Genomic DNA, 72,089 nt, shown 5'->3' on the forward strand with positions numbered 1-72,089 from the left:
TCATATTGTACAAGAGTCCTTCTCCATGCTTTCACTTTTAATTGAAGTGCCTATGGAGCAAAACTGCAATATCTTCTTTCTTGAAGTTGTCATTATCAACTCTCTTTCTTTCTTTATGGGACCATATTTGATGTTGATCAATATCATCATGTCTAAGTCATGCCATCTTATGGAAGAGTCTTTTCCAAAGCATATCAAACTTTTTTTTTCAAGCATCGAGTAATCACATGGAAGACCTTTCATGCTCATGTTACCAAGCACATTCTTACAACCAACTCTTTATGCACAAATCCTATAGACATGAATTCTACCTTCTAGAAAAGAGTTACTAAAAACATGCATACCTTATATAACCATCTAGCCATACTACCTTTGAGTGATATTACTTCTATCCTCATCGAAGATGAGCTTTCCTTGAGAGGAGAAAGACTTCAATTCTGCCTCTCAAACTGCAACTTGACCATCATCATCCCTTCACCCTTCAAGACAATTGTTTCCATGTTAAATGGAATATATATCAATCATGTCATAATGCATCTTTCAAAGAATCTTCCCTTAGTAAATGATGATTCTTATTTGTTAAAATTAACAACTAGGGCCAAACTCCACATGGGTCATCTTATTTATGACAGCTGATATTTTTCTTGGATTCCTCTCTCCAAGAGGTGTAGGATTGATCCAAAGATCATCCGATTCCAACATGTACAAATGAAGTTATGAATTTATTTTAATTATGGACAAATTATCAAGGTCGGCCAGCAAACTTATGTAGGCTCAGAAGCCCAACGGTCACATCTATTTATCCTCAACGTTTGCTATAAATACATGATGTCGTAGCCTCATTTTGGCACACTCATCTTCACACTCCTCTCTCTCTCTCCTCATTGTCTGGGTACAGATTTCTGGGCCTCTCTCTCTCCACACGTCTGAAATTTCAGTAGAGCGAAATTTCACGAGGCCGAAATTTTAGGAAATTTTAGGAGACCGAACTTTTGGACAGCTTCACCAAGCGTTGACCAGCATGCGTTGACCTCCTTTGACAGTGTTTTTGTGAGGGCTATCTCTATTTGGGCAGGCCGCATTTCTAGGCACATAAATCAAGGCTAAACATTGATTGTTGACCAGCGTTGACTGTAGTTAGGGCTGACCGCAGGTGGGTTGTTTGACCAGACTTTGACTGGGTTGAATTTGACTATTTTGAGGGTTGTTTTATCTTGTTGTTTGGAGGCCAAAGTTGACTGAAGTTGACCAATTTGTTGAGGGTCAAATCTTCCCTGTTGACTAGCGTTGACTTTTCTAGTTAGGGCTCTTTTGTTGCTGTTATAAATTATCATATTTGTTAATTGTACTATCTCTCGCTACTTAACTATTGAAGACTAAAAGAAGATTTGATCAAGGGTTTCCCCACATTGGTGTTTGTCCCTGGATGGTGCCACATCTTGTGTCCTCTTGTCTTGGCTTGTCTTCTACTGTTTATGTTTATGTTTTATCTACATTTTACTATCATGTTGATGTGATTACTAATATGAATATTGATATTGGGCTAATAAAGAAATTGAAGTAAAATTGCTCTAAAGCATAGAACATACCATTGTTTCCTAAAATTAACATGGTACCAGCGCTGAGGTGAAGACAGAGCCCAAGCAAGAGTGAAAGAGCAATCACAAAAGACAGTTGAACAAGGACAAAAGGCTCAATGGGTTCCTCATCCTACTTCTCGGCTAAAGACAACCTCCATGATAAATCTTACTATCATGGATGGAAGATGTCTCTTGATTTGACCTTTGAAGAAAAAGAAGTGATGGACTATGTGCAGGGGAAAATCGTTGAACCTCCTTCAAATGCATCAGCTGCTGTGAAGACCAAGTACAATAGGGTTGAAGTCAAAGCAAAGAAGATTATTAGGGATTCCATTGACAAGCATCTGGTGGCCTATATCTCTGAATTGAATACCTCCAAAGAAATCTACGACAGGTTGGTTGGCATGTTCAAGGTTAGTAATGCTAATCAAATTCTATTTCTCAAGAATAAGTTGAAGGATATTAAGAAGGGCAAGGATGAGGACATTCAATCCTATTTTTTGGGGATCACTGAGATCAAGAATGATCTCTTCTCGATTGGAGAAGTCATTCCTGACGCGGAACTTACTCTCACCACCCCTGGAGGACTCCCACCTGAGTGGTATGTATTTAGAACCATTATACTCAACAATGATCGAAATCCATGGTTTGAAGAATTGATGTCGAGATGCATTCAAGAAACAAGAATGGTGGAGCAAGAAATGTCTTCTAATTGAAGCAACCCCATTGCATTCTCCGCTCAAGCCAAAAGGAGAAATAATGCATGGTCTAAAGGTCATTTCCATGGAAAGCCTGGATCTAAGGGAGAAAGGAAGGGTGGCTGTTGTGTTTGCAATAAGTTTGGCCACCATGTAAGGGAGTGTCCAAATAGAAGGGACACATCGCATGATGATGATCACAATCATTCCAAGGGAAAATTCAACAACAACGATCAAAGGAATGGCAGGTCCAATGGCAAAGGAAAAAGGAATGCGGGACATCAAGGAAATGATTGACCCTCCAAGAAATCAAGGAACTCCAGGTATGAAGAATCAAAAGTTGTTAACAATAAGAAAAAAGAGTACTATCTTATATCGGCCCTCTCCACTACCTCTCCTTCGGACACTTTGGGAAATTGGTTGATTGATAGTGGTGCCGAAAGGCACTTCACCAGATACAAGGAAGCCCTTCCAAATCTGATAGAAAAGGAGACAAACCTGGAGATCATTCTTGGAGACAATGCCACCTATCCCGTGAAGGGAGTAGGGAATGTTACCCTTCAATTGAATCAAGGCAACACTATTCATTTGCAAGAAGTATTATATGTACTTGATCTTAAGAAGAACCTGGTGTGCATTTCAGCCATGGAGAACAAAGGATTCAAGGTGGCATTCATTGATGGAAAGGTACATGTTTGGAAAAGAAATTTTAAAATGTTTTTACTCTTGGGTATAGGGTTGACACTTTGTATCCATTTGGAGGAAGTCCATTGGGAGCCATGTCTTGCGACACATCTCTACAATCTGAACTATGGCACCAGAGGTTTGCCCATCTTCATTATAAGGCCCTACCCAATGTGAGACAAATGGTGATAGGTATGCCCAAGTTCAAAGTAGAGCATGAAGGTATATGTCCAGGAAGTGTCGAAGGAAAACTTACAAGGGGGCCATTCCCCTCAAGTAATAGCAAGATCACAAATATATTGTAATTGATCCACTCTGACATATCTGGTATGATGGCCGTAAACTCTTTGGGAGGATACTTATATTATCTCACCTTTACAAATGATTATTCTCGCAAGACCTAGATCTACTTCTTAAAGAAGAGGGATGAAGTGTTCACCTAGTTTCGACACTTCAAAGCCTTGATCGAAAACCAATCCGAAAAGAAAATCAAGATATTGAGGACTAATAATGGGACCAAGTACGAATCCAATGAATTCCAAGATCACTGTAGAGAAGCTGGCATTACGAGGGAGACTACAACGCCATACACTCCGAAGTAGAATGGTATGGCTGAAAGGAAGAATCGCTCTATTGTAGAAGCAGTTTGTGCCATGCTTCATGATCAAGGCCTTCTGAAGTTCCTATGGGCTGAAGCTGCAAATATCGTCGTGTATGTTCAAAACCGATGCCCTCATCAAGCATTGGACTCCAAGACTCCTGAAGAAATGTTCACTGGTAAGAAACCCGATGTCTCTCATTTTAGAATTTTTGGAAGTCCTATATATTTTCATGTGCCGAAAGAGAAAAGAAGCAAATTGGGTGCATCTGGGAAGAAAGGAATCTTTGTGGGCTATATTGAAAATTATAAGAGATATAGAATTTATGTGGTTGGTCAAAAGGAAGTTGAGATAAGTCATGATGTCACCTTCGATGAAGATATGGCCCTCAAGAAGATCAACAACCTTCCTATCCTAAGGAAGGACAAAGAAGTTGACACCAGAAATCAGGGTGAAAAAGAGGATGAAATGATGCTTGATGTTGATGAACTTATGGATCCTATAGATCCTCCTCCTCATGAGCCTTCCTCCTCCAAGAAGAGACCCTCATGACTTAGGGAGACTCTCGAAGATGTCAAGAGACATATTGCACCAAGGGGGACTTTCCATGAAAGCAAGAAGTCGAACAGGTATCAAGGATACTTGACCGTCATGAGCACTATCATTCAAAATGAGCCTTCATCATTCGAAGAAGTCGTGAAGCAAAAAGTATGGAAGGATGCTATGAATGAAGAATATGAGTCAATTATGAAGAATAATGTCTAGGATGTGGTCCCTAGACCCCAGGACAAATTGGTTGTCACCTCTAAGTGGCTCTACAAAATCAAGCATGGAGCTTATGGAAGTGTAGACCCTCTCATTCACAAATGTAAGAAGGAGTTGGCTTCTAAATTTGAGATGAAGGACCTAGGATCGATGCACTATTTCCTAGGGTTAGAGGTCTGGCAAATGCTAGATGAAATTTTCCTCTCTCAAGGAGAATATGTTGTGAAGATATTGGAAAGATTTGGGATGGTGAACTGCAACCCTGTGACTACTCCGATGGAACTTAACTTTAAGAAGTTATGTGGTAGTGATGTTGAACCTGAATTGGGAAATGCTTCTGAGTATTTCCAACTCATAGGATCACTGATGTTCTTAGTGAACTCCCGTCCGGACATGTGTTTTGCAATTAACACATTGAGCCAATATATGGCTGAGCCTCATCGTACACATTAGATTGGTGCCAAGAATCTTCTGAGATATCTTCGGGGCACAATCACTCATGGACTGAGATACACTGTCGTAGATGTGAGGTTGCATGGTTATTCTGATGATGATTTGGTTGGCAGTGTGGTGGATGGCAAGAGCACTTCTGGATGTTGTTTTTCTTTGGGTTCTACTTTGATATCCTGGATAAGCAGGAAGAAGAAATAGCTTGCCTTGAGCACTGCCAAGGCCAAATACATAGCTGCTAGTATGGCCTCCTATGAAGTTGTCTGGTTGAGGAAGCTCTACAGTGCACTTTTTGGACATGTGCTGGATACCATCGTTATCCTCTGCGACAACCAAAGTGGGATCCAATTATCAGAGAATCCTATGTTTCATGATCGCTCCAAGCATATAGATATCAAGTACCACTTTATCCGAGATATGGTACAACGAGGAGCAATAAGGCTCCATCACATTGGGATTGATGAGCAGGTCATCGATATTCTGACAAAGCCCCTGGGGAAGGTCAAGTTCTTGGCCTTCCGAGAACAACTTGCAGTCATGGAGAGACCCTCTTTTGAGGGTCTTGTATGAGATGGGCATTGAGCTCTCGGAGCTCCGGGGGGCTTGGGGTACTTCTTGGAGCAATGAGCAATCCTAGGGTGAGTGGTTGAGCCTTCCCCTAGTGGTTTGATGTGTACAAGGTGAGTGGTTCAGCCTTCCCCTAGTGGTTTTTTGTGTACAGGGTGAGTGGTTCAACCTTCCCTTGTGATACCCCTTGGCGACATGTAGGCAGGATGAGTGGTTCATTCTTCTCCTGCTGAGACATCTTACCCATGTAGTTTGGGACTCATGGGAAGTACCCCTCTCATATGGCCAATTAGTAGGGAAATAAGGATAGGGACCATAGTACTATCAATGGACGCATCGTGTACTACCGTACTCCCTATGCTAGGATGACCGATATTGATCTGAGATCAATGGGAACTGACTTCGGGTCAGTAAGAGTGGTATGAGACACTCTCTTTTATTTGGGACTGACTTCGGGTCAGTAGAGAATGGTATGATACATTCTCGATCACTTCTTCTTCTTCATAGTTCAGCAAAGCATAGCAGTGCATTGATGGTAGAGATAGTACAGATTGCCAAATGGATTAGCAAATGGACTTCTCCCTAGTTGAGAGGGAGTGTTAAAATTGGCAACTAGGGCCAAACTCCACATGGGTCATCTTATTTATGACAGTTGATATTTTTCTTGGATTCCTCTCTTCAAGAGGTGTAGGATTGATCCAGAGATCATCTAATTCTGACATGTACAAATGAAGTTATGAATTTATTTTGATTATGGACAAATTGTCAAGGTCGGCTAACAAACTTATGTAATCTAAAAAGCCCAACAGTGATGTCTATTCATCCTCAACGTTTGCTATAAATACATGATGTCTTAGTCTCATTTGGACACACTCATCTTCACACTTCTCTCTCTCTCTCTCCTCATTGATTGGGTACAGATTTCTGGGCCTCTCTCTCTCCACACATTTGAAATTTCAAGAGGGCAGAATTTCAGGAGAGTGAAATTTCAAGAGGCCGAAATTTCAGGAGAGAAAAATTTCAGGAGGCCGAAATTTCAGGATAGAGAAATTTCAAGAGACTGAATTTCTAGACAGTTTGACCAAGCGTTAACCAGCATGCGTTGACCTCCTTTGATTGCGTTTTTGTGAGGGCTATCTCTGTTTGGGCAAGCCGCATTTTTGGGCACAAAAATCAAGGTTAAACGTTGACTGTTGACCAACGTTGACTGCAGCTAGGGCTGACCGCAAGTGGGTTGTTTGACCAAAGTTTGACTGTGCTGAATTTCACTGTTTTGAGGGTTGTTTTATCTTGTTGTTTGGACGCCGAAGTTGACTGAAGTTGACCGATTTGCTGAGGGTCAAATCTGCTTTGTTGACCAGCGTTGACTTTTCTAGTTAGGGCTCTTTTGTTGTTGTTAAAATTTATCAGATTTGTAAATTGTATTATCTCTCTCTGTTGAACTATTGAAGACTAAAAGAAGATTTGATCAAGGGTTTCCCCACATTGGGGTTTGTCCCTGGTTGGTGCCACATCTTGTGTCCTCTTGTCTTGCCTTGTCTTCTATTGTTTATGTTTATGTTCTATCTACATTTAACTATCATGTTGATGCGATTTCTAATCTGAATATTGATATTGGGATAATAAATCAATTGAAGTAAAATAGCTCTAAAGCATAGAACATACCATTGTTGCCTAAAATTAACATTATTGGAGGATCTCAATGACCCTTTCTGCAAGATGACTACCTCTAACATTATGTTAGAAAATACTTGGATGAACTATGATGTGAAATATGGTCCAAATCTTCTTATTCTTGTTATCTAGATTACTTCTTTCAAAAGCAATTTGTTCATGGCAGACTTTAATTCCTCTCCTATCATATGCTTCCTTCTATTATGATGTGCTTCCGCTCACGATTCCACAAAAACCAAGACTCTTCTAGAGAATGCAACAATGCATATTGTTCTAACTGCTACTTTCTAAAAGAAAGACAAACAGTAACTGAACCCAATAGAGATGGAGCATCCCTTTAATAATATAGATCCTTGGGACTTTCACCTTTCGGTTTCTTCTCAGGTTCTTCCTTTTCTTAAATTATGTGAGCTCCACTTCTCTCCTTCATTTTGTTGTTTTTCTTGTTTCGACAACCCCTCTTAAAATGTCCATACTCATTGCATCCAAAGCATTGAATCTTCAACATATCTGGTTTTCCTTTGGACTTTCCAAACTTCCCTTTCTTCTTCTTGGATTTTACAACAAAGGCTTGAGACTTTTCATTTGATTCGGTGTCATCCTTTGCCTTTATCCTTGTTTCTTCCAAGATACATTGAGCCCATAGTTCATCAAAGGGAGTAGTATATTTTATTGAATAGACACTAGTTGCAAAATTGTTCCATTCAGGTGGCAAAGAATTTAGTACACAAGTGGTCATCTCTGATCGGAAATGGCTTCCCCAAGCCCTTGGAACTGGTCCCTTAACTGTGAGCTCTTCATAGGATATGTGGACATATTTTCATCCTTTGACATCCTTATTTTATATAGTTGATTCCTTAAGGATATTTTCTGACCTAATGTACTTATGGAGTACAATTTCACCAACTTATCATAGATTTCTTTAGATGTACTCAAATCAGCAACAAAAGGAATGAGATGATCCTTTATGGATTCAATAAGAATCATTTGTGCCCTCGCCTCTCCCTTCTTATATCTTGTTAATTCTTGCATCTTCTCTTTGTCTGGTTGAGCAATTTCTCTAAGAACATATTCCATGACTTCATTTTTTATGACCACCAAATCAATCATTTTCTTCCATGCTATGAATTTTGTTGATCCAACGAGGTTATTGCTTTCCTTGAAAAATGAAGTCATTTGATTTGTAGACTGAGGCATGGAGAACAATATGGTATTTACTTGTCAAACAAGTGTCCTTCTCTTTATTCCTTCAAGAATATTTAAGAATCTTCAAGAAACTTCAAAGATGCTCTAGAGCGATCACTTCTAGGATGCCTTCAACAATCTTCAAGTTGCTCCAAAGAGTGGATGATATTCCCTGGATTCTTTGAAGCTCCCTACAAAGATGTCTTTCAACTAGAATTTAAATTGATAGTCTTTCAAGAGAGAGAGATCAATATTCTTTTTCAAGATAAAGCAACCTTTCTTCAAGATGCTCCTTCAAAATCAATGAGCCTTCAAGAGAGATAGATGTCCTTCTTCAAATGAAGAGGTTTTTAATGAGAGCTTGATCCTTCTTCCTTAAGCCATTCCTTGTGTCCCTTTGACTAGCAATGTTTTCTTATGCCAACAAGATGATCTTCAAGTTGCCTTCTCTTCACCTTAGCTCTGATACCATGTTGGAGAATGAAGTAGGGAAAGTATTAAAACAATTCTCCTTGTCCTTGATAAAATCTTGAGAACTTATCTTATCTTCTTTCCTATTCTTTATTAGATTCTTTTCATCAAACAATTATCAAGAGCATAAACCATGAAGATCATAAAAAACAATGGACACAAAATATAGGCTCCAAGCCAGGGGAAAACCTATAAATAATCTCTTCTCTTCTTATATAATCAAATCAAATGAGAAATTCAAGACCCAAATACCAAATTCAAGACCTCCTCCAAGCACCAAGTCATCCCTCTAACTGATTTCCTTCAAACAAGACAGTCTACAAAAGTCAATGAAGGTCAACATCTTCAAAGTCTGCTCCAATCAAAGTTTCGGCCCTCAATTTAGGTCTGTAACTTCAGCCTGCAATTTTCGGCCCTACAACTCGCATAGAAACCCTAGATTTTCGCACGTGTGGGCAGAATTAGGTCAGATTTCAGATCTTCTTCCTTCGCTTGGTATTTCTTCTTGTTTCCTAGTCCTTCGCTCTTCTTTATTCCTTCTTGTTTTTGCAGAACAAACTTTAGAAATGTATCCAAAAGAGTCAAACTCTCTTCCTTTATATCGCCTTCTCATGAGGTTGAATAGGCCTCTTCTAGACCGACTTTTCACTAGCAAGGTCAACTTGGTCTTGAAGGTCAATTTGACTTTCTAGACTCAAAAATAATATCTTTTAAATGTTACCACTTACCCAAATGGATCTTCTACAAATGATAATGACTTTCTTGACTCATGACAAATATTTTCTTGACTTGACAAACCCTAGAAGAATGAAATGCGTGCTTGACCTAGATGACCATTCAAATGGAGCATGAAACCCATGCTAGAAAATAATATTTTTCGTTCTTCTTTTGCTTGTAACATAAAATATATATAGTGACATGAGTACAAGAACAATTATGAAGACCAAAACTAGTTACAATTTCCAACATATAGCAAGACATAGCAGAGCATATTCTACAGGAAGAGCATACAGTTTTAAGCATGCATCAAAGAATTCAACACTTAGCATAAGATGGCAGCATGGAAACAAGTCTTGAATAAATTCTCCGAGTAAAAGGAAGAAGTTCACATTCCTCAGCTGGAAAATTTACTCTTAATTTTTGAAAGATTAAAAAAGACCTCGTACTTTCAAATCAAATTGAATGATTCAAGAAGAAATCATGAGTTAGAGATATTATTTTCAGAGGGAGTTGAAAGCAGAATCTGACATATCTTGGATGAATACATCACTACTTAAGGATTGGCAGAAAAACTAAGAAAATCTTGTGACCAAGATCCTACAGAAGGACAGATCACATATTATATACCTATCGCAACACCATTTAGCAATAATTTGAAGAGGTCTAATATTGCTAATCCATCATTGTAGTTGATTGGTTCCATGATACATTTGATTCAAGGACGCGTTGATTAGATTGGCAATGTTGATGATGAGTAGAGATACTACCAATGATTGGTTCTACTTGGAATTTGATTTCTTGGAAAAGCATGAAGCGGAACTATATTTCACTACGAAGGAAAAAGATGTGGAAGCATTTATAATTAGCTATGAAGCAATTTGGCTCCATAAAGTGTTTCATGGATTATTTAAGGACATGTTGGACTCGATTATGATACCTTGTATTGATCAAAGCTATATGAAGTTTGTCAGAAAACCAAGAAGGTCAAAGCACATTATGATTCATAACATAATGTAAGATGGAATCATGAAGCTAAAATATATCTCCACAAACGAGTAGCCAGCCAATGCATTGATGAAGTCCCTTCCCAAGGGAAAGGGTGAGTATTTTTTAGACAAGTTTGGGCTTGTGGATATCTCCTCCCTGGTTGAGAGGGAGTGAGGATGGACACCTTTCTTCTTCATGTGTTGTGTATTATGGCCAGGACTAACAATCATAATTCTATTACATGAATATGGATAGGGAGAATAGTGGATTGGATAAGCATCATGGATGAACATTCTTGAGATATGTACTATGACCAAGACTAACAACTATAAGTCAAGTACATTGATCTAATATAAGAATGGTCCGGAGGACCGACATTTCCTTGTGTCAGGTATTGTGACAATGAATAAATAAATGGTCCTGTCAGGACATACTTTAGTGAACCTAGGTGGAGTATGTTCCTTGGAGAGGCGTTGTGGTGTCCTATTGAATGCCTTCCAACATTGTGCTCTAATCTAGTGGAGAGATAGAGCGTATTTGTCAAGGCCTTGGTAGTTTGACAATGTTAGTTATGATAATGTTATCATCATTGATGCTTATCAATCTAGATCCTTTCTTATATGAATATTTCAACTTGAGATTATCCTAGTGAGTCATTATGAATACCTCTCTAAACAATGTAAACTTTGAAACAGGAACTGAAACTCAAAACGGGAACTCTGGCCAAAAAAACTCCTTAAAAACATCAAAAACAATGCTAAAAACGAAAAGTGTTGATTCTGGAATAACACTTTTTTTTCTAGGGTAAATTTTGAACATGTTTTAAAAATGGCGGTGAAAACCAATTTTGTGCAAAAATTGTCCAAAAAACACCTTCAAAACGAAAAGTGTTGACGTTGGGATAACACTTTTTTTTTCAAAGGTAATATTTCAACATTTCGAAATAATGGCGTAAAATATTTTATCATAACCCTGAAAAAAAATTAAAATTTCAAAAAAATAATGAAAACATAAAATAAAATAAAAAAGTAAAACAATGAAAAAAAAAGGTTTAAAAAATAACAAAACATATATTAAAAAAAAAAAAACAATCATATAATAAATAAATAAAAAAACAAAAAACAAAAAACAAACTTAAAAATTATAAACAAATAAATATTAAAAAAACATATTTAAAATATATATATATATAATTTCAAAAAAATAATGAAAACATAAAATAAAATTAAAAAATTAAAACAATGAAAAGACACAAAACAATAAAAAAAAATAAAAAATATCAATCATAAAAATGTAAAAAAAAAAAAACTTAAAAATTATAAATAAATAAATAGTAAAAAAAACACATTTAACACCAAAAAAAAAATCTTGTAAACCATAAAAAAATAAATAAATTAGCAAAAAAAAAGAGACAATATATATATATATATATATATATATGGAAAAGAAAAAAAATAATAATAATAATAAATAAAATATAAAATTAAGTAGGTAAAAATAGAAAAAATTTAAAAACATTATCAAAAAACTAGAAAACACAACAACAACAACAAAGAAGAAGAAGCTAGATTTAATAAAAAAAAAATAGAAAATTAACAAACAAAAATTAAAAACTACTAAAATTAAGAGTAAAATGTTGATTACTTGAAAAATAAAATAAAAAATAAAAAAATTTATCTCATAAGCCATAAAAAAATTTGGAAAAAAAAAAAAACAACAACAACAAACAAACAAACAAACAAAAACAAAATTAAAATATATATATATATATATATATCTATAAACAAACAAACAAAAAAAAACATTAACAAGACTAGGAACAAAAATTAAAAACAAACTAGATTAAAAAATAATAATAATAATTAACAACAAAAAAATTAAAAACTAGTAAAATTAATATTAAAAACATTTAAAAGAACTTAAAATACGAAAATAAACTCAAATTTATAAACAAAAATATATATATATATATATGTGTGTGTGTGTGTGTGAGAGATATATGTATTTTTGATTTAAAAAAAATAATAATAATAATAATAATAATATATATATTTTTTTTTTTTTATTAAACTCACATTTTTTATTCAAAAAAAAATTTAAAAGTTAAAAAATTGTAATTTTTTTTATATAAAAATTAAAAAAAAAAAAAAAAATTGTTTTTTAAACAAATTCTTTTTATTTATAAAATAAAATAAATTTAAACCATTTTTTTAATTTAAAACAAAAATATTATTAAAAAATTAAGAAAAAAAATTAAACAAACTTTTTTTTTATTTAAAAAAATAAAATCTACTAAAAATTATTAAAATGTTTCGTTTTTTTTTTTATATTTTTATTATAAAAAAAAATAAAAAAATTACCCCGCCTGCCAGCCCGTGGTGGCGCGGCCCTAGGCGGAGGACTTGAATGCGCCCAGAGCCACACCACCACAGGTGGCCAGGTAGGCGGAATATTTTTTTTTTTTAATAAAAGTTTTTTTTTAATAAAAAAAATATTAAAAAAACTTGTTTTAAATTATAAAAAAAAACAAAAACAAAAAACAAAACAAAACAAAACATGTTAAAAAAATAAAAATAAAAATCAAATTTTTAATTTTCAAAAAAAAAAAACAAAATAGTTTAAACAAAAAAAATTAATAATATATATATATATATATATATATATATATATATAAGTTCTAATCATTTTTATTTTTTATTTTTTAAATAGAAAAATACATGTTTCTTTATAAATTTTAAATGTTTTTTATTTTTATTTTTTTTTAATTTGAAATTTATTTTTTTTTAATTTGAAAAGACATATATTTTTAAAAATTTTATATTTTTTTGGTTTTTTTTTGTAATTTGAGTTTATTTTTATTTTTTTAGTTTTTTTTTTAAATGTTTTTAATTTTTTTTTCTTTGGTAATCTAGTTTGTTTTTAAATTTTTTTTTTCTTGTTTTTGTTAATGTTTTTTTTTTATTTTTTTATGGTTTATAAGATAATTTTTTTTATTAACATTTTTTTTGTCTTTTTCTATATATATTTTTATATTTGGTTTTTTGAAGTAATCAACATTTTAAAAAATAAAAATAAAACGACTTGAAAATTCATTAAGTACTCATAATTTAAAAAAAAAAAAAAAATGGACATAATAAATTTTAAAGTGTGAAAAATAAATCCTCTAAAAAAAAGTATGTTGTATAGCATGTTACATCAACACGTTTCAAAATCAGCATGAAAATCACTAACATTTAAAAACAAATATTTATATTTAATACATAGGAAAATTTAAATTGTCAAAAATATGCTCCAAAAAATAAGAATTGTATTCTACGTCACCACTTTTCAAAATCGGGTCACGTTTTTATTACCCTAGGAAACGAGTAATTGTATCGATTATTTAAAGTGCCAAAAACTATGTTCTAAAAAAAATATGTGTTCTGCATCGCCCCTTTTCAAAATCGGGTCAATTTTTTGCTATCTATACGAAACGGGTAACAGTGTCAATCCTCGTTTCAAAGTTTACATTGTTCATAGTTAAATGGGAGTGTTGAAGTTGTAACTAAAGTCAGTGTTCACAATGCAACTTTATCATTGATGTATTTACTATATATTTATATTTATTATATTTTGTCCAAACATGTTCTCCATGCTTAAAGAGTCAAAAAGAATTTATAATGAGTCAAAAGAAAATGTAATTGAGTCATGTCTCATTTGGACATTTGTAAGAAAAAGGAATTTGATTTTTTTATTGAGTCATTAGTCCACAAGTTGACCAAGTTAGCCCTCCTTAGACTGTTAAAAATTCAATATGGCAATGGATATGTTAATTTCCTTCAAATTGATAATTGTTTGTGTTACCTTTTTCCTTATTAACTTTGTTCCTTATTATTATAATGTGAGAAACATCAAACAACTATCAAAAGAATAACAACAATGACATAATATATAGGATGCAAGACAAGGCCAAAACCCCTCCTCTTGAGGGGAAAACCCTTAAATCTCTTCTCTTCTTATAGATCCTTCAATTGACAAATATCAAGACCTTGTGACTCAGACCAATTCCCTCCAAGATCAAGATCAACCACTTGATATGATGTGCAAACCTTGTACTAGCAAAACCTAGTCAAATATCTTCCAATTGCACCAACTCGGCCTTCTACTGCAAGAATTTCGACCTCCTACAACAGATTCGAAATTTCGACTGCCCCGCCACTGTTGCAACTGTTGTTGCCACACTTGAAAACTTTGATCTTCTTCCTAGAGCCGCCTTCTTCCCTTCGCTTGCCTTTCCTTGTGACTTAGGGATTGAGAGATACCCTTAGTGACCTTCACTTGCCTTCTTTTCTTCTTTCCTTCCTAGTTCGAACTAGATGTAACCCTTACGCAAAAACCCTTGCTTCGTCTAGCATGTGAGAGAGAACTAGACCAAACACTTTGTCTTTCCTTCGACCTCTTCTTTGTCCTTCTTCTTCAACCTCTTCTTTCGTCCTCTTCTTCGCATAGAATGAGAGATGAGTGAGTGATTCTTTGGAGGACGAGTTCCTCTCTTTATATAGGTCTCTTCAAGGGGTAGACGTGGCTCTTCAATTAGGCTGACTTGACAGCTTCTAGGCCGACTTGATCTTGGAGGGTATTTCGACACTTTAAAGACAAAAATAATTTTTCTTTACAAGATACAATGTGCCCATTGGGGTCTTCAATATATGACAATGACTCTTAGACCTAGGACAAATCCTAGAAGCACTCAATGGGTGCTTGACCTATAAAATAAAAGAACTTGAGCATGAAACCCATGCTCCAATAATAATAATAATTTCTTTTCATTTTATAATTTACAAGAATACATTTCATACTTATGAAGACTGAACCTAGTTACACACTTTTCAACATAGACAAGTCAGCCTAGACCTCCAATAGACACCTATTCAACCCTCCTGGATAGCTATATAAAGGACAAGTTTGACTCATTTGGAAGCACATTCATTCACATCACAAGAAGCACATTTGAACCTAGTGAAGGAGGAGAGAAGCTCGAGTCAAAGGAGAGGGAAGACAAGACAAAGCCTAGAAGAATATTCCTCTTGATTGAATATTTGACTAGTGTCAGCTTGCACGTGTGGAAGGACTTAAATTTTTGTGAAAGAGGCTGAATTTTCTAAAGTGGTTGCAGGTCAAAATTCGACCCTAGTTGCTGGTCCAAAAATTTCAGAACTTTGACCAGATTAGAGAAGGTTTGACCAGTGTTGACTTTGACTTTAGAGGTGACTTGGAGGAAGGTTGGACTTGGCATCTTGGTGGCAGTTTTGTTTTGGTCTTGGATATCTCATTTTGATCTGATTCTATAAGAGAAAGATTGTTGGTTTTTTCCTTTATGGGATTTGCCCTGACTAGCAACGTAATTTTGGTGTCTCGTCTCTTTGTGATCTTTATATTTTCCTGGAAGATTGAACATTTCTATAATTGCTTGATGAAGAAGACATAAGAAGAAATAAATAAGACCTCTAATATTCACAAGCAATATTCAAGTAGAGAAATTAGGCGTTAGACTACACTACACTTGGTTTCTCAACAGGAAGATTACACTAGACTGCAGGAAAGTGATAACCACCATGAAGCAATGGAACAAGTATACAACAAATAGTGGTCTATCATCCAATTCAACCTGTGATCCATATTAAAATGTCTTTAAACTTTAAACGAAAGCACTTGAATACAAAAGTGTTGATTGGAGTAGAGAAGAGGGTTTTGCTTACCCAAGTGCTAAGGCTAGCAGAAGAACCCATGATACAGCCACTTAAGAAAATTATTAATTTAATTAACTATTTCCTAAACTTAAACTTTGGGAAAATTAAAAAATTTCCCAACTTATGATTTAACCTTAACCGTTGATCATGATTTAATCTCAATCATTGAGAGGGATATTTGAGTTGAGATCGAAATTAGAAAAGGAGATAGAGCGAGTGACAAGTTAGTTGGGCACAAGCGTGTTATATCAGCGAAGGAAGAAAAGAAATTCTCCACAAATCGAGTGACTCGGCGTTCGAGTAGAAGAAACCGAGGGTAGAGCTCTTACAGACCTAGCAAAATCTTTCCATTCGCACGTGCTCGTAGAAGAGGAGGCTTGCGCTGGCACCTATGGGTAGATCAAGTGATTTGCACATAAGTTTTGCAAATCTAGTGCGTAGGAAGGGAATCAATTCAGTTGCAAGGTGATCAAGGGTTTTCTTGTGATAAAAATGGAAGTGCGATTTGTATTCAGTAATTTGATTTGTCAGTGTGACATATCAAGGTCTCATATTTGAAGACAGATTGGACGGTGTGTCCAACCTCTGTTCGTGGCATGAAAAGATACCAGTGGTGTTGGAGGGACAATGGATTTTGGATTTTATCAATAATGTCCTAACTGACACATTGACCCTCAACAGTTGGCTCAGCGTAATAACATGGATTCTAGGGAAAGAAGGATCACCCTGGAAGAAGTCAAAGACCCATTACCCCTCACCTAATTGGGAAGAAGAAGGCCAAAGACATGTGGACAACCATCATTGGTCTTTATTAGGGTTCGAGCGAGGATAGGAAGTTGGTGTTGAACGACAAGCTCAAAAGCATTAAAATGTCCAAGTCAGATTCAGTGGTATCTTTTCTCACCAAGTTTCCCAAAGTGAAGGAAGGGTTTGTTGGTGTGGGCGAGATAGTTCCAGATAGGTAGCCCTATTGGGTTTCACCTAATCATGGCAAGCCTTCACGAATGGGATATGTGTCCAAGAAAACTTCCCAGATTATGAGTGTTTATGGCGTAACTACGTCCAAGAGGAGATTTGCAAACAAACTCACATGGATCTCGTGTTAAAAATGAGGAAGATGAAGAAAATTTTGCTCTAACCAAGAAAGGGACCAAGCCCATGGGTAGAAAGAGCAATGGTGGTGATGCGCCGAAATCTAAGGGTGAGAAGAAGAAAAAGGATCTTAGTAAGATCAAGTGTTTTCCATGCCACCGATTTGGGCATTATGCTACTAAATGTGAAAATTCCTAAACCTAGAATCCCTACTGCAGCACACTGATGTTACTTCTCCTACTTGTTAAACCATACAAGTTATTTATTGTGTTCTATGATAAATATTGAAGTAAATACAACTGCAACATTCACTATTTAAAATAATATGCTGAAACAAGAAATTGAACAAAAAAAAGATACAACATAAATGACACGGTTGTTTTTGGACAAAAGTCCCTAGAAAAAGCCAATGTGGGAAAACCGATGCAGCGGATCTAAGGGTTTTTATTATTACACAGTAGTAATTTCTAAATACAATCTTTGGATGCGTCGCTGGCTATATCCAGTACAAAGAATATCACTCAGTAGAAGAAATTAGTGAGATTACCTCACTCTACACTACAAGTCCCGACTAATCTAGCCGTTGAACCAACAAGTCCCCGGCTACCTCTGTGCTACTCCTACGCAGTCATTGCGTGGGTCTGCGTCACTGCGTTTGAGGCACTGCATCACCTCTCTGCTGGATTGATTTTCTCTCAGGAGCTTCGACTTCAGCCCTCCCAACTCATAACGTCAAACCCCCAACAAAATCTCAGACTTCTGCTTGGAAGGCACTGCGCTGCTCTGCGTGAGCCCTTCTTGGCTCTGTGTCACCCTCACTGGGTACTTTGTTGCCTCCTCTGCGTCTTGCTCTGCCTCTTTGATGTGTGTTCTTGGCTCTGAAGAAGATTCTCCAGCCAAAACTATCTCTGCCCCTCTACGTAATCACCACGAAATCACTGCGTTGCTCTCTAGCGCAGCGATTCGATCTGACTGATCAACTCTCTGTGTGTCTTCTCCAAGTGCCCATCAAGCCTTCTCTTATAATACTCTCATTGATCAATCAATAGCCCAGATTAGATCCTAATCAATGGCTAGGATCATATTGACTTGATCTTCGTCGCCTTCTAGAAGTTTCACCACAGTTTATATTAATACCCATTAATCATTTTAATTTCCTAAGTTTAGACTTACGGTCCCATTAAAAATAATTAATTATTTTAATAAAACTGTCTACAGGTGGAATTTCCCAAAACAATTTCTAGGTATTGGAAAATGCATGTGTTTTAAGTCTCCCTACAAAATTTGAGACTTAGACCACATCAAATGCTACCAGAAATCAACACCCCCTCTTAGCGAGGAATGTGCTCTAGGATGCAATTTGTTGAAGCATCACTCTGTTTTGTAACATCTCCTTTGGCACTGCTGATGTCTGACATCTTGTCCACCAACCACTGCGCAAATGTTGCATTTGTACTGCTGTTGACCCTGCCACTGTCAACACTGCATCTGTACTGCAACTCCCTCTCGATTATGCATCCGTGTTGTTGTTGGCACTGCCACTACCAACTGCATCTGCACTGCAGCCTTCTCCAACTGTTGCTACTACTACATCAGCAACGGAAAAGCATCCCAAATTATTGAACTAGTGTTCAGTGTGATGCATCTCGTTGTTGGAGTCTGACTACTGCTAGTCTCTGCGCTGACCCTCTGAAGCCTCTGCGTTGTTGCTAACCTCTTCTTTGTGCCATCTGCATTGCTACCAATACTGCTTTGCACTACTCAGTCTTTGGCGCTACTAGCCTCTAAAACTGTCATTCCTGCACTCCTCTGCACTCACTGACACTGGTCCATCCTGCTACTTCTGAATTGGGCTCCCGTAGCAAGGAATTGATCTGAGAGGTGGACTCCTCAAGGATCCTGCTCATTTGTAGCTCTTTTGAATTACAACGCTAAATCTCCCCACCTCCCTCCTAAAGATGCGGCTACCATCTCTGCCAAAAGGAAAATTCAAATAGCCTCCTCTCTCCTCTACGTTGACGCTGGGTTGACCTACGCACACTCTACTGGAGTTAGTAGATTTGTTGCCCCTTGATGTTGCTCAGCTGATGAGAATTTGAATTCCTTGGCTAGGAATTCTCTGAGGAAGAAATTCCCTCAACCGTGTCTCTCTCTTCCCTCTTACGTTTTTATGTCCAACAAATGCCTGCAAAAAATTGCATCCCACCAGAAAACCCCTCTTCGTGGAAGCTTTTGTTGCGCTGCTCCCTCTGTCGCTGAAAATTTTCGATCTAGAAATCGTTCTCTCTGTCGACTCACTCAGAGAGATTTCCCTCTAAAATCTAGCCCTCCTGGCCTGAACTGCACAAACCCTCTGGGGATTTGAATTTCTGCCTCTGCAGGAATTTCGAATTCCCTTCTACCTTCAGCGTTGAGTCTTCCGGCTTTGTTCTTCTTGCTTCACCTGCAACTCTGGTACCATGTGAAAATTCCTAAACCCGGAATCCCTACTGCAGTAAACTGATGTTACTTCTCCTACTTGTTAAACCATACAAGTTATTTAATGTGTTCTACAGTAAATATTGAAGTAAATACAACTGCAACATTCACTATTTAAAATAATATGTCGAAACACAAGAAAAAGATACAACACAAGTGACAATGGTTTTTGGATAGAAGTCCCTGGAAAAACCCGATGTGGGAAAACTAGTGCAGCAAATCTGAGGATTTTTATTATTATGCAGTAGTAATTTCTAAATACAATCTCTGGATGCCTTGCTAGCTATATCCAGTACAGAGAATATCACTTGGCAAAAGAAATTAGTGAGATTACCTCACTCTACACTGCAAGTCCCAGCTGATCCAATAGCTGAACCAACGAGTCCCCAGCTACCTCTACGCTACCCCTACGCAGTCACTGCATGGGCCTGTGTCACTGCCTTTGAATCACACTGCCTTTGAATCACTACGTCACCTCTCTGTTGGATCGATTTTCTCTCAGGAGCTTTGACTTCAGCCCTCCCGGCTCAAAACGTCAAACCCCAAGCAAAATCTCGAACTTCTGCTTGGAAGGCACTGTGTTGCTCTGTGTGAGCCCTTCCTGGCTCTACGTCACCCTCATTGGGCACTGCGCTGCCTCCTCTGCGTCTTTCTCTGCCTCTCTGTTGTGTATTCTTGGCTCCGGAGAAGATTCTCCAGCCAAAACTATCTCTGCCCCTCTCTGCGTGATCACCACGAAATCATTGCGCTGCTCTCTAACTCAGAGATTCGATCTGACTGATCAACTCTTTGTGTGTCTTCTCCAAGTGCCCATCAAGCATTCTCTTATAATCCTCTCATTGATTAATCAACAGCCCAGATTAGATTTTAATCAATGGCTAAGATCATATTGACTTGATCTCCGCCTTCTTCTAGAAGTTTCACCCACAGTTTATATTAATACCCATTAATTATTTTAATTTCCTAAGTTTAGACTTTGGGTCCCATTAAAAATAATTAATTATTTTAATAAAATTGTCTCCGAGTGGAATTTCCCAAAACAATTTCTGGGTATTGGAGAATGCATGTGTCTAAGTCTCCCTGCAAAATTTGAGACTTAGAGCACATCCGATGCTACCAGAAATCAACACTAAATGCCCTAACAATAAGAAAGGGTCCAAAAATGACCAAGTAGCAGCCTTTGCAGAGATAGATGAGTTCTCTTCTCATTTTGACAAGGAGTTTTCACTCATTCTCTGTATGGCAAGTTCAATGGCTACCAGTTTATGGTATGTGGACAACAGTATGTCCTATCGTATGACGGAAAACAAGAAGTATTTCAGCAAACTATCATAAAAGGATATGTAGTTCAACATTGAGATGGGAGACGATGAGAAGTATTCGGTTGAGGGTATTGGTATTGTTTGTTTTGAGAGGGAGTCTAAAAACCCTTTATATCTTATAGATGTTCTTTACATATCGACGTTCAAGAAGAACCTCATTTCAACTTCAACTTTGGAGGACAAGGGGTATGAGGTGACCTTCAAATAGGGTAGGGTTTTTATAAAACCCTCAAACTCCAAGGTGATTAAGCATATTAGGGTTAGGCACAAGAGCTTGTACATATTACAAATTGAGATAGTCGTAGCATTGACTAGAAGAGGAGGTTGTGACCCAGGCAGCGAGCTTGGAGAGTTGTGGCATAGGTGCATGGGGCATCTACAACACGATGCATTGAGGATTCTCAAGGAGATAGCGACAAGATTGCCACAGTTCAACATGGATCAACATGAGGTGTGAAAGGGTTACACACTTAGCAAGTATGCCACGTCACCTTTTCCTAGCAGAGACAACAGGGCCAAGGGTATCTTAGACCTTATTCATTCAGATGTTTGTGGTCCTTTCTCTACAGTATCCCTCAATGGCTACAAATATTATGTCACCTTTATAGATGATCACTCAAGGAAGACCTAGATATTTTTCATGAAGGAGGATGAGGTCTTCTCAAAGTTTTTGGAGTTTAAGACCTTGGTTGAGAACCACACTGGCAAAAAAATCAAGGCGCTGAGGTCTAATAATGATGGGGAGTACACCTCAAATGCTTTTAAAAGGGTTGTATGCCAAGGAGGGCACTAGCAGGGAGTTGACCGCACCATATAATCCTCAACGGAACGAGATGGCAGAGCGCAAGAACAAAGCAATAGTTGGAGCAGCCAAATCTATGTTGCATGTCAAAGTGTTGCCCAAGTTTCTTTGGGCTGAGACATGTAATACAACAGTTTTCTTGCAGAACTGAAGCCCACACAGAGTTGCGGCAAGTTACACCAAGGGAGGCATTTACAGGGAAGAAATTGAATGTGTCTCATTTCCACAAATTCAGTAGCCTTGTATATTTCCATGTACCAGAGGAGAAAATGAAGAAGTTGGAGCCCACAACAGAGAAGGGCATCTTCGTGGGCTACAACGAGACATCCAAGGCGTACATAGTGTACATTCCAGCACATAGAAAAACATTCATCAAGAGAGATGTGAAGTTTGAGGAGGATAGGGCTTTGAAAAAGTCCTTAGAGCGTGAGCAAGTTATAGTGCAAGAGGAGGAGTAGGCTCCCAAGCAGGAGGCTCAACCAACACCTCAGACTACAGTTGTGCACGCATAGGACGAGGATGAGGGGAATACGTAGATGCAAGAATGACTAGAGCCCACTCAGGGAATGACTCCCAACACTGGGAGGAGAGTGCAATGGGCAGATCAGCAGATCCGAGAAGCGCAAGAGCAAATCGGTGCTCCTCGCACATCAGTTCGATAAAGCAGATAGCCACAAAGGTACATGGAATATATGGCACTTATGGCGGATTTATTGGATGTTGAGCCTTCAGGGGGCAGCCACTTAGCAAGTGTGGAGAGATGCCATTGTGGAGTATGCCGCCATCATGAAGAATGATGTTTAGGGTCAAGGTTAGAGGGAAAATTTGTGTTAGGGTCTTGTTGGGTCTACAAGATCAAGCATGGAACTAATGGGAGTATTGAGAAATATAAGGCAAGATTCATGGCAAAGGGGCTCTTGCAGGTAAAGGGGATTGACTATGACGAGACCTTTGCCCCAATTGCCAAATATTCATCTGCCAAAGTGATTGCAACTATAGCAGCACAGATGGGGTGGAAGATCTACTAGATGGACATGAAGATAATGTTCCTCAATGGGGTTGAGGAGAAGGAAAATTATATTGAGCAATGGGAGGGATTTGAGACATGCAACAAAGAGACGCACGTATGCAGCGTCAAGAGAGCCTTGTATGGTCTCAAGCAAGCTCCAAGGGCATGGTATGCCAGGATAGACAGTTACCAATGCTTCACTAAGAGTGAAGCAGATTCCAACCTCTACTACATTATTGTTGGAGGTGAACCACTTATTCTAGAGTTATATGTGGACACCTGATTTTGATAGGCGCAGACAAGCTCATACAAGAGTGCAAGAGAGATATTATAGGCAAGTTTGTGATGAATGATATGGGGTCGATGCACTATTTCCTTGGGTTGGAGTTTTGGCAAGATTGATGGAGATCTTCTTGGGGCAGGGAAAGTACGCTCTAAATATTTTGAGGAGGTTTCACATGCAGGATTGCAAACCCAAGACCACACCTCTAGTCACAAACTGGAAGAAACTAGATACATCCAAATTAGAGCGAGTAGATGCTTCACTTTACCAGCAGTTGACACCCAGCCAAGCATATGTTTGCAGTTAACTCCGTTAGCCAATTTATGGTCGAGCCTAACAAAGTGCATTAGGTTGTTGCTAAGCATGTTTTGAGATATCTCAGATGGATAGTAGAGTATGGATTGTGGTATAGACAGGTTGATGAGTTGAGGCTTGAGGGCTTCACTGATGCAGATTGGGTTGGGAGCTCCATAGATAGGAAGAGCACATCGGGATGCATATTTAGTGTTGGATCAGTAGTTGTTTCTTGGTTTAGCAAGAAGCAGAGATCAATCACATTGAGCTCAATCAATGCTAAGTGCATGGTTGCGAATTTGGCAGGGTGCAAAGCTATTTGGTTGAGGAAGCTTATCATGGGTTTGTTGAGGACGGAGTTGGAGTCTATTGTGATACAATGTGGCAATTACAGCGGCATCAAGCTCTCTGAAAATCAAGTGTTTCATGATCACTCTAAGCATATCGACACACGTTATCACCACATCAAGGACATTTTTCAGAGAGGTATCGTTACACTCCAGTACATACCAACATAGGAGCAAACAGCAAACATTTTGACCAAGGCTTTGCCAGGGACTAGATTTGGATACCTCGGAGAGAAGTTGCGTGTAGTGCATAACACCTTCCTCTCCAAGAGGGAGTGTTGATTGGAGTAAAGAAGAAAGGTTTTGTTTGCCCAGGTGCTAAGACTAGCAGAAGAACCCATGAGACAACCACTTAAGCAGATTATTAATTCAATTAACTATTTCCTAAAGTTAAACTTATGGAAAATTAAAAGATTCCCAAGTTAACTTATGATTTAATCTTGACCATTGATCACGATTTAATCTTAGTCGTTGAGAGGGAGATTAAAGTTAAGATCGAAATTATAAGAGGAGAGAGCGAGTTAGTGGCAAGCCAGATGAGCAAAAGCAAGTGTGTTAGATCACCAAAGTAAGAGCCGAGAGTTTCAGCGGATCGAGTGACTCAACATTTGAGCAAAAGAAATCAAGTGAGGGTCGAGCTCTTACAACCCCTGTGAGATCTTTCCATTCGCACGTGCACACAAAAGAGGAGGCTTGCACTTGCACAAGTGGGTAGATCAGTTGATCAGCACAGAAGTTTTGCGGATCCAGTGCGCAGGAAGGGAGATCAATTTAGTTGAGGGTGATCGAATGTTTTCTTGTGATAAAAAGGGAAGTTTCTCCCTTGTAATTCTCAAAAGAAAATCCTTTGCTGAAGAAAATAATAAAACACAGCTTTGCAGGTTTCCCCCAGAGTTGGGGTTTCCTGGGGTTAGAAAGCTTAGTGTATTTGCAGTTTAAGTTTCCAGTGTATCAGTTGTTTGTATTTCTGGTTTTTACACTATGAAAATTGTAAATCAGTTGTTGGGTTTTAAGGAAATCTAACAAAAAATGGTTAAGGTACCTCGTAATAAATGACCCACCTTCATCAGATTAACATGCTAAATGAATGAATACAACTCATTGGAGAGTCGATGAGAGACACCTAAGCCTGGTTATCTGTGAATCACGGTAGGCTTGCTGGCTGTCAAACTGCATGATAGGAAAAAAATTATCCTTGGGTTACCCATACATGTGGGTGCGGAGTAGGGACATTTATAACAAACTGCATAAACTGCTACTTATTAAAAAGAAATGATTTCTACAAAGGCCTTTACTCGTAAAAGGTTGGCAAATTTTTAGGAAACCCACTTGTATTTACAAAGCGGGTGGCTTGTACGCTACCTAGTTATCCAGGCTTCAGGGCTCTTAACCACTGCGTGCTGCTTATTGCAGTAACTTTAATCTTCTATAAAATGCCTTGTACATGTTTTTTACTCTTATTTTGTATAAAATGCCTTGCACATATCTTTTATCAATTAAGAGTCAAAGGAAGCATTTTATTTGGAAAAAAATAAAATATAAGAAACAACGTGTGCTTCCTCTGATATGCAAAACAAAATTAGGAGAAATTTTTAAATCATTTGATTGTAAATTTATGTTCTTGAATATACTTGATGTAAAACAGTAAACTATTTTTAAAACTGCATCGAACTATGCAATTGAGAGAAACCACTAACAAAGAAATGCTGTCCAATAAATCGAGTCTCTATTTACTGCAGCACAATTCTCTGACTATCCTCTTTTGCTATGAAAGAATTGCTGAAGTGGGTGAATCAGGTGTTGATTTAAATGCCCATGCCCATCAACTCAATATGATAGTGGTAGAAATAAGGGCTTTTCAACATCCCAAGCTATGAATAGAGAAACAGGCAGGGATTAAAATTGGACAGGAAAAAATGCAGCACGGAAGTGAGTTGCTCAACTAGAAATTAAATGCGTTAGACCTCCTAGCACAAAGATAAACTTCAATTAATGGAATACTACAGGGGAATTTTTCAGAATAATTCTCAGACTGTCTTCGTTTGCTCTAAAGGAACTGCTGAAGTAGCTGAATCAGGTGTTGATTTAAATCCCCGTGTCCATCAATTCAATGTGAAAGTGGTCTAGATACGGGATTTTCCTAGCTATGAATGGTGGAACAAGCAGGGATTAAAATTGGACGGAAAAAAATGCAGTAGGGAAGTGAGTTGCTCAATCGGAAATTAAATACATTAGACCTCCTAGCCCAAAAATAAATTTCAATTAATGGAATACTCCAAGGAAAATTTTCAGAGTAATTCTCAGACTATTCTCTTTTGCCATAAAGGAAATGCTGAAGTGGGTGAATCAGGTGTTCATTTAAATTCCCATGTCCATCAATTCAATATGGTAGTGGCAGAATTATGGGATTTTCGTCATCCAGGATATGAATAGAGAAAAAGACGGGCATTAAAATTGGACAGAAAAACATGCAGCAGGGAAGTGAGTTAATCAACTGGAAATTAAGTACATTAGACCTCCTATCCCAAAGATAAATTTCATTTAATGGAATACTACAGGGAAAAATAGGCACCATAAATAGTTCATCTACACATAGTAAAGCCTAAATCCCAAAGTCGCCAGAAATCATAAAAGAGTGGGGAGCGAAAATGTCATAAAAGAAAAACATGCAGCAGGGAAGTGAGTTAATCAACTGGAAATTAAATACATTAGACCCCCTAGCCCAAAGATAAATTTCAATTAATGGAATACTACAGGAAAAAATAGGCACCATAAATAGTTCATCTACACATAGTAAAGCCTAAATCCCAAAGTCGCCAGAAATCATAAAAGATTGGGGAGCGAAAATTTCATAAAAATATTTGGATACATATATCAATATGTCAAACCGAATTTATTTGAATATCAAGAATAGGTGGTGCTTACAGTTGATAGTGTACTGGCTACACCCACCTTATGCTTCTTCTGACACAGAATAGAGAAGAAACCTAAACATCCACATTATATACAAGCAAGAAAAGAGAAGGTACACTCCTCACGAACGATACACATTTTACTGCTCATACCCACCCTATGCTTCTCCCAAGACAGATTAGAGAATACCTAAAAACCCACATTATATACAAGCATGCAAAGAGAAGGCAGACTCCCCAAGAACAATATACATATTTACTTGCTACATCCACTTTATGCTTCTCCCAGGACAGACTAGAGAAGAACAACTAAAACTTCATATTATATACAACCAAGCAAAGAGAAGGTACACTCCTCAAGAACGACGTACATAAAATAATTTACGTCACAAGAAACATATAACAAGGAGCATGAGTTATAATCGTATAGAGCACATGGCAGCCCAGGGAAAGCTAAGTTGGTTTCTTATTGGCGGCTTTGTCAAGACCTGCCTCCATGTCCGCTTCTTTGGATTGTATACTTGAAGAACCAGAGATGCCCGCTTTGGTTTTGGTCTTCTACCAAATTCTAAATCTGTAAGAGAAGATCCAGGAATGACATACAGTTCCTGATATAATGCAACAATCCCACAAACTTCTTCTGCAAGAACCTTCCTTGGCAAGGACGATTCCCTTTGCCATCTATTTGAAGCGATGTCATACCTGCAAATCAAACCATTAACATAAGTAATCTTGAGTTATAATTGTAGCATGACCTCACAGAAAATGCAAAAGCAAATGAAACAATCTGACAGATTCGATCTCCCTCCCTCATCTAGGCAGTAACAGTGCTGTACAAGGGGATTTTGACAGGGTTTGAACTTCAAAGGTTCTCCCCAAGAAATTTTCTCAGAATCACTAATCAAGCAAAATTGCCTCCATTGCCAGATCTTACTGGCCTGTACATTCAAGATTTGAAGCAACACATCTGAGAGACAAACCACTAAAACAATGTTCACCCACTGCACTACATATCATATGTCCTTCATTGATTACTAGATTATGTGAGCCCACTTTCCTCCACACAACTCACAGAGGCATAGCGCAGTGTTATCTGAAAAGTGCCACCCTTGAAAGTAGTCAAGATATGGCCTCGAGAGCTTCTAATATGTTACGCTTTTACTCAAGATGTCAATGGATTGGAATATTAAATCAGAAATCAATGTCAAACCCATATTTTCCAGACCTAGTCACAGCAACAGATTGAGATAATTTTTATCCAGCACTTATGAGGATTAAGATCCTCCAGACCAAGATTTGATATGTGCCATGCTGCCCAGGATCAGCTGTGAAAGGATTATACCTTACTCTCATATATCGAGACGTGACACTCCTAGGTGTACTCCTAGAGTATATCGAATAGACGCTGCTGATAAAATTGTATTGCTCAGAAGCTTAGCAACTAACCCTTACTTGAATGACTAGGTTCTGGATGAATATAATTCATTTTCTCCAGATATAATGTAGTAAGTATATTATCCATCGGACTATCATTATAATAGATTTTGGAGCTCACCCTTTACAACCACAATCCTATTTTCCTATCGATATGCTGGAAGATGTTAAAAGAAACTATCCATATCTTGCTCTCTGCTATTCACATAATCTATTTCTGGCTGATGGGATTGCAGTTGGGAGACAGGTGGAGATCAACTATCAACTCTGTACTTGTAATATTTTTGTTTTAGATGGCAAGTATATCCATAGATTAAATGCTCACTGTACCATATGTGATGACCGTTAATAAATAAGGGTAGGTCAACTTTATCATTTTAATATCACAGGGAAGCTCAAAGGCAATCATAGTTAGAATTTTGTTATGATTTAATATTATAGGATGGCCCAAAAACGGCTCAGTTTTTGTATAAATAAGACCAGAAGTCCCATATGGGTATCAAGTATTTGTGTTGTATCAAGACTCTTGGACATCAATGGCCAAAACAACTTTTATCTTCGTATCCCTCCCCTTCTCAGAACCCTTGCTTTCTTCTGCTACATCAGTAAGGATCTCTCATATCCTTATCAAGTGGCATCAGTCACGTACATATAGTGGAATAATCACCTCTACCTCTAGCCTGATGAAGTCAGGTATTGAGAGCTTCAAATCAAGACATACACTGACCAAGGGTAGCATGTTAAATGATTCCTTTCTGTACTTTTTCTTAACGTTTTTGCCTTTGAGATGGTGTGTTGTCGCCTAAGATGCATACCTAAATTCGGGAAAAGTTTTTAACTCCACAAGATGTAGTCTTTAAGGTGCAATGCTCAGAGAAAGGGCTGTCACCTATTCCCAACTCTCTCTATTTAAGTTCTCTCCTAGGAAAGCTATAGGGAGTAGAGTCCCTAAATATGATTGTTAAATGAAAACTTGTTGAAAACAACAAGTTCTAAGAGACAAAGAGCAAGGCAATTAGCACTAAATATAACTTGAGTTAAAGGTTAATTAGCAAGTACGAATATTAATGAGCAAATATTAATAGGATAGACTTGATTAAATCAGTATGGCATTCAATAAGATAGAAGATAAGAGACCAGTGCCTTATAAACAATGCTCAAATAAAATTACTATACTTGCAAGATGCTTCAAGTTACAAGATAAGTAATGTTGCAAGACAAACGTTAGTAAAAGAAATCAAGTACAAATTTGAGATATGAGCGATAGAAAGACTTGCAATGTAAATGAAATTTATACTTGTACTCTAAAGAGATGCTCAAACAAGATAGAACAAATATCAATTAACAATGAGCAAATAACTGAAAGACAAGTACAAAAACAATACAATGTAATATTTGCAATTAGAATGAAATGCTCACGATTCAACTTGTACAATGAACAAATGCAAGATTAGACAGTGATATGTGAGTGTGTGATGCAAGTGATCTTGGTAAATTTTTAATTGTATGCCTAATCTATGCTGAAAACTTCTCAATTTCTCAAAACTTGGTAAAGACTGAGGTGCACTACAAGAAGGCTAGGATGAGGAGGCGCTTAGTCCATCATTAACGATACCTGCCTAGGCTCCTTGATAGCCCACATGTCTTCGTTCCTACAAGGGCTCGGCCACAAGAGAACTGCGAGGTCATGTGTTTTGACCTTTTCTCCAAACTCAAATTTATCAAATTGAATAAAAGTTACAGAAGTTGTTCTAAAATTTCTATCCATCAAGCTTATGCTTGGAGGTAAATTTTATAAGATGCGAACTAGATCTAAATGCAAATGAGAAATGAAAGTTAATACAATGCTTCAATGAGATACAATTAGAACAAGATGCTCCAAAAAGTGAAATATATCAATCCACTTATGATCAAGTTACAAGAAACACTTTGCACAAAATTATAATGAGATTAGCTTTATAACAATGATCAATGAAGCAAGTAAAGATTATTCAATGAAACAAAGTAATTAGAGAAATAACACAAGTGCTTCAATAGAAACCAAGATGCTCAAATGTGAAAGGAGTTATTGATTAAATTAAGAATTTCACTTCACTTATAATGTGCTTTTAAGAATGTATAAGAGCAATAGAGCAGATGCGAATTATATAACGAAGTACATGTAGTTATTTTAAATGATGGCAAATGAGATTGCTAATGAGATCTAATAGTTAGAGAGTTTAAAGAATTAGAAAGACTACTTTAATCTAATATACAAGTGAGATCAAAACAAGAACTACTCAAATGCAAATTGGATCAAATAGACAACGAAATCAATTAGATCAAGTAATTAATAACTATATCTAACAATGACAAAGTAAAGTAATTCAAAAGATTAGATCTAAAATGTAATGAAAATGAAACCACTCTAGTGAGACCAAGAAAACAAGCTAGAGATTAGATCTATATACTATGAAAACAAGCTAGAGATTAGATCCATAGACTATGAAAACTAAGCTAAGAAGTTAGTCACCACCACAAGAAATCCTCCTTTCAAATAAGGAGGTGGGATACAATGGGAATAAATCCCAAGCTCCCTCAAGGAAAAATTCTTTTATATTAATGTTACAAAGATAGAGACCCTTCGACAAGGAGAAGGGCTCTACAATCTTAAGGATGTTTTACACATAATAGATCCTTTCAACAACAAAGAAAGTCCCTCCTCAAGCTGCAAGGAAACGAATGAGAAAAGTTCAAGGCAATACAATGGATCTACCTCAAAATCTAATTAAAACCCTCACAATAATTCACTCAAACCCTAGCGGCTTGGAAAAAAGAAATCTTTGGCAGAAGGAGAGAGGGTAGGCCCTCAAATGTTCACGGCCAGTTGAGGAAAAGGCTCAATAAATTTAAAGCCCAAATTGGATGGATCTACTTGAAACAACCTTAAAACCCTTTGAAAAATATCACCTTCTCTTATGATGTCCAAGGGTTTGATCAATTTCGCACCAAGTGAAGGAAGTATGCCTCTAAGGCTTGCAACTTAGAGAAATAAAGGTCGAAAGGGTATGTGTCCTCGTTAAAAATATATGGTTTCATATCTAAAGAAATTTTATAACCCCAAATGAAGCTTCTCCAAATCGATCTCAGATTTAATCTTTAAAATTTAAATTCTTTACAAATCCTCCCAAAATTTTTGCTTTAGATGTGAGGAAGAGACTCCTTTTGCTTGCGGCCTAAGGAGATGAGCTCAAAATTTGGTAGACGACCTCAAAAAAAGATCGATATGCTATAAACCTAGCCGTCTAGGAGAGGAGTTTGGCCTCAAATTTTCAGTTTTCCTTTGATCTTCAAGCAAATCCACCTACAAAAAATATGTGTGAGGAGATCCAAAACTAAACCCTTACTCTCATCTTCAGATCTGCAAAAAAAACCCAAAAATATATACAAGATGAACAAAATTATATACAAAGGGTTAGAAAATATTTACAAAATTTACAAGAGCTAATCTAAGGGTATAAGGACACCTCGCCCTTTAGAAAGCTAAAATAAACTCTTAAAATAGCAGATCTATTCAGTGATAGCGCTTTAAAATGAGACAACTCTGAAGATAAATAACTTTTTCTTTAGAGCAAATGGCAAGAAAACTCCCTCAAAAAATTTCATATGATAAGTCTTTGGAAACTCCCAATGTGGGTTCTTTAATCTATGTCTTGAGAGTTGGTTGGTTCAACCAAGAATGTCCCCAAGTGCTCAAGATTTGATTCAATAAATTGATTTCTACACACTTTCAAAAATATTTGTTAGATCCACGGGGATTGGATAGCACAGTGAGAAGGAAGTCTAGAGGTTCAACCGAAAACCCACTAGATCTGCCCAATCTAAAGTGTTTCTCCAATCCAAATAATGATGCAAGACAACTATACACCAATGAATCCAAATAGCAAATGGAAATAACAAGTTATAACATTAGAATATGAAGCACAATAGATCAGAACAACATTACCATAAAAGACTGAAGAATAACACCACAGCTTTGCCCCCAAAGACTTTCTTTTATTAGTCAAAAATACTATTACAAATCCAACAGAGCTTTGCTTAGCTAAGAGCTCGAAATTTTTTTCATGATACAATGAGGGGCTTTCAGCTCTATTTATAGAAAAAATGTGAGATCTAGATCCCTCTCTAAGTGAAAACGGCTAGGTCCCAAAAGTTGCACATCTTTGACTTTATCCCATGAAGAAAAACGGCTAGATCTTCCAAAAAAATTGTAGCCCTTGATTGTCTACGCAAATCTTGAGGGAGGAGCTCGATTTGTCTAGAAGATTGAGCTGGATTGACCAAGGTTTAATCCCGAACCAAAAAAATAATTTTCTCGATTTTCTCGATAATCTCTCATTCAATTTCAACCAACTTGGACCACCCTTTTTTAAAAATCGTAGTAACACTGGTACCGCTCCCTGGCATTGGAAAGAACGTACCCCACGCTCCCGCGCTCTTGGGAGCTTGGGAGCTGGTAGGAAACGTTCCAAAATCTTCGAGAGCTTCAATAGGTAGTTTGGAGCTTTTCAGGAGCTTCACTACAACAAATCTTGACGTTTTGGGTATCTATTTTGAGCAAATTTTCACCTTTCAAGTACCTATTTTGAACAAAGAAAGGTACCATTTGTTTATTTTCTAGGTGATACATGTTAGGTCAGGGGGTTGGATTGCATGGGCTCTATAAAGCAACAGAGATGTGGAGATGTAGCAAAGGTTTCAACAAAATATAGACAGTTGTTAGTGATTCCTTGGCAACTTTTGTTGCAAATCTTGAAGTTCAACAATTGCAAATAAGTCTACTTTCTTGAAGTCTATCTTGAAGCTTTAATGATAAGATTCAACAAATTACAGTGATGGTCAGAAAGAGAAAGAGTAGCGTGTTAGTCAATTTCATTTTATAAATTTCCAAACTTGAATTTCGAAGTTGAATATAATATAGTGTTGCATGAAATCACATAATAATCAAGTAAAAATAGCCCTTTTTCGGTCCAAACTTGCATTTTGAAGTTGAATATAATATAGTGTTGTATGAAATCACATTACAATCAAGTGATAATAACATTTTCTTTCCGTTTGGGAGTTTTGCATGTTTCTTTGTTGGCAAGGAATTTCATTGGCAATTTTTTATGGATTAATATTTTGATTTTTCCTGGCAGTGTTTCAAAGTTCAATCTTTTACATACTTCATTGCAAGATGGAATCTGCAGGATAGAATTTGATTGGCAAGTTTTGGATGAAAATAGATTAATTATTTTATTTTTATTTTTAATATATTATATTATCATCGTTCTCAACTTGACGTTTCCTGTAAATTTGGGCAAAACTTCTAGCCATGTCGGATACTTGTTCCCCTGTCCCTGAAGTACCCACGTACCGAAAATTCATGCAACATAGTTAAAAATCGATTTTTTTTGGACCATTAGTTGTTGAAGAGAACCAACGAATACTTTTTGAGACTTTTCTTGCTTGATTTGTGGAGATTCCACAAACTTTTTACTTGATTCCTTTCTTGGGAAAGTGCTCATCATTTTTAAAATATTTAATATTTTTCACTTGGAGTGAATTTTTATTTTCTCTTATTTTATTTTTCTGGATAATTTTCAACTAATTATTTACCATTTTTTGCCAAAAACTAGTTAACATGACTCTAGAGGAGTATAGACATATTTTTCCACCTTCAAAGTAGATCGAAAGTTGAGGTGTTGAGGTGTAATTTTGAATACTCATAACCCTTACAACCTCTATAGACAACACTTTTTACATTTTACATCAAATGTTACATAAAAATCTAGTTCTGCAGTGGGAATTTCAACAATTAAGAACTGACCCCTAGACAAAACCAAATTTTGCATAACTTTAGACATGATCTAGTATGTCATTTTACATCGACTCTATACACTAGGACTCACCTAAGACTTTACCATCAAGTCTCACTCTAGCTTTGGGAGATATCTGGGAGAAAAACTTGACCAATTATTTAGTGTTGAGAAACACAAATAATTAGCTAAAGGACTCTCTAGCAAAATCTTAAGCTAACTAGGTGTGTTATATGGCTTTGTATTCACCATACTAGAATTATTTTTACATCATTACAATGACCCAGCAGGGCTGCAGAATTTGAACTACATGATGATAAGCTGAAGCTGAATGATGATGATGAATTCTGAAAAATTCTGACTTTCTGACCATGATGGAATGCTCAAAAATATACTCTGCTTATGGGGTAGTTGACTAATCCTCAAATGTCTATTTGAGTAGTCAACAATGGTGCATTCAGAGCACAATACCTTCTTGGTCTGCATCCCACCATACGATGTCTAATTCATGCATCTAAATGCCCCACTGTTTTCCACATAACTGTTCCCTACATTGATAGACCACTTTGGTACTCAGAATTGCAGCAGAACAGCCCACAGAATGAACACATGGCAGTCAGTTTACAAGCTGCAGAAAACATTTTTATTATCTTTCTGTGGTCACATTCCAAACCACATCTCAGCAAACGACAATTAGTGTCAGTTGCAACACAATACCAATTAATTCTTTGTTCACCACCACTATTAGCCAGTATATGAGCTCAAATAACCTCTGCAAGGGCATGATGTAGCATATTTGCAATCATTTCAACTACAACACATAGAGGTTAGCTCAGTTGCAGTGGCATGGGACTTGGTGCAAGGTTAGTGATTGTTTCATTAGTCACAATATTTATGTGAGCGATGCATATCCCATAAGCAAATTTTTGAAGAAGGTTACTGGTAATGCTATGATCACTTCCAAAGAAGGGCCATTCAAGCTGGAAGAAATTGCTTGCATATTCCTTCCAAGTTTTATCATGTTCCTTCACATTTTTTTCTTTCTTGTAAAAGCTCAGCGCGTACATAAGAGGCTTCCTCTCCCAATGTGTTCTGTTGTGTGCACCAGCTTCCTGATTTAAATGCAGTTAATTTGCACAGGTAGGTGAATAAATCATGCATAGAGCTGCAATTATGACGACAGGTTCTTCCAGAAGGGATATGAAAAGGAATTGAACAGCCTAGGGTTAAAAATCAAAAGAGTGATTATTCCATTTGTTAATAAATCATTCTTCTACATGGTATCACCTTTTTACATAGGCATACAGAATAGGGACATCAAATTTGACTAGTCTCCCTTTTTATTTTAATATATATTAATGACCAATCAGAAACCAATCTCTAACAGCAATTCTAATTATTATTCTCCAGTTTGTCTTCTCTCCATTTCTGCACCATTTCCTCTTGGTTTAAGTGGACAATGTTGTCCTCCCGGTTTAAGGAGATGCTAGATCAATTGAAAAATGACTAATCATCCAAAAAATATGTAAGAAAGGAAATATGAAATATCTGGGTTGTCAACAATTGGTGTTCTATGGGTGGCTTCCATGATTGTTCAATTCTTTCTTTCAGCAACGCCATTCTGCTCAGGAGTGTATGGAACAGTTGTCTCCCTCTTAATGTTGTTGAAGAATGTAACTAGTGTTGGTCTTCATAATTGTACTTGAGTCATAATAAAATGTATTTATCGAAAGATTAGAAGAAAAACAAAAATATATATATATATATATTATTAAATAAATTGACTTATTAAAGCATAGGTTTCATGCTTGGGTCAATTGTTTATAGGTCAAAGCCTCCATTGAAGGCTTTTAGAGTTTATGTCAACTTTCCTTGTCCATGTCATATTGTAAATCTTTAGATTTATTTGTCAAAGAAAAAATTTATTTTATTGTAAAAACAGGGCAATTAGGCCTCTACTAAGTCGGCCTCAAACTGGACAAGTTGGCCTAAACTGAGCAGCAGAACCACTATATAAAGGCAGCAACTCGACCTCATTTGTCACACACACACACACAACAAGTTCGATCTACAGCTTTTGGGCTAAGAAAAAAGTGTGAATTTCAAGGAAAAGGAGGAAAAAGGATAGCGAAGGAGGAGGTCTCTCACAAGCATAAAAAGTCAAAATTCTCTCTCTTTCTCTCACACGTGTGAAGCTGTGAAGCTGCTGGAGGGGCCAAAATTCTGCAGTTGCTGAGAAAGCCGAAATTTTGAAGTTGTTGGTGAAGCTAGGGCCAAAATTTCTAGGTTGATGTTGGGCTATAACTACTGGACAAGAAGAGACTATTGAAGGTTGTGGTATCTCATTGGAAGCCTAACTTGGTGGAGGAGGAAGGTTTGTTGGTCTAGGGTCTTGATCCATCTCAATTTGAATCACTGAAGGAAAAGTTCTTGACTGGATTTTCCCCTATATAGGGGTTTCATCCCTAGCTGTCTACCTACATTTGGTGTCCCTGATCTTAATGTTTTGTTTTGATAATTGCTTAATGAAACAAAGATAAAAGAAGAACATAAGAAAGTTAATAAGAACACAAGAGTATCACAAGTAATTATCAACATAAGGAAATCTTTCTGCCTTTCTGATTTTATAACATGGTATCAGAGCTGAGGTGAAGGAGGAGGAAAAAGGCAGGTTAAAAGATCTATTGAGGAAAAAGGAGATCAACAAAAGGTCATTAAAGGGGATCATATAAGGAGATAAGTCTACCATCTACAAGAACTATGTCAAACCCAATGAAGGGAGAAAACAAATTAGAAGGAACCTCCAACTATAGGGCCTGGAAAAAAAAGGATAGACCTCATTCTCAAAAAAAACAAAGTTTTGGATCTCGTTCAAGGAAAAATCAAGAAGCCTACAAATGAATCAAGTGAAGCAGAAAAAAGCAAAGTTTAGCGAAATCGAAATCTTGGTTGTGAACCTTATAGTGGATGGAGTTAAGGATAACCTAATTCCATACATATCCAATATAAATTCAGCTCAAGAAATGTATGAGGCTCTCTCCAAGTTATTCACAATCAAGAACATTGGTCAAATAACAAGCCTCAAGAATGAACTAAAAACTATTAAGATGACAAATGATGATACAGTTTCATCATATTTTATAAGAATATCTAGAATCAGAGATGAACTCCAAGCAATAGATGAAGTTGTCCTAGAAAAGGAGCTCGTAATTACTGCCCTTATATGACTACCAAAGTCTTGGAGTGCCTTTACATCAAGGCTTAACAGTTGGAAGGATACGCCAACATTTGAACAAAGTGGAATGCATGTAGTCAAGAAGAAACTAGAATATCGTTAGTAAACAACAAGAAGGAAGAAGAAGAAAACACCTCGAATGCTTATTCTGCTCATCACAAGAAAAAGGGAACCTTCAAGAAGTTCAAAGGACCAAAGAAGAAAGTGGACCTATCCAAGATTGAATGTTACAACTGTCACAAGATGGGTCACTACAAAAGCCATTGTCCAGAAAATCCAAGAAATAAGAGACAAAGGGAAGATGTGAATGTTGTTGATGAAGATCCACCTAAGAAGAACAAGACTGAAGAATGAGAAGTCAAGGACTTATACTACTAAGTCCTCTCTCTCTTACATTGCCCTCTTAGTCTTTTATTTTTGTTTCGAATTGTTTTCCTTTATGTTTTGATTTCTAGAGTTTATAGGTCTAACATGTCTTGTTAGAACATTTTTCATTTTGATAAAGTTGTAGGTATCCCTCAAGATTGGATTAAGAGGGAGCCCTCACCATTTTACCAAAGATAAGTATCTTACTCCTTGTCTTATCTTTTATGTTTGGTTTCCCTCTCTTATCAAGATGTGTTTGTATTGTATGCTAATAATTGTTTCTTTATATTTTCCTTGGATAGGAAAGCCTTTAGAATACACAAAAGTTATGGAGGAGACTTCAAAGGATAAGCTTGAAGCATAAAAGAAGTTATGTTGCAAAGGAAGCCCTTCAAGAATTGATGTCATACAAGGTTTGTTAAGGAACAACTCAAGGTATGTCTTAAACTATAAGCTTTGTTATAAAGTTCTCTTCATGCAAAAGGTACAATCATTCTTCTTTTTAAATTCGCTTTACATCACTGACATCATTATGTCTAGGGTTTTGAATCATAAGATTCTTGTTAGGGTGATTAATCATCAGATTGAATCTAGATTCTTGTTAGGGTGATTAATCATCAGATTGAATCTACCCTCATTATATTATTATGCTTGTGGAACCCTAAAGGGGTTCACTGTAAAACCCTAACCTAAGGGTGTGTCAATATTGATTATGAAACCCTAGTCTACTTAGGGTTGTTGATGAAATCTAGAATTCCTATTCTTTTGATGTTTTGGTATTGTTATGATAAAAAAAACCTTAGCCCTTTAGGATTTGTTGTTTATGTCTATGCTATGTATTGAAACCCTAGATCTTCAAGGTTTGGTGAATTAGGGTTTGTGAACAAAGCCCTTGTAAGATTCTAGGAGTGAAACCCTAGGTGTATATTAGTCTGATTGAAACACTACTCTAAACGAAATTGTTGTATACCTAATTTTGATTTATTGATGTTTGTGTCTTGGGTTTCCCTAGTAGATATTGTTGTGATATGCTAGTGTATGATTATGAAATCCTAGATATATATATCTGAGTATGCTAACCTAATTATCGATGCTCATATTTTGTGAATTCTAGGATTTGTAACAAAACTTTACTAGAAGATTGATATTCTAGAATATAATGATATTGTTTCCAATATGATCTAGTTTTGTAGATAAAATCTAAGGTTTGCGACAAACCCTAACATGTATAGTAGAATTGTTATTTGATTGAATAGCTAATATCTAAGGATTTGTGTCTCGAAGATGAAATTTAGGGTTTAGTAGAGTTTGTCATATATCTCTGAAAGTAATATTGAGGCCCTAGATATAATGAGACTGATATCTTGATTGAGTTGCTTTAAGTTTTAATGATGTGGTCTAGGGTTTATGACAATAACCCTAGCAAAAGGTATGTGTCTCTTATTATGAACCTAACTAGGTTTAGGTATTTGATGTCTAAAGTATTTGATTGTTTTGATGCTTCCATTATATTGACATAACTTTGATACAGTTAACTTCATGCTTCTATATATGTATTTGGTTGTACTTGTTATTAAAGTTTTGAAGGTACACAATCTTCAAGATAATGAAGATGTCTATATGAGCATGATGATGATCAAGATGACCTTGATACCGTAAGAAGGAATGGAGCCATGAAAGACTCTCTGATGTTATAGAAAAAGATAGTAGTTAATCTCCCCAGTTGAGAGGGAAGGCATATTATGATGGTCATGATGGATACCTTGAAGAAGAAATCAGAGAATAAATGAAAGTACTACAATGTATTGAGGGTGTCTTGATGCTACTGAAATGAAAGAAGAAAAACTTTTGACTAGTTGCATATGAATAACTTGATATAAGTGGCATTGGGATGATTAAGGACCTCGAAGATTTGTGCTTACTCGTATATGTATATTTGATAATTTATTGTTGATTGGGGTTTGTGTTTGTACAGATAAATCTCTCCATAAGAAGGATGAACACTCTGGAAGCATACTTGGACAAATGGATATATGTAGTTTATTAGGGAGAGATGAAGCATCTAATTGCAAATGCTTGGGAGGACATCTGGTCGGCCTATGTGTTGATGTCTAGATCCCGAAGAGGGAGGGTGGCATTGATCTTGGAGCTCTGACCTTGGATACGCATCTAGATCCATGGGTTGATGGTTAGTTAGTAAGCCTGATGGTCTAGACTTGTTGAAAGCTTTAGTACATCTTAGTCCCACTCGAATAGATTACCCTAATCAGGAATCTAGTCCGCAACACTAAGTGTGCTAGAACTCTTCGTAATTCATTTTGGAGATCTTCCATGTACCTCTATAGATATAGGTAATTATGAATACCTCCCAAGTTAAGAGGGAGTGTTAAAGAATGCAACTAGTGTCGGTCTTCATAATTGTACTTAAGTCATAATAAAATGTATTTATCAAAAGAAAGAAAAAAATATTATTAAATAAATTGACTTATTAAAGCATGCGTTTCATGCTTGGGTCAACTATTTTTAAGGTCAAAGCCTCCATTGAAGGCTTCTAGGATTTATGTCAAGTGTCCTTGTCCAAGTCATATTGTAAAGAACCTTTCTTGGGATTTATTTGTCAAAAAATAAATTTATTTTATTATAAAAATAGGTCAATTAGGCCTCCACCAGGTCGACCTCAAACTAGACAAGTTGGCCTAAACTGGGTAGCATAACCACTATATAAAGGTAGCAACTTGGCCTCATTTTTCACATACACACAACAAGTTCGATCTGCAATTTTTGGGCTAAGAAAAAAGTGTGAATTTCAAGGAAGAAGAGGAAAAAGGATAGCGAAGAAGAAGGAGGTCTCTCACAAGCATAAGAAGTCGAAATTCTCTCTCTTTCTCTCACACATGTGATGTTGTGAAGTTGCTGGAGGGGCCGAAATTATGATGTTGTTAGTGAAGCTGGGGCCGAAATTTCTGGGTTGATTCTGGACTATAGCTACTAAACAAGAAGAGACTATTGAAGGTTGCAATATCTCATTCGAAGCCTCACTTGGTGGAGGAGGAAGGTTTGTTGGTCTAGGGTCGGTCCATCTCAATTTGAATTGCTAAAGGAAGAGTTCTTAACTAGGTTTTCCCCTATATAGGGGTTTTAGCCCTCGCTGTCTGCCTACATCTAGTGTCCCCAGTGTTACTTGGGAGCGGGAGCGGGAGCGAAAACGGGAGCAGGAGCGACCATTTTCAGAAGCTCCCGGTTTGGGAGCGAATCCGGGAGCGATTTTTTAAAAATATATATATTTTTTATATTTTTTAATTTTTGATACATATATGTCAACAAAAACATGTAGAATGATGAATTAGATATAAAAAACATAAAACAACATAGATTGATCATTGAACCATATCACATCAATCATCTAGATTCTAGAAATTATAATTTTCATCAACCATGTCCACAAGTTAGTAAAATACATATTACAACTACAACATAATGAGTCTCGTGAATCATGATTCATCAAATTCAATCTTAAAGTTTCAACTTCAAGCTTTCAAAATTGAAAATTCAATATATAACATTTATCATCATTGATCACCAAAGTTGTACTTGTAAGCTAAGTTTAACGGTTAACCATTACAAGAAGTAATATCTTTAGATATTTCTAAGTCCTAACTTCTAACTGTTAACATGAAATGAAATGTTATAAAATGAAACATGAATAATGAAATGAAATGAAACAACTTTAGTCTTTCACAAAGCATCATATTCATAATTCACAATCATTACCAATGAGTTTTAATTGCCAACTTCAAACTTCAAATTTTCATTGTCACAGTCATATATTGTTTACCAAAAATATCATTATGATATGACAGAGTCAAGAGTCAAGAGTCAAGGACTCAAGACTCAACAGTTATGAAAACTAATAGAAACTAGAAAAGACAAGTAAACTGTAAATCTACATGTGGCCCTTGCCACGAGAGTCTCTAGGAGTATAAGCAGGTCGTGGTGATCTTCTAGGAGTCTCCCGCACAGACCGACGACCAGAACTAGAACCTCCACGTGAGGGTGTAGATGGAGGTGGCGACAGCAAAGGAACACGACTCGGACCTCGAGCACTGCTACTGGATGGTGGAGGTGGAGGTGGCATGGCTGCTGCAACTGCTTCATCTTCATCCCTTATAAGTTCCTCTTCCAGTTCTTCAAGATGCACTATACCATCCTCCAAATTGTCATCCTCTGGGTGATTGTCCCAAATTCTATATGTGGGATCCTCATAAAGCCCGATCACAGTAATGACTCAACAACCTCAAGTTGTAGTGAACATAAACCAAGCTTTCTGCTCAGTTTTCATTGAGTCTATTTCTTTTCACATTGTGTATGAAGCTGTAGGTGCTCCAACACCTCTCTACAGAAGAAGTGTTCACAACCTGTGATAGAACTTTTTTTGCCAATTTTGGCAAAAGTCCATGGCCGCCATATGTTTCCCACCATGTGAGAGCATCAAATTTGTCTGTCTTCCATTGCATGGAAGGTACCAAACAAACCAATGCCACTGAAGTATCTGCCTATTTCAAGGCGCACAGCTGCACATTCCTCCCTATCAGGTATCAACTTTTCCAATGCTTACAAATATCCACTAGTTACCTCTGCATCTAAATAGGGTTTGGTCCTAATCCCACCCCCTGGTGCAGGTTGGCCCAACCAAGATGTAGAGTAGTATTTTGGCGTAAGGATATACGCCAAGCAATGTAGTGGAAGATTAAGTTTATTCCACCGTACACACACAAAATCGTGAATCATTTTGTACAAGTCAGAATCTCTGGTATGAACAATATCTTTTATTTGCCCCAACATGGTATCCATCTGCTCATACACCTCGCCAATCACTGGTTTTTCTGTATCTGCAAACCAAATCATGTGATAAATGGGCTTGGTGAAATCCAACACTTGCCTCACACTTGTCCAAAACTGACCATCAAGAGCGGCCTCCTCCACCAGTTCAAAACCTTGCCTGTCAGCTGCATTTGTAGCCCTTTCCTTTAATACCTGCCAATGTGGACTTGATACCATGCTAGCCAATGACTCTCTTACCTTCAAAAGGCGCCTGAAGGTGAGGTAATAGCTACCAAATCTGGTCTTTCCAATCTTCAACAACTCCAATCTCGAGTGACTGCGGAAAAGGCCATGTGTATTGCTATGATTTGTAATAAATTTTATCATTTGTTTGCCTTTCTTGTACAAATCACCAATCCATTGGTATTGTGCATTTTTGTTCTTGACAACATCATGCATCAGAAGGTTCAATGTGTGAACCAAACATCCAGACCAAAATATGTTGGGGTATTTATCCTCAATAATTGCTCCCACTGCCTTACAATTAGGAGCATTATCAGTGATGACTTGGATGACATTGTATGGCCCAATACGGTCAATTGTTTCAAGTAATGCTTCTGCAATGTTGATGTCGGTCCTGAACTTGTCTGAGTAATCATGTGCAGTTAGAAAGATGGCACCACTAACAGACACAGCAAGAACACTTATCAATGGCTTGCCTTTTACATTTGTCCATCCATCAGATACAATGGGCACCCCATGGTCAGTCCAAAAACTTGTCATTCTATTCAAAGAATGTGATATTTTTTCTTTTTCATGATCAAGTCCAACGGTTCTTGCCTTGTCATACCCAGGGCTCTTGTATCCTTTAGGGGCATCATTTATGGCAGAAACCATTTCGTGCCAATAAGGTGAGCGAAGAACATTGAATGGTATCCCACATGCATAGAGAAACCTATAAACCTTGGAATCCACATCATTCCTACACCCCTCATCAAAGAAATCTGATATGGTTCTACGCCTTAAACCTGATGACCCTGTGCCTCCATATCCACTGCCTTGAGAGGATGTTGAAGGAGATCTTTGTGCTTGTGATTGTGAGCTTGGTTCAAAGAAACCCTTGATTTTTTTGATTTGTATTGGGCTTCCTCCTCTTCCCTTATGTATTTGGCTCTATCCGCTGCTGACACCGCTGGACAAGTTTTGATTCCTATTTGTTTGTCTCCATCCCATGGCCTTTTCCCGCAGAGGTGTTTTCTGGCACGGGTGTATGAACCTGTGTAATCATTGTTGCAATGGGGGCAATGAAATTTAGTGGTTCCACCCCCTTTCCCTGCTTCAGGCCTGTTAACATATTTCCACAATGGGGTTTGGTCTTGTTTAGTTTTTTGAGAGTCATGTTCACCCTCCTCCAGCTCCTCCTCACCGGGGTTTTCATCAAATCCACTTTCTCCAGCTTCTTCATCCCCCTCTTCATTTTGGCCCCTCTGTTTCCTACTCTCCAGCACCATAATAACCATAAAAGGGACCAAGAAGAGGAAAATCCCAAGAAATATAGCTAGGTCCATGATGTTTGATATTTGTAGGGTTTTGAATCTGCAAATTAATTTAATTTATTTAGATTAATTAATTTAATAATTTTAATCTATTAATTTAATTTAGATTCATAATTTTTTTACTAAATATAGTTAATAAACTAAATTAAACTACCTAAATTACTACCTAACTAAATTAAACTAACTAAAGTAACTAAATTACTAAGTTACTTACCTCTCTGCAAGCTTCCTCCTCGCTCCTCAACACTTGCTCCTCGCTTCCCCTCGCTCCTTTGCTCTTGCTCTCCTTGCTCTGGCTCTCATACAAGTGATAATGAAATGTTTGTTTGCCCCATTGGGCTTTTAAAACAATTTTTTCTTTTTTTTTTTAAATTGGAAAAAAATTTCGCGTCCGCGGCTTTTTTTCCGCCCAGATCGCTCCCGGCGTCGGGCGATTCGCTCCGGGATCGACGGGAACGATGTCGCTCCCTAAATTGGCAGGAAGCGCAAATTTTTTTATCGGGAGCGCGCTCCTGAGCCGCTCCCGCCCGGAGCGCGGATTGGGAGCGGGAGCAAGGGGGGGAGCGCTCCCCCGCATCACTAGGTGTCCCTAATCTTCATGTTTTGTTTTGATAATTGCTTGATGAAACAAAGATAAAAGAGAACATAAGAGTATCACAAGTAATTATCAACATAAGGAAATTTTTTTGCCTTTCCGATTTTCTAACAAATGTCAGCCTCTCTAAAAAAGTCATTGAATTCATTTTATTCATATTTGGTTTCATTATCAATCTTCAATATCTTGATTTTCTTTCCTGTTTGATTTTCCACCAATGTTTTGAAAGAACGGAACCACTTGAACACTTCATTTTTCTTCAAGAAATAGATCCATGTTTAACGTGAGAAGTCATCCACAAAGATTGCATAGTATAAGTATCCTCCCAATGATGTTAAGGGCAACATACTAGATAGGTCAGAATGGACCAATGGAAGAATATCAGTAGGTTGGCTTTCACTAGAAAGGAATGGACCCCTTGTAAGTTTCCCAGCAGCACAACCCTGACAAACTCCTTTATGATTCATGTTGAACTCAGGCATACATGTGACCATCTTCCTTACCCCAGGTAAGGCTTTGTAATGAAGTTGAGCAAATCTCCGGTGCCATAATTTAGATTGATGAGAAGTATCGCGAGTCAAGGCTTCCAAAGGACTTCCTCCAACTTGATAGAGACCATCAATCCTAAATCCAAGTGTGAATGCATATTTAGAGTTTCTTTGCCAAATACGTACCTTTCCATCAATAAATGCTACCTTGAAGCCTTTATCTTCCATCACAAAAATAGACACCAGGCTCTTCTTCAAATGAAAGTACTACAATGTATTGAGGATGTCTTGATGCTGCTAAAATAATGTGCAAATAAAACCCCTATTGGTGACAAGCCCCCCAAACTAGCTCACAAGTGTAAAAATAAGCCTCACAAGGAGCCAAATAATAATATGTACATGTCGTGGGATCCTCCAAAGGCCTAATAATGTCCCAAAGTGCCATATTGAGGAATAAATTCCTCGAAATATGACAGACAACGGGGTGGTCCCTTGTTCTCCAAGTAGTAGATCCCATGAGTCTCCATATGAAAATCGAAAATGCCTGTAGATCCTCTGCAAGGGTCCGAGTGGTGGAATGAATGTTGCCATGACCTCGTACAAGTCCTGGGACACCTACCAAGAGTGTGGGGCTCCTGTGGGGGCCTCCTGAGCATAATGTACCAAGCATATCACCATCATCCCAAAAGTGGTTCGCTAGTAGTCTCTAAGCATCGATGAAGATCCGTGGAGTGTTGTCTACTGCTGTGGAGACCAATGGCTCTCTATGCACACTGTATATGTACCAATGTAGACCTCTGGGGGTTAGGATCCCGTATAAGGAGACCAAACCCGAATAGAAACCACCAGTAATCCTACAGAAGATCCAATGTGTCCCCTAAGCTTCTAGTAGAACCAGTCATTAAAATAATCGGGTAAAAGAGTTTACAAATCATGGATAACAAAGTGGGCACTTCATAATGGCATGCCCTTCCGTAGTGGGCTTTGGCATGTGCTAGTGTCTCCCAGCGCCAAAGGGGGTTAACCAAGCACCTTATTAAGCGGTTTCAGTGCTTCAAGGGGATAGTATGTCCAAAGTACATCCCTCTAATGGGGGTGGCAAGTGATAAATAAGTGGAATGGAATAGGGAATGAGAAGGGCAACCCTGGGCCACATATTAGGGCATAAGGGTAGTCGAATAAGGGGAAGCCCACACCTGGGTATGTAATGTGTAGAAGGGAGAAATCGTGGTACACGAAGTGCCCCGACCTTGATTTTTCTACCCTTCTTTATATGCCTTTTGCCTTTTATGAATTTAATTTCATTCACTGCTCGGGGCTCAAAGGACAAGAGCATGATGAGTAAGATATAACGGTGATTACCCCTTTTAGGTAGGGCAGTTCATTTCCCTCCAGGGGTTGGGACAATCATGGATTCCTGAATGATAAAGGAGCCTCATCTAGGGCCAATGGAACCAGGGTGGTGACCATGGATTGGGGTAGAGCTCATCTATTGGCTTTTTCCCATGTGCTAATCATTGTTGTCCCAACCATCTTTTGCATTTTGTGGTACAATTTCCTGTTAAATGTGGCCAATTATGTTTTTTTCTTTTAGCTGCTTCAAACTCTGGGGCATCATTCCAAGCTTGACCCAAGGTGGGGGCAAAGGGATAGGGAGGTTGGCCCTATGTGGACCCAGAATGGAAATGTGGACCCAGGTGGGAGAAATGATGAATAGGGTATAGTGAGTGAAAAGGGTGTAATATATGCGGATAAAGGAGCGGGACCACGCACCCAAAGTCGGTGTTTCCCAAATAGTACCACCCTAGAACCAAATGGTCAATAAAGGAGATCCCACGGGACTAAGATCCAAGGCTAACATCCAAAAGAGATCAAGGGGGCAAGAGCACAAACTAAACCCACCCTTTTCGCCAAATCCCCCCATCAATCCATACCCAGAAGTATCCATGATAAGTAAACTCAATACTCAATTACCAAATGACAAGACATACCTTTAGATTCGGAAGGCCCACCTTTAAACATACAATTAATACAGGTGGGTGAGGTACCACATGGCCGACTCAGGTGGAAGAGAAATGGCACAACAAGCTAGTAGGAGGCTGCAAGGGGCTGTTGGCTGCCGACTAAGGTTCACCATGGAGAAAGAATTCTCCTGGGGAAATCAACCACAAAGTGGTGGGTAACAGGCTTGTCTCTCTCCATCATCCTCGTCTCCTCTTGAGTGCATCTAGTCAATAATTCATCGAAGCTAAGAATTTCATTAACTGCTCGGGGCTCAAAGGACAAGAGCATGATGAGTAAGATATAATGGTGATTACCCCTTTTAGGTAGGGCAGTTCATTTCCCTCCAAGGGTTGGGACAATCATGGGTTCCTGAATGATAAAGGAGCCTCATCTAGGGCCAAAGGAACCAGGGTGATGACCATGGATTGAGGTAGAGCTCATCTATTGGCTTTTTCCCATGTGCTAATCATTGTTGTCCCGACCATCTTTTGCATTTTGTGGTACAATTTCCTATTAAATGTGGCCAATTATGTTTTTTTCTTTTAGCTGCTTCAAACTCTGGGGCATCATTCCAAGCTTGACCCAAGGTGGGGGCAAAGGGATAGGGAGGTTGGCCTTATGTGGACCCAGAATGGAAATGTGGACCCAGGTGGGAGAACTGATGAATGGGGTATAGTGAGTGAAAAGGGTGTAATATATGCGGATAAAGGAGCGGGACCACGCACCCAAAGTCGGTGTTTCCCAAATAGTACCACCCTAGAACCAAATGGTCAATAAAGGAGATCCCATGGGACTAAGATCCAAGGCTAACATCCAAAAGAGATCAAGGGGGCAAGAGCACAAACTAAACCCACCCTTTTCGCCAAATCCCCCCATCAATCCGTACCCAGAAGTATCCATGATAAGTAAACTCAATACTCAATTACCAAATGACAAGACATACCTTTAGATTCGGGAGGCCCACCTTTAAACATACAATTAATACAGGTGGGTGAGGTACCACATGGCCGACTCAGGTGGAAGAGAAATGGCACAACAAGCTAGTAGGAGGCTGCAAGGGGCTGTTAGCTGCCGACTAAGGTTCACCATGGAGAAAAAATTCTCCTGGGGAAATCAACTACAAAGTGGTGGGTAACAGGCTTGTCTCTCTCCATCATCCTCGTCTCCTCTTGAGTGCATCTAGTCAATAATTCATCGAAGCTAGGAATCTTGTCATTGTTGAGAATGGTGGTGTTTAAACACATCGTGTGCTCTTGAAAGACCTCCAAGTGCAATGAGAGTGAGCTCCCTATCAGCAATAACTTCTCCAATAGATAGTAAGTCATTCTTGATTTGTGTTATTCTCATAAAGTAGGATTGGATAGACTCCCCTTTATCAATCTTGATGTCCTTCAACTTGTTCTTGAGAAAGAGCATTTGATTTGCATTATTTACTTTGAACATCCCAACCAGCTTATCATACATCTCCTTAGATGTTTCCAAATCAGAGATATAGGGAACCAAATGCTTTTGAATGGAGTCTACGATAATTCTCTTAGCTTTGACCTCACCTTTCTTATACTTCGTTTTTGCAACAGCAAGTTCATTTGAAGGAGGCTCCACCACTCCTCCCTGCACATAGTCCATGGCATCGTGCTCTTCCAAAGTCAAGTCCAAAGTCATTTTCCATGCATGATAGTCACATTTGTCCTTGAGCTTAATCCTTAGATTTGAAGTAAGATGTAGAAGTCATTGAGGCTTGTCCAATAGTTTATCCAATAGATCTCTCTTAGTGATTGTTTTTCTCTCTCTTGCTTGGGCTTTGTCTTCACCTGTGCTTTGAAACCATGTTAATTTTAAGAACAATGGTATGTTTTATGCTTAGCACAATTACTTCAATGTTCTTTAGCAGCCCAATGACAATTTCCAATTTAGTATTCCAATAGCAATCACATTACCCATTAATCACATTGACAATAATTGTAGATAGAACATGAATAACAAAAATACAGAAGACAAGCCAAGACAAAAGGACACCAGATTTGGCGGATGTCAGGGAAAACCCCCAAGATGGGGAAAACACTTTTTATCAATTCTTCTTATTATTATATCAAATGTTCAGCGCCAAAGGAGAGTACAAAAAGTCAAAGTTGACTTGCCAAATCAAAGTTAAAACAGCCCTGTCAAATCTGCAGTCAAATTCAGCCCTAACCAGAAAGTCAACGTTGGTCAAAGTAGCAGCAAAATGTCCTTAAAGCAACTTGGTCATACCCAGTCAAACTTGGCTTGAACAGGAGGTCAAAGTCAGCCCAAAACAGTCCCAAAGTCAGCAGTCAAACTTGGTCAAACTCTGTCTTGAAGTCTGCAGTCAACCTGCAATTTATCTCTGCAGTCAAAGTGCTCAGAACACCTCGGTTTCTGTGCCAAAGAGTGCGGCCTGCCCAAACAGAAAACTGCCCAAAAGATCAAACTCAAAATCTACCTAGAAAGTCAAAGTCAACACTGGTCAAACTGCAAGAAAGACTGAAATTTTCAGCCCTATAATTCTGTCTGAAATTTGTCCTCCTTGCCACACGTGTGAGAGAAAAAATATGCCCAATAGCTGTACGAACCAATGAGAGAAGAATGTGTGAGTGATGATGATGCCATGCCAAATGAGGTGAGAGGTCACTTATATTTATACAAGACATTGAGGGTGAAGTGACATGTCTCTTGGGCTTCATGGGCCTACATGATTGTGGTCGACTTTGACAATTTACACGTGTGGGTATAAATTCAAAAACACATTTCTGCTTGTCCAAATTTGATGATCTTTAGATCAATTTTGGTCCTCTCGAAAAGAGGAATTTAATGCAATCGTCATCTCTATCAAATGAGTTGTCTAAAGTGGAATTTGGACCTATTTGCCAATTTTAACATGCTATATACATAAGCAAACTTTACATATTGGTTGTCTAATGGTTTAGATTCACATTAATGTGTGTGTTATATATTAAATATTACATATTTTATTACTTTTTAGTAGACTAGTTCATTAGCAAGTTCCGATTCCATACTGGTTGGACCTCAACCCATTTTAATTTTGAGATTTTTTTGTTACACGTGATGATGAATGTTATCGAGCATTGTTATGTATAAGATTTCAATGAATCATGCTTCAGTTTTCATATATTTTAATTTATATTTCTTATATTTTATAAATATATATTGACAATTATAAAATATATTTATAAATTCATTAAATAATATATTTATTTAATACAAATATTATATTTATAAATATCAGTGTTTCAAAAATCCCGATTTTATCACGAAAAAAATTGTGATATCACAATTTTTTGGCCAGGCCAATGTTTGCCAATTTTCACCGATATTTTGATGATATCTTAATTTTGTTGATGGCAAATTTCACTAATATTTTCTTGATATTTATGATTTTTTTTGTTGCCAATTTTATCCCAATATCGACGTTTGCAACAATGATAAATATGAGCTAATATATCCACTACCCGTTTCTGTCAAATAAAAAACATTGATAAATATGTAAACATAAATATAAATTATATTTATAATAAAAATACTATAAATATTAAAAAATTTATAATATATGGCGCTCCAATCCCAGTTGTCGTGCTCTCAATACAATTCCTTTAATTATATGCTGGGGGTTTGGTTAGCCAGAAATAGATCCATTTTTCAGGACAAACCATCGATCCCTGATCATATTGCAGCAAAAGTTCTTGCCATTTTAAGTCACTTCCCCAGGAAAAGGATCTTGCCCTTCCCAGAGTGCTCAGACCAGAACTGATAGACAAACTTCCGTCGTGGGCCTTTTTCGAGGAAGCCTTAATAAACATGGGACAGAAGAGCAGAGGTGGCTTTGTAATTTTTCTCTCGGAAGCTCACTGCTATCAGGCAAAATTTGGCTTGGATAGGGGGACCAATAGTCAGGCAGAACTCTTAGCATTCAAACATTTATTGTTGTTTTCTTTAGAGAAGCGATGCACTCAGATTCAGGCTTTTGGGGATTCCATGCTTACTATAAACTCGATGAATAAAACTCAAACTTACAGGAACATCATGTTTTTTCTTATTCTGGAGGAGATCAAGCAAATCACTGACATGTTCTCTTTTTTTTACTTGCAACCATGTTTACAGGGAAAGGAACAGGATAGCTGACGGCCTCTCAAAAAAAAAGGCCTCAACATGGACCAGGGCCTATGGGGTATTATAGAACAGAGAGATGGACAGGTCTATGAGCTTTTTCACGGACCATACAGGGACTTCCTCGGGGACCAGCAGCAGATTAATCCTAGAGACATTCAAACAGTATCTGGTTACTTTGAATACTCTTTGTGCCTTTCAGCTTTACTGTTTTACACTTTTTATGTCTTTTCTTATTCTGGGACAGTGTAATGTCCTCTCCAAATTGATGTCTAATAGAGGACAAAATAGCCTATCCTACCCCATAGGCTAAATTCTTGTTAAAGGGGTAAAAAAACCCAACTTTTCCAATGTTGAGGCAACATTGTACAAAAATTGGGCAGCTGGGTCAAACAGACCCAAAGTTTGGGGTTGCACTCACAACTTGGGAGCCCATGAAAAATCTATAAATAGAGGAGGGTTGGGATCAAAGGAATCATCAATTGTGGATCAAATCATATATTTTATTCAGCTAGAGCTCTAAGGATTTTAAGACCCCTTCTCTTCTACTAATTTCTGTGTGAAAGAACCCACCCTAGTTAGTCCTATTTTCCTTTTGGTTCTGTATTCTGGCAACAGGGATCTCTCTATAGCGCACAGTGAAGTATTTGTGGAAAAAACCTAAGACAAGGAAGATCGAATCATATTCCAGCTGAGTGGATCCCCTCAGAGTAGTTCTGGACAGAGCGAGTTTTTCCAGCTGAACGGATTCCTTCTGAGATTAATTCTGGACAGAGCGAATCTGGTCAAAATCTGAGCGGATTCTTCCTGAGGCAGGATCTAAACAGAGCGAAGTTTAAGACTGAGGCTAACTATCTGTTCCAGTGATCAAACCCTTGCGCAGCTTTCCTGTAGTGTATAGAAACTAAATTGAAGTATGGCAGAGCAGCTCTGGGATTAACGTCAGCTTCTCACTAATATTCTGCAGTTAAAGTGTGGAAGGAGCCTCTCTGTGGTCACCGAACAGCGCATGAACAGAAGTACGAGCATTTACTGAGCATAGACGGAGATTAGAAACAGGTCCGAATTTCCTAGAGTAAATGCCGCAGATCTGGGACTGATTTCCGAAGAGTTCGATCATCTACAAATCACTCGCGGTCTTCCTGAAGAAACGCAGATTGCATTCTGGAGCTTATTTGGACTCTCGGACAGCCCTGTAATAGAGTAAAATTTCAGATTTGTAGCTAGCCTGTGAGTTTAGCTTAATCTAGGGTATATTTGAATTATTAAATAAGTTTGGTTGATATCAGTATTGAATTGGGAACAGATTGCAGTTGTGCTGGATTATTGGAATCGGGTTGTATCAAGTTGTTTAATGGTTGAAGGGTTAAAATTACAGTTGTGCTGAATGGTTTATTGAATAGCACTGTTTGTTGGAAATTTTATCTGCATTAGTCTACAATACTGCTAAGAACGATTGTAACCTTAGCTGCTTAAGAAACACTAGAAAATTGCCCTAGTCCACTACAGACAGACAGTTTTTTGGTGCCTATGCAGGCTGTTTGTAAAGTTTGGTTTTTTGTTTTATGGCTCCCAGCACAATAGTGCTGTCTAGAATGTAAGTGGGCACTTAGTCCAAGAAGCTCTCTCCACTCATCAGCTCTCGTAGCTGTATTTTTTGGTCTTATTTTCTGATGTATGAATACACACAAGACGTGTATCTGAAGAATGTAATTTTCAATCATTTCTATTAACGAAATTTTATTTACTGAGGAAAAAATATAAGAATAGTATATTATTTCAACCCGATCCCCTGTATTAAAGACCCCAACATATCCCAGAACATTCCTTAGAATTTTTGGTATTTCCACACATCCACTAGATGCATTTCTCCGAAAGCACAATTCCGCATCCAGGAAACTTGGTAGAACATTGATATAATATAAATATATTCTTTTATGCTCATTGATGCACAGTGGAAGAACATTCAGGCGTTGATAGTTATGCATGGCATCAAACTGGAAGGGCAGTAACCCATGATTAAATTCCATCATCATTATTTTCTGAACGACGTTACAATTACAATTATTGTCCTAAATTATTCTCCTAAATATCGGCAGCTATCCTACATTTTAGCAAAACTCGATCATTACACAAAATGTGGTCTCACAGGCAAATACCTTTTAATTGATGAGGGAATATATGGCGCCCATCTTAGCAACAACTTGAAGAACCAAAAGAGACTAAACGTCATTCAAATACTTATTAGATTTATAATTTCTTGCAAATAGGTGTTGTTTTACTGGTCAAATTGATAGAGTGCTAAGCCATCAAATACTTATTAGATTTATAATTTCTTGCAAATAGGTGTTGTTTTAACTGATCAAATTGAGTGCTAAGCCATCCACCAGGGTTCAATTCCCGGTATGGTTTTCCAGGCTGATTGACATGACTTTCAATGGGATAATATCATAATTCAAGTCTTCGATGAATTTGGCCACCGCTATAGGCATTTATTAAAGAACCCTCCAAATCCCGCCCTCCTCGCACCTCCACGGAAGAAAGAAAAGAACACAAATATAATAATAAAAAAGAAGAAGAAGAAGAAGAGGTTCAGCAATGATGCTTATAACCCTGATTAACGGACAGAAGTCTTTCAGCCCCTATGGAGGAATGGGTTAGGTTCAAGTTTGAGGGAGAATCCAAGAGCAACTCAGGTCAAGCATGGGCAAGGAGTCTTTTTAGAAATGAGCATGGACACATCATGATAGTGTCTTTCAAATTTCTCGATACCAGATTAAACAACCAAGCAGCAATAGAACGCCTTGTGGTGGACATAGCCGAAAGCTTAGAAAGAGGTTAAAAGGAAGTCCTCTTCATGGGGACTCAAATCACATCATCAACCATATTAATAGAAGAATCTCTCGCCCCTCAACGGAAATGTCAAGCAAAGTCACATGGACCCATCAAGAAATAGATTGTTTTGAGAATTGTAAGTTTATGCGTGTAAGAAGATCCTCAAATCGATTATGGATTGGTTAGCAAACCAGGTCATTCTCTTCGAGTCATCTCAGTCCCTTACTCTAGGGGATCCTCTCGACAAAGAAGAGGGGAGCTAGAAAATATTGTTGATTAGAATCTTTAGCCAAGGGGTGTGCCCCGCAACCCGCCCCCACATCCCCGCTTAACTCATCGCATCATTCCAATATGCAGATAAATGAGGTTATGAATGCTCTTAATCTCAGAAAAATTGCTGAGGCATTCTCCCGCAGAGGTATAGATCTGATTGTATATCAAGCATTGATGAAGTTAGGCAGAACATATCCTGCATTATGTGCAATCAAAGCTTGGTCGATGAAAGTCAAGCCTTTATGCCAAAATCAAGATGGAATACACTTCATTTCATACTCTGACCATTGTTCTGACTTTTGAATCCCAGCATTCTGAGACAGTAAAATTCTGATGGCGGGCCAATGTAAAAGGCCTAGAGGCCACCCCAAGGTGCAGGTGTCCGTGACAAGAAGAAAGAAGCAGACCTTAATCCCTTTGATATACAAGAAGGGTATGCAGATTTAATGGCATGTCAAGTTATCCCCTTCCCAACTAGGACATAAGCTCTCAGTTCGAAGAAGAGGAAAGAAACAATGCTACAAAAGCAAAAAATCTAATAGCAGGAATAACGAGGAGCAGTATGCCAAACAGCAGGCTCAATTTGAGGAGAGGGCAATCTCTCTTCTGGAGAATTATGTTCAGCAGCTGCTTCTTTGGTTTCTGAGAAGAAAAAGAGTGAGGAGGATTTCAAAAGGAAAATCCACTGCTGCTTGGAGATCATTATGAATGAACTCTTTTAGCCTTTTTTAAGCCTCTGTTCACCGTGTGTTAACCGTGTGTTATATTTTTTTGCATGACTACCCCATGTTTGTAGGTTGAGCTGAAAGTAGCAGGGGTACTTTCAAGGAGTTATAAATAGTGGCAACCACCATGTTTAAGAGGTCGGAAGGGGGTTTACAAAGAGGCCATTTTTTACATCCGTTTTTGACATTTTTTGACACATGATTTTCGTTCTTAATAGTTTGGTAGCGAATAGTGGTTTACCTCATAATTTTGTAGTTTCAATTAAGAAAGTACGATTGATGTCTTGTGTTTGGTTGGATATAGTATGTCAATGCCCGGTTAGGGTGTGCTGCTGGTGTTTTGACAGTTTATGCTTACATTCCGTTCTGGGCACAGAGAGCTTTTTACATCAGTATTTTTATGAAAAAAAAAAATAATAATAATACCCATAAACTTGCCACTAAACATAATGCTCAACCAATGATTATTTAACAGATAATTCAAAAGCCAAAGCAGTATAACAGACCTGTAAATTTTGATTCCCTCGAGCATAAATATGCCAATTGACTCTCCATTCTTGCCTTGCATTACAGCGACTCTTCCAAGGCGCCGTCGCTCACCTTCCTCCCACATGGGCTGCAGTTCCCTCCACTTCCCGCTGTCGGTGCAAAGAATCTCACCGTCCCTGTAATACTCATCGATGGGGAAAACCCCACCTACCGTCTTTGAAACCCCGTAGCCACCCATAACCCAGAATTCATCACGGAAAACGAAGCCAACACAACCCGCCCGCACACTAGGAAGATCATCTTCTTTGAACCAGCGATCCTTCCCCACGTCATATCTTTCGACGGACGACAAAATGTTTCCCCCCGCACTGAACTGCGCGTGGCGAGACCCTCCACCAGCAACGACAACGGTGTTGTCGCTGCGGACCCCACAGGCGAAGCTGCCCCTCGCGTGGCTCATGCTGGACCGCCGCTCCCACCGCGAGCGTACAGGATCGTAGCGGAACACTGCACTGGAAGACGACGGGCGGTACATGGGAAAGCTCCGGGTGTCAAAGACGGAACCCCCGATCACGTAGAGGTGGCCTTCCACGGCCACGCAGACGAAATTGGTGAGGCCGTACCTCTGTGGATCGCAGGGCATGGGCGGAATCAGGCGCCAGGACTCGCTCCGGGGGTCGAAAATCTCGCCCGGAACAACGGACGGGTCGTCTCTGAACAAACAGAGGAATTCTTCCGATTTCCCCCATTTCTTTCGCAAGTCGAACAGGAATTTTGAGTACAGCGTAGCTCTCCAGGCCTTGCAGACTGTCTTCAATCGGCCGTATTGAGACAAAGGCACGCAGGCTAAACACAGGCGGGCTAAGTCGTTGGGGAGTCCAGGAATTATTGCGAATTCTTCGGGAACCGCCCCAAGAAGCATTCTTGACTGAAATGTATGTGGGTTTCTTGGGCTCAATACTGCTGTGCTCTTCTGCACATCATGGGTTGATCGATTATGCTTCCAGCAACGGAAAACCAGAGCTCAATGGAACAGGAATTGCGGCTCGAGAAAAAGTGTCGGCGGTAGTGCGTTTCTTGAGAAATGGTCGGACTGAAATTGAAAGTCTTTTCAATTGAGAGAGGTCGCTCTGTTCAATTACCTTATCCTTGTTATATAGGACTCTTTGGCATTCCAATGAGATTGCTTCGACAGCAAGATTTCTCTGATCGAGGAACTCCCACAGTGCCTGAGTCAGACACCAGGTTCTATGGAGTGTGAATATTCATATGTGGGAGTGGGCATTCCAATGAGATTGCTTCGACAGCAAGATTTCTCTGATAGGACTCCCACAGTGCCTGTGTCAAACACCCGCTTCTATGGAGTGTGAATATTCATATGTGGGACGATGTTAAAGAAACATCTCAAAGGATTACGGCCAAGGTTAAGCGAGCAGTCAAAATCGGATGCGTCAAGGTATCAAAGTCTTCGTGTCGATCAAAAAGTGGAGTTGGGTGGAGACATCCACTTTCTATCTCTTTGAAGATATGGAGATATATACTCTGCCAGGTGGAATTTCTTAAATTTGATGTTAAAGTTTAAGGATCCTCTCCTTTGAATTTCTTAGATTTGATATTGTAATGTTTTTCTCAGTAGTGCTGCCAGAAGGGACTATTGTAATCGATATGCATTGGAATATGAAAAAACTATTCAAGAATATACTATTCAAGAATATTCTAATTGATATGCATTGGAATATGAAAGAATTCTCTAAAAAATTTAAAGTAAAATTACTTTGTAATGTTTTTCTTAGTAGTGCTACAAAAAGGGACTATTGTAATCGATATGCATTCCAATATGAAAAAACTATTCAAGAATATTGTAATTGATATGCATTGGAATATGAAAGAATTCTCTAAAAAATTTAAAGTAAAATTACTTAAAGTTTTGTTGTATATGATTTTATTTTTTTTCTCAATCTATTAAATAAAATAATTATTAACGAATTAAAAATTTTGAGGTTTTATTTAATTTCTTCTCAAGGCACCAATGCCTTTCGCTAAGGTACTAATCGAAATAAAGTTAGGATATAATGGCTTTTATAAACCAATTTTTTTTGTATAAAGTAATGCTACCATCCACAGTGAATGTTAGGTTTAATTAATGATCTAAGTATTTGTATTTCGAACATCTGGCTCTGAGACATTTGGTTCTATGACATTTGGGATATTTGGGTTGTGACATCTGGACTTTGCATGGCCAGCACATAGGGCCTCTCGCAAGACTAGGTTGTTCTTATTTCCAACCTTTATGTTTGCCACCAAGGGATCAAAGCAATTCAATCTGAAACCAATATGCAATATGCAATGGGATAGGTTTGCCTGCTCTATGTTGGTGTTGGAAGAGACGCTTTGGGCTTCACCATTGTGTTGGTGTTGGAAGAGACATGGAAGAGATGCTTCGGGCTTCATCACTACTGCAATTTGAATGACTTGAATCTTCCAGATGCTTTGGGCTTCACCACTACTTGCAATTTGAATGCCCTGAATTTCCATCATTTGCTTTGACCGAGGCTTTATTAATTTGTTGTTTTTAGCTGCAACTTATTTCCAGTTTGAATGACCTGAATCTTCCAGACGCTTCGGGCTTCACCACTGCTGCAATTTGAATGACCTGAATTTTCATCCTTTGCTTTGACTGAGGGTTTATTAATTTGTTGTTTTTAGCTGCAACTTAATTCCAGTGCGATTTTGAGCATCTTTCTAGTGCAATTCCGAGCATTTTTGGATACATTCAGTGTTTCGACAAAACAAAATTCCTGTACAAAAAAATTGTCAATATAACAAAAGAAAGAATTGTTTATAGGTACATATTCATTTTAATTCATTGTTTAATGTTTGAATTTTTTCTTGTATGGTGGTAGCCAAATTTCCATTTTCCATAATTATTATATGTGAATTCTTGATCTTCTACTAGATCTATAACTCGCTTTAGAACTGTTTTTTTCTCTAGTAATAGATTGGTAACAGGGCGAAGAGAACTGGAATGGGTTGTGCTCCTGGGTTAATGAATAAAGCAGTGACTATCCCTTCTAGAATAAAGGAAACAAGCATGCCTTGGAGCCAAATGGAAGCATAACAGGTTTACCCTATGTAAGTCTCATACCTTTGTAGCTGTAACTAAGATAATTGTTTTATTTGTCTTCATTCTCCTTGTAAACTTGGATAATTATTTTATTTTTCTTCACCCTGCTTCCTTTTTATTCTAAATCACCCTAAAGTAACTTCATTTTGAACGCACAATTTACAACAATTTACTGGGAGATTAGCTCATTTCGTAGGCAGCATTATTAAAGCTCTTGGCCTTCTAATCAAGGGTACAAAGGATTATTATCCAAAATCACAGGTACAAAGGATTATTATCTAAAATTTTGAGTTATATCAAAAGTGAAAAGCTTTAATCTGATGTGCCTTCAGGAGGAACAATTTCTAGAGGAAGTGAATATAACACCTAAATCAACACTAGTTGATTTACACGATGGATATAAATCAAAGGAAAGCACACAAAGGCATATAGTATTGATATTTAGAAACTTTAATGAAAACCATGAAACTTGCATTAAGCTCAAAAGGATCTCAAACCCTATTAACTCTGGCAATGCACTCCAGAGTTAATGAAATGAAATTATATTTTCTTTTGCATTTTCCACACTCGAATATGATACTGTAGAACTGCCATTGAAGTTCTGCAATTGAATATGAGAGAAAGATTTGTTCTTACTGGCTAGAGAAAGGTCTTCGCAAAAAAAACAAAGAAGTAATTTACATTTTTTAGGGTTGCCATACCATTGGTTTAGTTTCATCGGCAAGCCCAACTGTAATTGTTCTCTGATTTCTAACAACCCTGCATAGAATGGATCAGTGAGAAATTGATTGTATATGTTGTTGTAACTCTTTTGTACCCGCTGGGATTTCTCAAAACAAAAAATACGAGAGCTAAATGATATTCTTATACAACTTTGTTGTTTGTACATGCATTTCTGTAATATTAAAACATCATTTGTTTCATATACCCAGCCACTAGTCCATGCACAATTTACTTACAGTGGTTACTCACAACTTCGTCGTGTCTTCCAAGAATGTATTGGGATGTGTTCTCTTTCAATACATTTGTAATTTATGAGTATCCATTTTTGTAATTTAATGGGTATACCTTTAATTTTTACTATTTAATTATTAAAATTCAAGAGAGTTGTTGGCCATACTTTATAATTGACAAAGTATTGTGGTTTTTTCTTTACCTATAATCCAAAAACTATTTTATTGTAATTATAACAGAAGGGAAGTCGTGCTTGCGACCCTTCACAATGACCGATTATTTCCTAAATTTCCGCAGTAATAATAATTTCCTCATATACATCTACAACCTTTAATTATTGCCCCTGCCAGCATAAGGATCATGTTCCCAACATAACCTTTAAATTTATGTTACTGCTTGCAGAATCATTGATCTATAATCTGCCCATTGTTTCCTTTCTTAAGGATATGGCCATATCCCAAATTAACATGTTGAAAATAGCAACAAGAAATGCTAAAAATAGAAGTGTTAAAATTAGCACTGCTATAAATAGCATTTCAGGATACCTTCCTATTTTAGTTAGTCCCTGAACTAAAATAGAGAAGTAAAATTCGAATTTGTTCTTAGCAGCTGTTTGATTAATAATTAATTAATTCATCTTGAGTTAATTAGTTGGAGAAAATCAAACATGAAGTCTATGTGAGGACATGCAACAGTTATCCCATTGATTGAGGAATTTATCCCTTAGTTAAAGAGATAAGGATGAGTTGTAATTTGAGTTGTAATTAGTTAGCTCAATTAACTGAGTTAAGTCCAGTTAGATTAGTTCAAATAGTTTGTTGAACTAATTGTGAGTTCAGTTAGTTAATGCATGCATGCATGTAACTGCTGCACTTCAGATAACTGAATATTCTCTCATAAATAACTCATGCATGTTAGTTCAGACAGAGACCCAGTTGAGATCAGATGATGGGACAGTGTACTATCAGTTGCAGGAATATTCCATGGAGGATATCTCTTGCATGCAGAAGGAATTCTTTCCTTGGAGATTGCGCAGTTACTTTTGGGTTTGGTGAGTGTGTGATGAGGCCAATTCACACAGGTGGCAGCATTGGACCCCAAGGAAAACTGCGCAAGGAAATAGGAGGCTTGGAGGGTTGAGGGAAGGCATATCTTGTGTCTATTCAGCCTGTGAGCTGTATTGTTCGATTGCAGAGAGAGAGGGATAGCTTGTGAATTGATTCTTTGTGTAATCTAAACATATTTCCACTTGTATGATAATACAGAGATCAGGGTTTTTAGCCAAGGCTTTCCCCATAGTATTCTTCTGTGTTCATGTGTGATTGCTTTCTCATTCTCAGTTATATGTGTTCTATTTGATCTTGCTCAAATTCGATTAAGCTTCCGCAAGTTTGTTGTAGAAGTAGATCTTGTATTTTGCTTTAGTATATTGCATAATTTGTTGATCTACAGTGGGAATTTCTACATGGTATCAAAGCAAAGGTGACCAAAGCGAAGAACACTATATAAAGAAGGGAGAAGTTCGAAGTTTCAAGTTCCTGATTATAGAAATCGAGTTCTTATCGCATCTCAATTTCACCAATGGCATTCAGTGGTTTAAGACTTGAGTATGCCCTTGATGGCAGCTCGATTTATATAACCTGGAAGGATCGCATGGAAGCAGTATTAGAGGACAACGGTCTAAAGGACTTCATTTTATCAAGAAGTCCCCAAGCCGGCAGTAGCTAATGCTACAGAATTGGCAGAATTGAAGAAATGTGTGGCTAGAGCAAGGAGAATCCTCCTGGAGGGAGTTCGAGACCACATTGTCTCGAGCCTCCATGGGAAGGAGACATCGTTTTCAATGTGGAAAACATTGAAAGATCTATATCAGAATAACAGCGATCAGAGGAAGCTGGCGCTGAAAGACAAGCTTCGGAAAATCAAGTGTGAAAAGGGCGACACGATCTCTACATATTTGAACAAGCTCACCACCTGTAGGGATGAGCTTGGAAGTGTAGGGATCATGACATCCGATGATGACATGGTGAGTCTTGCACTCCTCAGTCTTCCTAAGAGCTAGCATAGCTACCAAGACTCGATTAATGGAAGAGAAAAATTGCCAGATTGGGAACAACTTTGGTCAGATCTGATGCAGGAGGAGATAAGAAGAAGCACCAGAGATGGATCCTCATCAAAGCAAGATGATGAGGAAAATCTAGCCTTAGCGAGTAAGGCGAGGAAAGGGAAAGGGAAGGCGTCCCATCCCAAATCCAGTTCTTCCCATGGTGGGAAGAAGTTTGACAAATCGAAAGTGTGATGCTTTCATTGTCATGAAGTGGGCCATTATGCTACAAATTGTCCACAGAAGAAATCCAAGAAGGGATCCTCGAAGGGATCTGATGGTGAGGCACTGGCCTCACAGTTTGAGTTGGATTTCTCTCTTATCGCATGCATGGTTTCATCCATGGTGGGATGTGTGTGGTACCTGGACAGTGGAGCTTCATTCCACATGTCAGGTGACAAGAATCTTTTCAGTACCTTGGAGGAGAAGGATCTCTAGATGCGGATCGAGATGGGCGATGATGGAAAGTACCGTGTTTCAGGTGAAGGTATGGTTGTGTTTCAAAGGGAGCATGGAGCTCCTCTCACCTTGACTGATGTAAAGTATGTACCAGGTCTGAAGAAGAATCTTTTGTTCGTTGCTATGCTAGAAGATAAAGGCTATGATGTAGTCTTTAGTAAAGGAAAGGTATTCCTGAGGCATATCGGCACTAGACAAACCAAGCGAATTGGAATTTGAGTAAAGAATCTCTACAAGTTGGAGGTAGACGACTGTGCTGCATTGAGTTCTAAGGCTGAGATGGTGCAGAGCCAAGATGTTGGCAAGCTATGGCATAGAAGATTGGGCCACTTGCACCATGGAGCCCTGAAGATCATGTAACAGATTTCTACCAGACTTCCTAAGGGAAAACTGGAGTAGACAGATACATGCAAAGGTTGTACCTTGGGTAAGTATGCGAAATCTTCCTTTCTGGATCGAGACAATAGAGCTGGAGCAATCCTGGAGCGAGTTCACTCAGATGTTTGTGGACCTTTCTCTATAGCCTCCACCGCTAAATAAAGGTACTATGTTATTTTTATTGATGATTTTTCTCATAGATGCTAGATCTACTTTATGTAAAAGAAGGATCGGACCTTCTTGAGGTTTTGTGAGTTTAAAGCCTTGGTAGAGAAAGAATCTAGAAAGAAAATAAAAGCCTTGCGTAGCAACAATGGTGGAGAGTATGTCTCCCAATAGTTTAAGGACTTCTACGTTGCAGAAGGAATTAAACGGGAGTTGACGGCACCCCATAACCCACAGCAGAATGGGGTGGCCAAAAGGAAGAACAGATCGATTGTGGGAGCAGCTCGAGCAATGTTGCATTACCAAAGCCTACCACTGCATTTGTGGGTTGAGGCATGCAATACCGCAGTATACTTGCAGAACAGAAGCCCGCACTGTATACTGGGAATGAAGACACATATGGAGGCCTTTTCCGGGAAGCGACCAGATGTGAGTCACTTCCAAATCTTTGGATCATCGATTTACTGCCATGTGACCAAAGATGCCCGGAAGAAGCTAGATCCAATTGCTGAGTTGGGAATACTTGTGGGGTACATGGATACATCCCACAATTATCAGGTGTTCCTACCTACCAATCAGAGGACAGTGATACGCAAAGATCTGAAGTTCAACGAGCAGAAAGCCATGCAAGTATCACTTGAGAGGGAGCTCAAGTTGCATGTAGATGAGGAAATTTCAGTTCCTAATGAGGAGGAGCCTCAGATTGATGCGGAGCAGCTGCATCCAGAGGATCTGGGAGTGGAGACATCCACTCATGCTGAGACTTCCAAAGATGGGTGGAAACGCTCAAGGGAAGCTGACAGGTTAATGCTGGATGCGCGGGAAAATGTGGGATAGCCATCTTCTCAGTGCAGACAGAGGAGGTCACCCGAGCGGTACACTGGCTACATGGCCCTAGTTAGGGAGTGTGTAGAGTCTGAACCTTCTTCATTCGAGGAGGCAGTGCAGCAACCAGTCTGGGTTGATGCAATGGTAGAGGAGTACAACTCTATCATTCGAAACAATGTGTGGGATGTTGTCCCAAGACCTCAGGACAAGTTAGTGGTGAGCTCCAGATGGCTTTACAAGGTAAAGCAGGCAGTTGATGGCAGTGTTGAGAAACATAAGGTAAGGTTTGTTTCCTGTGGTTTCTCACAGGTCTAAGGGATCGACTACGAGGAGACCTTTGCTCCTGTAGCAAGGTACTAATCTATCAGATCGATGTTGGCACTATCAGCTCAGATGGGTTGGAAGATCCATCAGATGGATGTGAAGACAACTTTCCTCAATGGGAAGATTGAGGAGGAGGTGTACATTAAGTAGTCAGAAGGTTTCGAGACCTTCGATCATGAGTTGCATGTGTGCCGACTCAAGAAGGCTTTGTATGGGCTGAAACAAGCACCCCGTGCTTGGTACACCAGGATCGACAGCTATTTCACCGAGTTGGGCTTCACCAAGAGTGAAGCAAATGTGAACCTTTACCACATCATGGTAGAAGGTAAGCCATTGATCATTGTTCTTTATGTCAATGATCTGATTTTGACAGGTGATGATCAGTTGATCAAGTCTTGCAAGGAGGACCTTTCAAGAGAGTTTGAAATGAAAGACATGGGTCTTATGCTCTACTTTCTAGGCATGGAGGTGTGGCAGAAAGATAAGGAAGTATTTGTGTCTCAAGGCAAGTATGTTAATAAGATACTCAGGCGCTTTCACATGGAGAAGTGCAAGCCCATGCAGACTCCTCTAGCTGGGAACTGGAGGAAGGAGGATGCTACTTCATGTGAGGTAGTAGCTACTACTATTTATCGATAGCTTATGGGTTCACTTATGTATCTAGTGAACACACGACCAGACTTATGCTTTGTGGTGAACCAATTGAGTCAAGCTATGGTTCAACCTACCAAGCTGTTTTGGAAGGCAGCGAAGCATGTGCTGAGATACCTCAGAGGCACATCTCAATTTGGATTGTGGTATAGATGGACAGAGGGAGTGAAGCTTCAGGGATTCATAGATGCGGATTGGGCAGTGAGTCCATTAGACCGGAAGAACACTTCTGGAGGAATCTTCAACCTTGGTTCAGCTACAATTTCCTGGTACAGCAGGAAACAGAGGTCAGTTGCACTTAGCTCAGCAAAGGCTGAATACATGGTTGCTAGTCAAGTTGCATGTGAGGCCATTTGGATGCGGAAGATTCTAGTGGGATTGTTTGGTCAGAGGATGGATCCAACTGTGATCTACTGCGATAATCCGAGTTGTATCAAACTCTCTAAGAATCTAGTTTTTCATGACAAGTCCAAGCACATTGATATCGGTATCACCATCTTCGAGACTGTGTAGTCAAGAGGATCATGTTGTTGCTATATGTTTCAACCGAGGAACAGGATGCAGATATTTTGACTAAGGCATTGTCAAAATGCAAGTTCGAGTTCCACAAAGACAGGATTGGGGTTACTGATAATCCCTTTCTTGTTGAGAGGGAGTGTTGAAAATAGCAACAAGAAATGCTAAAAATAGAAGTGCTAAAATTAGCACTGCTATAAATAGCATTTTGGGATACCTTCCTATTTTAGTTAGTCCTTGAACTAAAATAGAGAAGTAAAATTCGAATTTGTTCTTAGTAGCTGTTTGATTAATAATTAATTAATTCATCTTGAGTTAATTAGTTGGAGAAAATCAAACATGAAGTCTATGTGAGGACATGCAACAGTTATCCCATTGATTGAGGAATTTATCCCTTAGTTAAAGAGATAAGGATGAGTTGTAATTAGTTAGCTCAGTTAACTGGGTTAAGTCCATTTAGATTAGTTCAAATAGTTTGTTGAACTAATTGTGAGTTCAGTTAGTTAATGCATGTAACTGCTGCACTTCAAATAATTGAATATTCTCTCATAAATAACTCATGCATGTCAGTTCAGACAGAGACCCAGTTGAGATCAGATGATGGGAAAGTGTACTATCAGTTGCAGGAATATCCCATGGAGGATATCTCTTGCATGCAGAAGGAATTCTTTCCTTGGAGATTGCGTAGTTACTTTTGAGTTTGGTGAGTGTGTGATGAGGCCAATTCACACAGGTGGAAGCATTAGACCCCAAGGAAAATTGTGCAAGGAAATAGGAGGCTTGGAGGGCTGAGGGAAGGCATATCTTGTGTCTATTCAGCCTGTGAGCTGTATTGTTCGATTGCAGAGAGAGCAGGATAACTTGTGAGATGATTCTTTGTGTAATTTGAACATATTTCCACTTGTATGATAATACAGAGATCGGGGTTTTTAGCTGAGGCTTTCCCCAGTGTATTCTTTTGTGTTCATGTGTGATTGTTTTCTCATTTCAATTATATGTGTTCTATTTGATCTTGCTCAAATTCGATTAAGCTTCCGAAAGTTTGTTGTAGAAGTAGATCTTGTATTTTGCTTTAGTATATTGCATGATATGTTGATCTACAATGGGAATTTCTACATAACAAACTAGTAGAACACGTCCCATCGAAGAGAGATGGACATCTTAGATGTGAGGCCAAACAATCATGCAAAGCAAGACGAAAATATTTAGAGACAGTGGTTGGAGCACGCTTATGCAAGTACTCTTTCAGTGTTTAATTGATGGCTTTGGGAACTTAAGCGTCTGCTAGTTTGAGTTTTCTATCTATATTTTGATTCTTTAGATTAAGTTCCTTGTATGGAATGAATGCAGATGGAGATGGACACATCACCGAATATGACGCATTCAATTTTTTTCGTGTCCCACCTCTTAAGATAGGAACTTAAACAGGTTTGATGTCAGCAACTTCTCACATTTAATTTGGATGATATCAGTGGCATACATCTGTATGTGTTTTGTTTTTATGGCACTCTTTCAGTTTCTGGTATTTGCTTTATTTTATAAATAAAAGGGCAAACTGGGATCAGTTAGATTCCCATTCAGTCCCTACATTTGCACATTATAGAATTGTGACCTTCGATGCATTTGATCAAGTTAATTGTTTATGGTTGTTAGGATATTCTGACACATAGGAAATAGTTAAGTATAACTTGTTCTAGTGTAGAGTTAGGTAAAGTGTGTTTCTTTACTATGTACTTTTGTAACTTACAATCTGATGGTCACGATATGTAGTGATCCGACAGTTCATTCTCTCCTCGGTATTACCTACACTTGATCCGTGGCTTAACACCTGATTGGTCCATGACCTCTATTTAAAGAGCATGGAGGGTCATTTGTAGGGTAACCGTTCATGAGAGAAGCTTATGTAAATTTTCATTCTTTTATTAATAAATTCCCTAAAGTGGCCACGTTGGCTCAGGCCGTGGACTATTTCCCTCTTTGATGGTTTTAACCACGTCAAGAATATTGGTGTATTGATCTATGATCTGTTTGTGAGCGGTGTCCTTTGGTGTTCTGTCTGAGGAACTTACCCTGTAAATTCCTACATGGTATCTTGTAGTAATGGTATCTTGCAGAGATGGTGTTTGTTCCGGATGTGTGCTTGGAAAACATCATCGAGATAGTTTTGAAAAACGTGCCTCTTAGCATGCCTCAACCCCTTTACAGCTTGTGCATAGTGATTTATGTGGTCCACTTCCAGTTGTTTCATTCTCTAGCTATAAGTATTTCTTAACTTTCGTTGATGATTTCTTCAGACGCACCTAGGTATACTTCTTAGAACTCAAGAGTGAAGTATTTAACATGTTCTTAGCCTTTAAGGCCTTCGTTGAAAAACAATCTGGACATCAAATTCTTAAGCTAAGATCTGATAATGGCAAAGAATATGTTAACAACAAATTCATCAACTTTTGCACTGAGAATGGAATTCAAATGCAACATATTGTTCCATATACTCCACAACAAAATGGTGTAGCTAAAAGGAAGAATCACACCTTAATGGAAATGGCTAATTGTATGCTTCAATCTAAAGGACTTAGTCTTAATTTTTGGGCAGAAGCAATTAACTGTGCAAATTACATAGTAAATTGCACTCCTACTAAGGTTTTAAAGAATATCACTCCAAAAGAAGCATGGAGCTCAATTAAACCAGATGTAAGTCACTTTCATGTTTTTGGAAGTGAAGCATGGGCCCATGAGAAACATAAAGCTTTAGAACCTAAGAGTGAAAAATGTATTTTTGTTGGACATTCTGAAGATGTCAAAGGATATAGACTTATTTCACTTAAGTCCAAAAATGTTATCATTAGAAGAGATGTAAAGTTCGCTGAAAATATATTGGCCTACTAGCCTAGTTCAACAGATGTGCCACCTCTCTCTATCCCTTCTACTTTAAAAATATTTCTTCGTCAGATGATGGCAGCGAGGATGACAATCCTCCCCCATCCTCCTTCAGCTCCTCAGCTTCCAAAATGGATTTGTGCTACTCGGTATGCAGCAGGTGCTCTTGCTGGTGATCCTACAAACCAGCGATGTAGACGTTCTCAGTTCGATAGAGCCTCTTCTTTACTGGCTCAAGCTTCAGCAAATTATGATCTTGACACCTTTGTAGAAGCTTCAGGCCACCTAGATTGGGACGCAACTATGAATGAAGAATATCATTCATTATTGGCAAATGATACATGGGATCTTGTTCCTCTACTAAAGGGACGAAAACTTGTTAGATGCAAATGGGTTTACAGAACCAAGTATGGACCAGAAGGAAAAGTTGATAAACATAAAGCTCGTCTTGTTGCTAAGGGTTTTTCACAAGTTGAAGGCATTGACTATACTGAAACCTTCTCCCCTGTTGCCAAAATGAACTCTATCTGCCTTGTTCTTTCCCTTGCTGCCTCTTTCAAATGGGAAGTCCATCAGATGGATGTTAAATCTTCCTTCTTGCATGGGGACTTGCATGAATAAATCTATATGGAGCAACCTACTAGCTTTATACAAACAGACTCCAACCTTGTATGTCGGCTTAAGAAATCCCTTTATGGTCTCAAGCAAGCCCCTCGGGCTTGGTATGTCAAAATGGATAGCTTTCTGTTAGAAACTGGCTTTTATAGGTTTCATTCTGACAACACTGTCTACAACAAGAAAGTGGGAAAGTCTCTTATCATTCTTGTTCTTTATGTTGATGATCTTATCCTTACTGGTAGTGATCCCAACCTTATAAACCATGTGAAGTCCAGCCTTAAAAAGAAGTTTGAAATGACAGACTTAGGACACTTGCATTATTTTCTTAGTCTTCAAGTCTTGCAATCCAAGGAAGGTGTTTCCCTTTCCCAATCCAAGTATGCCTGTGATCTTCTACACCATTTTCACATGGAAGACTGTAAGCTAGCCCCTTCTCCCTTTCGGTCTGGAGCCAAAATTTCAGTCACTTGTACTTCCCCTGAAGTTGATTCTCCCTTATACCGTCAACTTGTAGGAAAAATTTTGTATCTGACCCATACTCATCCTGACCTTTCCTTTATTGTTGGCCTTATTACTCGGTTTATGCAAAACCCACATGAAATTCATTGGACAGCAGCTAAAAGAATACTTCATTGTGTTCAAGGTACAATGCAGTTTGGGATTCACTGATTCTAATTGGGCTGGTGACCCTGATGATCGAAAGTCTACCGCAGGTTATGTGTTCACTCTTGGTTCAGGACCTATTACATGGGCTTGCAAGCAACAAAGTGCCATTTCTCTTTATTCAGCAGAAGCAGAGTATCGTGGTGCCGTAGAAGCTAGTAAGGAAGCCCTGTGGCTTCGTCATATCCTATCAGAGTTTGGCTTTTAGCAGCAGCATCCGACTACACTTTGGTGTGATAATAAAAGTGACATTCAACTATGCAAAGATCCAGTCCAACATCAGCATAGCGAACACATTGAACTGCACATGCACTTCATCAGAAAGCTCATTCATGACCATGTTCTTGAAGTGCAATATTGTTCAACAAATGATCAAGTTGCAGACACTTTACAAAGGCTCTCACATAGGCGAAGTTTACTAAACTTCGATTTATGGTTGGAGTTTAGGAAGTTGTCACTAAGGGGGGGTAGGCTCTAATGCCTTCTTCCTTCTCCTATTGTGTCATATTTGTACATCCTTCAATCCTATCCCAAGTTGTTCTTAAGGGAGGATGTTAGGATATTCCGACACATAGGAAATAGTTAAGTATAACTTGGTCTAGTGTAGAGTTAGGTAAAGTGTGTTTCTTTACTATGTACTTTTGTAACTTACAATCCGATGGTCACGATATGTAGTGATCTGACAGTTCATTCTCTCCTCGGTATTACCGACACTTGATCCTTAACACCCAATTGGTCCATGATCTCTATTTAAAGAGCATGGAGGGTCATTTGTAGGGTAACCGTTCATGAGAGAAGCTTATGTAAATTTTCATTCTTTTATTAATAAATTGCCCGAAGTGGCCACGTTGGCTCAGGCTGTGGACTGTTTCCCTCTTTGAGGGTTTTAACCACGTCAAGAATGTTGGTGTATTGATCTGTGATCTGTTTGTGAGCAGTGCCCTTTGGTGTTCTGTCTTAGGAACTTACCCTGTAAATTCCTACAATGGTTCTGATCTCTTTTTTACCGTATTAAAATTATTTTTCAAATTCAACTTCAACATTATAGCACGTTGCTTAATAACTTTGCTAAACTACATTGTAAAATAGAGGAGCAGACCATGGAAAGTTAAGCTATCTAGGTAACCGAGGGCTTATTTAACAAGATTCTTCTCAACTTCATACAAAATTTAGAATCCAAATCTTGGAGAGTTACTGGGAATTGAGTATTATTAAATAAATAATAATAGAAGGATTACTAAGTCAAAATTTTAACGACCATCTAGGCGGTATAGTCGGTTAGGGGCCATATTTTCTTTATTAAGCCCTTTACTTCTTATTTTAATGTGCGTCCGTTCATCATCTCAGGTCTCGGCATCTATGTGTTCAATCCAAAAACGTAACTAAAACCTAGAAATAAAATTTATATCAAACAACAATCACAGTACACATTTCATTGAAATATTTTCTAACTGTATAGGAAAATGGGAAAGAAATGAATCGGCACAGGTTCATGTCCAAGTCATTGTCTGTCCATGACTATATATTTTTATTTTCCATTTTAAATTGTAAATTATCCTTCCCCATAGTCTCCGATTTGTTCTTTGCAGAGGTGCCATACGGGCTTATCTGCGTTAGTGATAATGTTTGTATCCTGGATTGTAAAATGCAATCTTTTTAGAATCTGGAATAATGGTCACGTTTTAATCTTCCATGCTTACTAAAGATTTTAAATAAGCTCAATTCAATGGCAGGGACTTGCTGCTTCGCAACTCATCTTGTTTTCTTGAATTTCTTAGGTTAGTTCCATAATTATGGTAGATGGTTATCTCTTTTAGCATTCATGAATTTTGGAAAATTAGAGATTTAGTTGTTTTATGTTTTCCTTTTTTATTCTTTAGTTTTAATAAATAAACTTAATGATTTATCCTTTCTTGAAAGTAGTGAAGAATTTTTAATAATAATAAAAAAAGGAAATATGAGAAATTTATAATTAATGTTTAAAGAATTAATCAGAAGGAAATTGGTAGAGAGGCTCTGCAATTAGGGTTTCGATTTATCTAGGGTTTTTGCTTATCATTGTTAGCTTGCTCCTCTCAAGCTAGCCATTCTGAAAACTGCGACCTTCGTCGTGTAGTCGCTCTAATAGCCTCGTGGTGGTAGGTGTAGGGAGGGTGTGCAAACCTCTCCTACCGCAACATAGTCTCTCGAGATGCAAGCATTGGAGGGAAAATAATCCCTGCAATGGCAACTCATCAATCGACCCCAAGCCAATCCTTAGCAAGTGGACTAGTCTTGAACTCAAAGATGAAGAAGTCGTTGTTAGGTGCTACTTGGAAGAGGCCAAGCCAAAATCCTTGTCTTTTGAAAGCTGCGCAAAACCCCAAGTACGAATTTCACTCAGATAAAATAACTAGATTCATCCTACACATGCAAGATCACGCTTTGATATGCAAGTTGATTGGGATTTGACCTTCAGAACAAGATATTATGGCATGGATAAAACATAAATAACAACCAAAAGGGCATATAACTGTAGAACTAGGAGCAAAAGGGTTTTTTGCAGTGGTCTTTGCCAACCTGGAGGATAAAACCAAGGTTTTTGAAAATGGCCCTTATTTATTCAAAAATGTTGGTCTCTTCATGAGATTTAGACTCTGATATGCTACCCAATGAAAGAAAAATTCATGGTTGCTCCTGTCTAGATCAGGTTCTACTCTCTCCCAAAGGAATATTGGGAAGAAGAAATCTTAGAAGGCATTGGCAATGCAATCAATTCCTTTGCCAAGGTCTCATAAATAACTAAGAAAATAAGATATATATCATACATTACAATATGTGTCTACATGAATATCTCCTAACCGCTACATAAATCTATAGAGATCTCATATTAGGATGAATACATGGTCCATCCCTTGGATAATGAGCACGTCCCATTCAGATGCAGACGTTGTCATGGGTATAGCCATCTTATCAAATATTTCTTTCTATCCCAGCCAA

General features: G+C 38.1%; 1 protein-coding gene across 1 annotated transcript; it reads right to left on the minus strand.

Annotated features, from left to right (window-relative positions):
• Nucleotides 1-26,608: 26,608 nt before the first annotated feature.
• LOC149144330 (F-box/kelch-repeat protein OR23-like) lies at nucleotides 26,609-56,918 on the minus strand. The gene is made up of 2 exons (XM_089450158.1): nucleotides 55,467-56,918; nucleotides 26,609-27,350 (listed from the first exon to the last, which is right to left on the minus strand). The coding sequence occupies exons 1-2, from the start codon at nucleotides 56,369-56,371 to the stop codon at nucleotides 27,065-27,067; spliced, it is 1,191 nt and encodes a 396-aa protein (XP_089306284.1). The 5' UTR covers nucleotides 56,372-56,918; the 3' UTR covers nucleotides 26,609-27,064.
• Nucleotides 56,919-72,089: the final 15,171 nt, after the last annotated feature.

The sequence above is a fragment of the Pinus tabuliformis genome, chromosome X, assembly GCF_031772625.1.
Source record: "Pinus tabuliformis cultivar Carrire ecotype Pingquan chromosome X, CPIR1, whole genome shotgun sequence".
NCBI lineage: Eukaryota > Viridiplantae > Streptophyta > Pinopsida > Pinales > Pinaceae > Pinus > Pinus tabuliformis.

Bases quoted from the DNA above. Each gene is read 5' to 3' on its own strand.
- LOC149144330 (XM_089450158.1), bottom strand. From the start codon at position 56,371: ATGCTTCTTGGGGCGGTTCCCGAAGAATTCGCAATAATTCCTGGACTC. The intron at 27,351-55,466 runs GTCTGTTATACT...TTTGATTTGCAG, and splicing joins GAGGGAATCAAAATTTACAG to GTATGACATCGCTTCAAATA.